At 38.7% G+C, this 72089-nt stretch overlaps 1 protein-coding gene across 1 annotated transcript; it reads right to left on the bottom strand.

The window, feature by feature from the left end:
* Nucleotides 1–30589: 30589 nt before the first annotated feature.
* LPAR4 (lysophosphatidic acid receptor 4) lies at nt 30590–44605 on the bottom strand. The gene is made up of 4 exons (XM_004022215.6): nt 44318–44605; nt 42006–42055; nt 40569–40670; nt 30590–34756 (listed from the first exon to the last, which is right to left on the bottom strand). The coding sequence occupies exon 4, from the start codon at nt 34677–34679 to the stop codon at nt 33567–33569; it is 1113 nt and encodes a 370-aa protein (XP_004022264.1). The 5' UTR covers nt 34680–34756; nt 40569–40670; nt 42006–42055; nt 44318–44605; the 3' UTR covers nt 30590–33566.
* Between the last annotated feature and the right edge of the window lie 27484 nt (nt 44606–72089).

The following is a 72089-nucleotide window of genomic DNA, read 5'->3' as shown; positions in this document are numbered from 1 at the left end:
TTACTTCAGCAATCATCTTCTTTGGGGAGGAACATGTAATCAAGGGCAATGGAACATATGCAAACCTGACCCTCAGAGCTTCTACTCCAACAACTGGGGAGCAGACCTCTCTCCTGACAAGGCAAGGACAGCCATGGAGCAGAGAGGAAGCTTTGCCTCATGTCCAGCACAGGTTCCAGATACTATAACACAAACTACAATCATTATCAAGGGAATAATGGACAGCACACTTTAAGGAAAGATGCAGCTGCTGTCTGTAATGAAACCAACCCTTCAACCAAAAATATTGGAAAGGCACAGTCTACACAGAAACGCTAACACATAAACATTCCTTCATAATCACAGTATATGACTATTTCTCCTAAATTCACAGAGACAGAGAAAGTTCAGTTCACTTCAGTTCAATCACTCAGTTGTGTCCGACTCTTTGCGATCCCATGAACTGCAGTATGCCAGGCCTCCCTGTCCATCACCAACTCCCGGAGTTCACTCAAACTCACGTCCATCGAGATACCATCAAGAAATCTCATCCTCCGTTGTCCCCTTTTCCTCCTGACCCCAATCCTTCCCACCATCAGGGTCTTTTCCAATGAGTCAACTCTTTGCATCAGGTGGCCAAAGTATTAGAGTTTCAGCTTTAGCCTCAGTCCTTCCAATGAACACCCAGGACTGATCTCCTTTAGAATGGACTGGTTGGATCCACTTGCAGTCCAAGGGACTCTCCAGAGTCTTCTCCAGCACCACAGTTCAAAAGCATCAATTCTTTGGTGCTCAGCTTTCTTCACAGTCCAACTCTCACATCCATACATGACTACTGGAAAAACCATAGCCTTGACTAGACAGACCTTTGTTGGCAAAGTAATGTCTCTACTTTTTAATATGCTGTCAAGGTTGGTCATAACTTTCCTTCCAAGGAGTAAGCATCTTTTAATTTCATGGCTGCAATCACCATCTGCAGTGATTTTGGAGCCCAAAAAATAAAGTAAGCCACTGTTTCCACTGTTTCCCCATCTATTTGCCATGATGTGATGGGACGAGATGCCATGATCTTCATTTTCTGAATGTTGAGCTTTAAGCCAGTTTTTTCACTCTCCTCTTTCACTTTCAAGAGGCTTTTTAGTTCCTCTTCACTTTCTGCCATAAGGGTGGTGTCATCTGCATATCTGAGGTTATTGATAGTTCTCCCGGCAATCTTGATTCCAGATTGTGTTTCTTCCAGTCCAGTGTTTCTCATGATGTACTCTGCATATAAGTTAAATAAGGAGGGTGACAATTTACAGGCTTGACGTACTCTTTTTCCTGTTTGGAACCAGTCTGTTGTTCCGTGTCCAGTTCTAACTGTCGCTTCCTGACCTGCATATATGTTTCTCAAGAGGCAGGTCAGGTGGTCTGTATTTCCATCTCTTTCAGAATTTTCCACAGTTTACTGTGATCCACACAGTCAAAGGCTTTGGCATAGTCAATAAAGCAGAAATAAATGTTTTTTCTGGAATTCTCCTGCTTTTTCCATGATCCAGTGGATGTTGGCAATTTGACCTCTGGCTCCTCTGCCTTTTCTAAAACCAGCTTGAACATCTGGAAGTTCTCAGTTTGAGCTCAATGTGTCTATTGAGATCTGGAAGCATCTCAATAGACACAGAAAAAGCAAATTTTCACCAAAGTGAAAAATAAACACAATTAGACTTTAAAGTTGTTCCTCTTACAGTCCCACTTTGTCTCACTGAGTATATATCTCAGATTTTAATATGATTCTGACAAAATCTGGAAGATTCCACACACTCAGTTGGGTGGCAGAAATTCTTTTTCACATAGGAAGGTGACTTATCTTACTCTCTGAAATCTTTCAGTTCAGTTCATTCTCTCAATCATGTTTTTGTGACCTCATGAAACACAGCATGCCAGGCTTCCCTGTCCATCACCAACTCCTGGAGCCTACCCAAACCCATCTCCATCGAGTCGGTGATGCCATCCAACCATCTTATCCTTTGTCATCCCCTTCTCCTCCTGCCCTCAATATTTCCCAGAATCAGGGTCTTTTTATGTGAGTCAGCTCTTTTCATCAAGTGGCCAAAGTATTGGAGTTTCAGCTTCAACATCAGTCCTTCCAGTGAACACCCAGGACTGATCTCCTTTAGGATGGACTGGTTGGATCTCCTTGCAGTCCAAGGGACTCTCAAGCGTATTCTCCAACACCACAATTCAAAAGGAGCAAGTCTTCAGCACTCAGCTTTCTTTATAGTCCAACTCTCACATCCATATACGACCACTGGAAAAACCATAGCCTTGACTAGACCGACCTTTGTTGGCAAAGTAATGTCTCTGCTTTTTAATATGCTGCTGGAAAACACTTGAAAAGACCCTGATGCTGGGAAAGATTGAGGGCAAGAGGAGAAGGGGACAACAGAGGATAATGTGGTTGGATGGCATCACCGACTCGATGGAGATGGGTTTGGGTGGACTCCAGGTGTTGGTGATAGACAGGGAGGCCTGAAGTGCTGCGGTTCATGGGGTCGCAAAGATTCGGACATGACTAAATGACTGAACTGAACTGAACTGTTTCTTGAAAGAAAAGCTGTGACAAACCTAGGCAGTATATTGAAAAGCAGATACATCACTTTGCAGACAACGGTCCATCAAGTCAAAGATATGGTAGTAGGACCATAAAAAAGGCTGAACACCAAAGAATTGATGTCTTCAAGCTATGGTGCTGGAGAAGACTCTTGAGAGTCCCTTGGACAGCAAAAAGATCAAAACAATCAATCCTAAAGCAAATCAACCCTGAGTATTCATTGAAAAGACTGATGTTAAAACTGAAGTTCTAATACTTTGGCCACCTGGTGCTAAGAGGTGACTCATTGGAAACTCTTTCTCTGTTGCTGGGAAAGATTGGGCATAGGAGGAGAATGTGGTAACAGAGAATGAAAGAGTTGGATGGCATCATCAGCTCAATGGATATGAGTTTGGGCAAACTCCAGGAAATAGTGAAGGACAGGGAAGCCTGGAGTATTACAGTCCATGGGGTTGACTGAGAGATTGAACAACTAAGTAAATAAATATATATTCTCCAAAGAGGACATACAGATTATCAAGACACCTATGAAAAGATGTTAAACACCCCTATTAGAAAAATGCAAATCAAAACTATGAGATGTCACCTCATACCAGCCAGAGTGGCTCTCATCAAAAAATCCACAAACAATAAATACTGGAGAGAGTGTGGAGAGAAGGGAACCCTTCTACACTGTTAGTGGGAATGTAAATTGGTACAGTCACTGCAAAAAACAATATGGAGGTTCCTTAAAAAAACTAAGCATAAAGCCACTGTAATACCCTGCAATCCCATCCTGTTCATATATCCAGATGAAAACATGACCCAAAAGGAAACATGCACCCCAGTTTTCATCACAGCATTGTTTACAGTAGACAAAACATGGAAGCAACCTCAATGTCCATCAACAAAAGAATGGATAAAGATGTGGTACATATATAAATGGAATATTACTCAGCCATTAAACATAATGAACATAGCTGAGTAGTGCTCAGCACCATGGCCAAGGAACTACGAGGGACTGAGAGCCTAGTGCAGATGATCAGGGGAGTCAACCCAAAACGGAGAGAACCTTGGGAGGGGCCCACATTTATTCCTGGCCAGTTCCCCTGGTGACTTGACTGAAAGGCCAGGGCTGGGAACACAGCAGCCCCATTCATCTGTGTGTGCAGCCTGGGGGCCTGGGCCTGCCTGCTCCCGCCCTGGCCCCCGGCCAGCAGCCGGAATGCTCACTGAACTCGATCAGCAGCTTGCTGTAGTCCCGGCGCTGGTAGGGGGCCAGAGTCAGGATGCAGGCCACGTTGTAGTCTTCCATGGACTCCTTTTCCTGGAAAAGCTGGGCTGGAGTGAGTGTGAGGGGAGGGACCCAGCTCAGGGCAGGACTGAAGGATTGCCTGCAGGAGTGATCACCTTGGAGAAGTAGCCCACAATATGGAAGCCCTTGCAGTCGTACTCTGTCATGATGTAGAAGAGGAAAGGGTCTGTGTCATAGTACGTCTTGTGGTCGAGGAAACACCTAGCCAGAAGACACAGGTTTGGGGAGTAACTCTGCAAAAGACAAGGTCTGTCACCACCCTTGGTGGCTCTCTTGGAGTGTGGCCATCAGGCTGGGGTCAGCTTGGAGCTTCTTTGTCCCCCAAGCTGAAAGGGGTTAAGCCTTCCTCCCTGGGGCCTGAACCCATCCATGGGCCAGGCTGTCCCTAAGCACAGGCCATTCTTAGTGTCCAGGAGTCCCTGTTCCAGCTGTGATGGTATTCAAGCACCAACCTCTGGGTGAGCTGGGCAGGTTTGTTCCTACTCCCCGCACCGCCACCTAACTGGCCTGGAAGGCTTCCACTGCCCTCTGCCACAGTTACCAGTCAACAAATTGATGTGTACCCCGCCCCCAGGAAGACTGACCAAGGCTTATGAGAAAAGCTCTGCCTGTGTGACAGTCTCAGGAATCCAGCTGTCAAAAAGCCACAGTACTCTTTTGCCCAGGCACACGTCCTGAAAACACATCTGCTTGTCTACAACATGGGTGAAGAAGTCTGGGGTCTCTCAAGGGCTGCCCCAGTAAAATTCATCTTGCTACTACACTCCATGCTCACAACTCTCCTGCATATCACTGGAGGCTTTTTAAGCACCTGCTAGACTCAGAGAAGGCAATGGCACCCCACTCTAGTACTCTTGCCTGGAAAATCCCATGGACAGAGGAGCCTGGTGGGCTGCAGTTCATGGGGTCGCTGAGAGTCCGGCACAACTGAATGACTTCACTTTCATTTTTATGCATTGGAGAAGGAAATGGCAACCCGCTGCAGTGTTTTTGCCTGGAGAATCCCAGGGATGGCAGAGCCTGGTGGGCTGCCGTCTATGGGGTCGCACAGAGTCGGACACGACTGAAGTGACTTAGCAGCAAACATAATGAAATTATCCCATTTACAGCAACATGGATGGGCCTAGAGATTGTCATACTGAGTGAAGTAACTCAGAAAAAGAAGGAGAAATACCGTATGCTATTCTTTATCTGTGGAATCGAGAAAGATATGATACTTACAAAACAGAAAGAGACTCACAGACTTAGAGAACGAATTTACGGTTGCCAGAGGGATGGGATAGTTAGGGTGTTTGGGATGGACATGAACACACTGAAATATTTAAAATGGCTAACAAACAAGGACCTATTTGTACAGCACATGGAACTCTGACCAATGTTATATGGCAGCCTGGAGGGAAGTGGGGTTTGATGGAGAAGGCAGGCTGTATATGCATGGCTGAGTCCCTTTGCTGTTCACCTGAAACTACCACAACATTGTTAACTGGCTATGCCCCAATGCAAGATAAAAAGTTTAAAAGAAAAAAAAATTAAAACAACAACAAAAAATAAGTGGTAGACCAGGAATGTCAGGCTGTACACTTAATTCTTATTTTATCATGATTCACATTATAATATTCCTTCTTCTTTAGTTTAATCAGACTTCTAATGCAAAGTTGTAATTTAGAATTATTATGAAGATGGGCTTTGGATTTAGACCTGGATTGGAATCTCAGCTCTACTATTTATTAGCTGCCTGACCTTAAGCATTTTACTTAACTTTTCTGATCTTTCATTTCTTGCCTTCCATAAAATAAGCTTAAAAACAACAACTAGGGGTTTATGTGAAAAATGAATTTGTATGCTGAATATCACAGGCTTTGTACACAGTAGATATTCAGTTCATTATCCCCTTTTCTCAAAGGAATATACATATTGGCCATGACAATTAACCTCTAGATATTTAGCCTGTGTGTTTCACCACTCTTACTTTCACTCTTACTACTGAAACTACTCAGCTAGACCCATCCTTTGTTACCCAGCCTAATAACACCTCAAATTCATGTTTATACTTGTGTTAAAACTGAAGAAGTTTTCTTGCCTCCTCCCAAACTTCACTTACATGTCTCTGTGTTCTGTGAATGATAATGGCTATTAATATGCTACTCTTCCAAAGTTCAACATGTATTTGTGTTTTACTAAGATCACCTGAGACTGCAAGGAGATCCAACCAGTCCATTCTAAAGGAGATCAGCCCTGTGTGTCCTTTGGAAGGAATGATGCTAAAGATGAAACTCCAGTACTTTGGCCACCTCATGTGAAGAGTTGACTCATTGGAAAAGACTCTGATGCTGGGAGTGATTGGGGGCAGGAGGAAAAGGGGACGACAGAGGATGAGTTGGCTGGATGGCATCCCTGACTCAATGGATGTGAGTCTGAGTGAACTCTGGGGGTTGGTGATGGACAGGGACGCCTGGCGTGCTCCGATTCATAGGGTCGCAAAGAGTCAGACAATTAAAATAAATAAATTTATATTAAAAAAAGAAAAGAATATAAAAGGAGAAGAGAGAGAGAGAGAGAGAAAAGAGTCAGACACGACTGAGCAACTGAACTGAGGATCACCTTGGAGAAGGAAATGGCAACCCACTCCAGTGTTCTTGCCTGGAGAATCCCAGGGATAGGGGAGCCTGGTGGGCTGCCGTCTATGGGGTCGCACAGAGTCAGACACGACTGAAATGACGCAGCAGCAGCAGCAGCAGCAGCAGCAGGACCACCTAAATACTTATTATCTAATCCCAAGGATAGCATCTATTTTGTCTGCCCAGGACCATGAAGCCACAGAACAAAACAATTATAAGTTAAATGAAAAAAAAAAAAAATATATATATATATATATATAAATTAGAACGTTGAATTCTAGTAAAATTAGCTTTCAAAAATTTCACACTGCCTCAAAGTGTTTGGGTTTGTTTCTTTTTGAGAACAAATAAAACACTTATTTTACCCAAGTATAAAGAAATAGAGAAAAATAAATTCTAATCAACAAATAAAATAATCAAGTGGTCAGTCTCAAATCTCTTTGAGACAACTAGCAAACCCTGCATTAAGTGGTCCTCTGCAGCTTCATCAAATAGTGACTTTGATTCTCTTATGATTTCCACATCTCCAGGGGTGACATTAGTAGCCTCCTTGCTCTCATTGTCATTGCCAGACCAAAAATCTTTCTTTATTTTGTACTGCAATTGTTGTTCTTTGAGATAAATGACACATGGCTCTACCATCCTCTCCTTCCATTTTGATGCTATCTGTTGATCACAGCTCTTTTCCTTTCATGAAGGCCCTATATCTAAGCTACTTTTCCACTTTAAATCTACATGTCATCTAGAGATATTTTCATGTCCATGTAAATAAACCAACTACTACCTTAGCCCTCTTTCATGGATCACAGCCTTGTTGCAGTGAAGGGGCTTGCATAACTCAATGAAGCTATGAGCCATGCCAGGCAGGGATACCAAGATGGACAGGTCATAGTGAAGAGTTCTGACAAAACTTGGTCCACTGGAGGGGGTAATGGAAAAACACTCCAGTATTCTTGTCTGAAGAAACTTATAAACAGTATGAAAAGGCAAAATGGTATGACATCACACAATGAGCACCCCAGGTCGAAAGGTATCAAATATGCTACTGGAGAAGGAGCAGAAGGCAATTATTAATAACTCCAGAGAGAATGAAGTGTCTGGGCCAAAGCAGAAATGATGCTCAGTTGTGGATGTGTTGGGTGGTGAAATTAGAGTTTGATACTGTAAAGAACAATATTGCATAGGAACCTAGAATGTTAGGCCCATGAATCAAGATAAATTGGATGTGGCCAAGCAGGAGATGGCAAGAGTGAACACTGACATTTTAGGAATCAGTGAACTAAAATGGAAGAGCATGGTTGAATTTAATTCAGATGACCATTATATCTACTACTGTGGGCAAGAATCCCTCAGAAGAAATGCAGTAACCCTCATAGTCAACAAAAAAAGTTTGTAATGCAGTACTTGGTTGCAGTCTCAAAAACAACAGAATGATCTGGGTATGTTTCCAAGGCAAACCATTCAACATCACAGTTATCCAAGTCTATGCCCCAACTACTAATGCCGAAGAAGCTGAAGTTGACCAGATCTATGAAGACCTACAATACCTTCTGGACTTAACACCACAAACAGATGTCCCTTTTTATCATAAAGGATTGAAATGCAAGAGTAGGAAGTCAAGTGATACCTGGAATAACAGGCAAGTTTGGCCTAGGAGTACAAAATGAAACAGGGAAAAGGCTAACAGAGTTTTGTCAAGAGAGCACATTAGTCATAGGAAACATCCTCTTCAAACAACACAAGAGACAACTCTACACGTGGACATCACCAGATGGTCAACACCAAAATCAGATTGAGTCTGTTCTTTGCAGCTGAAGATGAAGAAGCTGTATACAGTCAGCAAAAACAAGACCTGGAGCTGACTGTGGCTTAGATCATGAGCCCTTTATTACAAAATTCAGCCTTAAATGGAATAAAATAGGGAAAACCACTAGGCTCTTCAGGTATGACATTGATCAAATCTCATATGATTGTGGAGGTGAGGAATAGATTCAAGGGATTAGATCTGGTAGACCAAGTGCCTGAAGAACTATGGATGGAGGTTTGTAAAACTGTACAGGAAGCAGTGACCAAAACCATGCCAAAGAAAAAGAAATGCAAGAAGGCAAAGTGATTGTCTGAGGAGGCCTTACAAATAGCTCTGAGAAGAAAATAAGCAAACAGCAAGAGATAAAGGGAAAGATATACTCAACTGAATGCATAGTTCTAGAGAAAAGCAAGGAGAGATAAGAAGGTCTTCTTAAATGAACAATACAAAGAAAGAGGGATATAAAGTAGAATGGAAAAGACTAAGGATCTCTTCTAGAAGTTCTACCAACCTTGAGGATGACAAAAGGTAATACCAGGGCTGCTTGCTAGCAGGGGGCCATTTTATTAGAAACTGTCTTTGGATTGTTTTTCTACAGTTTACCTTTAAAATTCAGGTGCACTGATGAGTCAAGATGGTGGAGGAATAGGACAGGGAGACCACTTTCTCCACCACAAATTCATCGAAAGAACATTTAAATGCTGAGTAACTTCCACAAAACAACTTCTGAATGCCAGCAGAGGACATCAGGCACCCAGAAAAGCAGCCCAGGGTCTTTGAAAGGAGGTAGGAAAAAATATAAAAGACAAAAAAGCGACAAAAGAGGTAGGGAGGGAGCTCTGTCCCGGGAAGGGAGTCTTAAAAGAGAGAAGTTTCCAAACACCAGGAAACACTCTCACTGCTGAGTCTGTGGTGAGCCTTGGAAACACAAAGGGCCACATAACAGGGAGGGAAAATAAATAAATAATTAAAACCCACAGATTACGAGCCCAACGGTAACTCCCCCAGCGGAGAAGCAGCACAGACGTCTGCACCCACCACTAGCAAGTGGGGGCTGGGCAGGGAAGCCCAGGCTGCATTGCTTAGAGTAAGAATCTGGCCTGTATGCCCCGAGGGCAATCTGAGCAAATTAACTTGGGCTAGCAAACCAGACTGTGGGATAGCTACAACACGAAAAGACCTAAGACACCTCCAGGCCTGCGCCCAGAACAAAGGACTGAAGAAAACTAGCTGGCTGTAGACCATCCCGCTCTGGTTACAGGCAGCCAGAGCCAGAAGGGGGCAATCACAGCCCCAGAGAGACATTATCTACCAAACTGCAAGCAGGCTTCTTTGCTAACTAAGACTTCTTGGGGTTCTGGACAGTCAACATCCACCTGAGGAGGTGCTCCGGTTGTACACCCAGAAAACCGAGTGGCAGGGACATGGGAGGCAATAAGTTGCAGCAACCGTGCTAGCCAAAGACCTCATCACCTGAGCTGCTCAGACCTGGGAAGGGCAAAAAACACAGGCCCAACCAAATCTGCCCCTCTGAGGACTACCCAAGTGCCTGAACCCAAGTGGCTTAGACCTGGGAGTTGCATGCAGCCCAGGGCCGGCTTCAGATGGTTCCTGGCAGAGCAACCTAGAGCCTGAGCAGTGTGAGCAAGGAGGGCACACGCGCTGTGAGCGGGGGGACAGACCCAAGGTGCCTGAGGCACTGTGAGCACACGCCACTGCTATTTGTTTGCAGCGTCCCTCCCTCCCCACAGGACAACTGAACAAGTGAGCCTAAAAAAAAGTGTCCACCACTGCCCCCTTTGTGTCAGGGTGGAAATCAGACACTGAAGAGACCAGCAAACAGAAAAAGATAAAGCAGAGGAACCATCTTGGATGTGACAGATGCAATAGATTAAAACCCTGTTGTTAGTACCGACTACATAGGAAGGGGCCTATAGATCTTGAGAAATGTAACCTGGAACAAGGAACTATCCCAAAATGAACTGACCACACAATACCCACAACACTAGAGAAAGTCCTAGATATATTTTTACTATTTTTTAATTTTTTTAATTTAAAGTCCTCTATTACTCCTTTAATTTTCACTTTTATAACCTACTATTACTTTGCAAAAAAAATAAGACCCTTTTTTATAAAGCAAACTTCATATATATATATATGTATTTTTTATAATTGTTATGATTTTGGTTTTTTCTCTATCTCTTTTTTCTCCTTTTCTTTAATATTGTATTTTTGAAATTCCAAACTCTACTCTAGATTTTTAATCTTTGCTTTTTCATATTTGTTATCAATTTCTCTTCTCCATGTAACTCTGGGAACCTTTCTGGGTGTCCCTCACAGTGGAGAAACTTTTCATCTTTAACCTAGATGCTTTATCAATGGTGTTGTACAGAAGAAGTCTTGAGACTACCATAAAAATAAGACTGAAAACCAGAAGCAGGAGGCTTAAGTCCAAACCCTGAGAACACCAGAGAACTCCTGACACCAGGGAACATTAATTGACAGGAGCTCATCAAATGCCTCCATACCTACACTGAAACCAAGCACCACCCAAGGGCCAACAAGTTCCAGAGCAAGACATACCACGCAAATTCTCCAGCAACACAGGAACACAGCCCTGAGCTCCAATATACAGGCTGCCCAAAGTTACTCCTAAACGACTGACATCTCATAACTCATTACTAGACACTTCATTGCACTCCAGAGAGAAGAAATCTAGCTCTATCCACCAGAACACCGACACAAGCTTCCCTACCAAGAAACCTTGACAAGCCACCTGTACAAGCCCATCCACAGTGAGGAAACTCCACAATAAAGAGAACTCCACAAACTACCAGAATACAGAAAGGACACCCCAAACACAGCAATATAAACAAGATGAAAAGACAGAGGAATGCCTAGCAGGGAAAGGAACAGGATGAATTCCTACCAAACCAAACGAAAGAGGAACTGAAAGGGAATCTACCTGATAAAGAATTCCGAATAATGATAGTGAAAATTATCCAAAATCTTGAAATCAAAATGGAATCACAGATAAATAGCCTAGAGACAAAGATTGAGAAGATGCAAGAAAGGTTTAACAAGGACCTAGAAGAAATTTTAAAAAGTCAATATATAGTGAATAATGCAATAAATGAGATCAAAAACACTCTGGAGGAAACAAATAGTAGAATAACAGAGGCAGAAGACAGGATTAGTGAATTAGAAGATAGAATGGTAGAAATAAATGAATCAGAGAGGAAAAAAGAAAAACGAATTAAAAGAAATGAGGACAATCTCAGAGACCTCCAGGAAAGTGTTAAACACCCCAACATTTGAATCATAGGAGTCCCAGAAAAAGATGACAAAAAGAAAGACCATGATAACATACTTGAGGAGATAATAGTGGAAAACTTCCCTAAAATGGGGAAGGAAATAATCACCAGAGTCCAAGAAACCCAGAAAGTCCTAAACAGGATAAACCCAAGGTGAAACACCCCAAGACACATATTAATCACATTAACAAAGATCAAACACAAAGAGCAAATATTAAAAGCAGCAAGGGGAAAACAACAAATAACACACAAGGGGATTCCCATAAGGATAACAGCTGAGCTTTCAATAGAAACTCTTCAGGCCATAAGGGAATGGGTAGACTTACTTAAAGTGATGAAAAAAAATAACCTACAGCCCAGATTACTGTACCCAGCAAGGATCTAATTCAAATATTAAGGAGAAATCAAAAGCTTTACAGACAAGCAAAAGCTGAGAGAATTCAGCATCACCAAAACAGCTCTCCAACAAATGCTAAAGGATATTCTCTAAACAGGAAACACAGAAAGGGTGTATAAACTCAAACCCAAAACAATAAAGTAAATGGCAACGGGATCATACTTATCAATAATTACCTTAAACATAAATAGGTTGAATGCCCCAACCAAAAGACGAAGACTGGCTGAACGGATACAAAAACAAAACCCCTATATATATTGTCTACAAGAGACCCACCTCAAAAGAGGGGACACATACAGACTGAAAGTGAAGGGCCAGAAAAAGATATTCCATGCAAATAAAGACCAAAAGAAAGCAGGAGTAGCAATACTCATATCAGATAAAACAGAGTTTAAAACAAAGGCTGTGAAAAGAGACAAAGAAGGACACTACATAATGATCAAAGGATCAGACCAAGAAGAAGATATAACAATTATAAATACATATGTACTCAACATAGGAGCACTGCAATATGTAAGACAAATGCTAACAAGTATGAAAGGGGAAATTAACAATAACACAATAATATTGGGAGACTTGAATACCCCACTCACACCTATGGATATATCAACTAAACAGAAAATTAACAAGGAAACACAAACCTTAAATGATACAATAGACCAGTGAGATATCTACAGGACATTTCACCTCAAACAATCAATTTCACCTTTTTCTCACGTGCACACAGAACCTTCTCCAGGAGAGAGCACATCCTGGGCCATAAATCTAATCTTGATAAATTTTTTTAAAAAAATCGATATCGTTCCAAGCATCTTTTCTGACCACAATGCAGTAAGATTAGATCTCAATTACAGGAGAAAAACTATTAAAAATTCCAACATATGGAGGCTGAACACTGCTGAATAACCAACAAATCACAGAAGAAATCAAAAAAGAAATCAAAACATGCATAGAAACGAATGAAAATGAAAACAAAACAACAACCTGACACCTGTGGAACACTGTAAAAGCAGTACTAAGGGGAAAGTTCATAGCAATACAGGCACACCTCAAGAAACAAGAGAAAAGTCAAATAAATAACATAACTCTATACCTAAAGCAACTAGAAAACGAAGAAATGAAGAAGACAAGAGTTAGTAGAAGTAAAGAAATCTTAAAAATTAGGGCAGAAATAAATGCAAAAGAAACAAAAGAGACCATAGCAAAAATCAACAAAGCCAAAAACTGGTTCTTTGAAAGGATAAATAAAATTGAGAAACCATTAGCCAGACTCATTAAGAAACAAAGGGAGAAAAATCAAATCAATAAAATTAGCAATGAAAATGGAGAGATCACAACAGACAACAGATCACAACAGACAACACAGAAATACAAAGGATCATAAGAGACTACCATCAGCAATTATATGCCAATAAAATGGACAACATGGAAGAAATGGACAAATTCTTAGAAAAGTACAACTTTTCCAAAACTGAACCAGGAAGAAATAGAAAATCTTAACAGATCCATCACAAGCATGGAAATTGAAACTGTAATCAGAAATCTTCCAGCAAACAAAAACACAGGTCCAGACGGCTTCACAGCTGAATTCTACCAAATATTTAGAGAAGAGCTAACAACTATTCTACTCAAACTCTTCCAGAAAATTTCAGAGAAAGTAAACTTCTAAACTCATTCTATGAGACCACCATCACCCTAATACCAAAACCTGACAAACATGCCACAAGAAAAGAAAACTACAGGCAAATATCACTGATGAACATAGATGCAAATATCCTTAACAAAATTCTAGCAATCAGAATCCAACAACACATTAAAAAGACCGTACACCAAGTGGGCTTTATCCCAGTGATGCAAGGATTCTTCAATATCCGCAAATCAAACAATGTAATCCACCACATTAACAAATTGCAAAATAAAAGCCATATGATTATCTCAATAGATGCAGAGAAAGCCTTTGACAAAATTCAACATCCATTCATGATTAAAGAAAAAAAAACACTACAGAAAGCAGGAATAGAAGGAACATACGTCAACATAATAAAAGCTATATATGACAAATCCACAGCAAACATTATCCTCAATGGTGAAACATTGAAAGCATTTCCCCTAAAGTCAGAAACAAGACAAGGGTGCCCACTTTCACCGCTACTACTCAACATAGTTCTGGAATTTTGGCCACAGCAATCAGAGCAGTAAAAGAAATAAAAGGAATTCAAATTGAAAAAGAAGTAAAACTCTCACTGTTTGCAGATGACATGATCCTCTACATAGAAAACCCTAAAGACTCCACCAGAAAATTACCAGAGCTAAACAATGAATACAGTAAAGTTGCAGGATATAAAATCAACACACACACACACACACACACACACACAAAATCAAAGCCCACTTGGTGTACGGTCTTTTTAATGTGTTGTTGGATTCTGATTGCTAGAATTTTGTTAGAAAAAGAAATTAAGGAAACAATTCCATTCACCATTGCAATGAAAAGAGAAAAATACTTAGGAATATATCTACTTAAAGAAACTAAAGACCTATATATAGAAAACTATTCAACACTTGTGAAAGAAATCAATGAGGACACAAATAGATGGAGAAATACACCATGTTCATGGATTGGAAGAATCAATACAGTGAAAATGAGTATACTACGCAAAGCAATCTATAGATTCAATGCAATCCCTATCAAGCTACCAATGGCATTTTTCAGAGAGCTAGAACAAATAATTTCACAATTTGTATGGAAATACAAAAAAAAAAAAAAAAAAAAAAACTCGAATAGCCAAAGCAATCTTGAGAAAGAAGAATGGAACTGGAGGAATCAACCTGCCTGACTTCAGGCCCTACTAGACAAGGCAGTATGGTACGAGCACAAAGACAGAAATATACATCAATGGAATAAAATAGAAAGTTCAGAGATAAATCCACGCACCTATGGACACCTTATCTTTGACAAAGGAGGCAAGAATATATGATGGGTTAAAGACAATCTCTTTAACAAGTGGTGCTGGGAAAACTGGTCAACCACTTGTAAAAGAATGAAACTAGAACACTTTCTAACACCATACACACACACAAAAAAACTCAAAATGGATTAAAGATATAAACATAAGACCAGCAACTGTAAAACGCCTAGAGGAGAACATAGGCAAAACACTCTCCGACATAAATCACCATAGGATCCTCTATGACCCACCTCCCAGAATATTGGAAATAAAAGCAAAAATAAACAAATGGGACCTAATTAAACTTAAAAGCTTCTGCAGAACAAAGGAAACTATAAGCCAGGTGATAAGACAGCATTCAGAATGGGAGAAAATAATAGCAAATGAAGCAACTGATAAACAACTAATCTCAGAAATATACAAGCAACTCCTGCAGCTCAAGTCCAGAAAAATAAATGACCCAATCAAAAATGAGCCAAAGAACTAAACAGACATTTCTCCAAAGGAGACATAAATTTGGCTAACAAACACATGAAAAGATGCTCAATATCACTCTTTATCAGAGAAATGCAAATCAAAACCACAATGAGGTACCATTCTATGCCAGTCAGAATGTCTGCTATCCAAAAGTCTACAAGCAATAAATGCTGGAAAGGGTGTGGAGAAAAGGGAACCCTCTTACACTGTTGGTGGGAATGCAAACTAGTACAGCCACTATGGAGAACAGGGTGGAGATTCCTTAAAAAACTGGAAATAGAACTGCCTTAAGACCCAGCAATCCCACTGCTGGTCATACACACCGAGGAAACCAGAATTGAAAGAGACACATGTACCCCAATGTTCATTGCAGCACTGTTTATGATAGCCAGGACATGGAAGCAACCTAGATGTTCATCAGCAGATGAATGGATAAGAAAGCTGTGGTACATATACACAATGGAGTATTACTCAGCTGTTAAAAAGAATTCATTTGAGTCAGTTCTAATGAGGTGAATGAAACTAGAGCCTATTATACAAAGTGAAGTAAGCCAGAAAGAAAAACACCAATACAGCTTACTAACACATATATATGGAATTTAGAAAGATGGTAATGATAACCCTGTATGCGAGACAGCAAAAGAGAAACAGATGTATAGAACAGTCTTTTGGAGTGTGTGGAAGAGGAAAAGGGTGGGATGATTTGGGAGAATGGCATTGAAACCTGTATAATATATATATGAAATGAATCGCCACCCCAGTTTCGATGCATGATACTGGATGCTTGGGGCTGGTGCACTGAGACAACCCAGAGGGATGGTACAGGAAGGGAGGAAGGGGGGTTCATGATGGGCAACACGTGTATACCTGTTGTGGATTCATGTTGATATATGGCAAAACCAATGCAATATTGTAAAGTAATTAACCTCCAATTAAATTAATTTATATTAAAAATAAAAACTCAGGTGCTACTTAGCAGCTTCCCTAGGAGTTTCTCTGAGGAGCAGATAAAAGAAGAAAAAAAGAAAAGGGTTAAAGGGACCTTCTCAAAGTCCAAAATCATAGTGTTGGCTTAGTTTCTTCACCATCACTTCAGCTGCACCTTTGGAAATGGTTACAGGTGTTAAGTTACCAAAAGTTTAAGCACTATGCTTCAAGAAGACTGAAGCACACCCAGCTTACCTAGTATCTCCAGGGAAACAGCTTGTAAGTTAGTCATGATCGCTGATCATTAAAACAACACTATGAGGGAGATGTTATTATATATTTTCATTTTAAAAATAAAGAATGAGTTTGGAAGTTTACCTTCCTCTGCAATTTTCTGGAAGATTTTGAGTAGGATAGGTATTAGCTCTTCTCGAAATTTTTGGTAGAATTCAGCTGTGAAGCCGTCTGGACCTGGGCTTTTGTTTGCTGGAAGATTTCTGATTACAGTTTCAATTTCCGTGCTTGTGATGGGTCTGTTAAGATTTTCTATTTCTTCCTGGCTCAGTTTTGGAAAATTGTACTTTTCTAAGAATTTGTCCGTTTCTTCCACGTTGTCCATTTTATTGGCATATAATTGCTGATAGTAGTCTCTTATGATCCTTTGTATTTCTGTGTTGTCTGTTGTGATCTCTCCATTTTCATTTCTAATTTGTACACCCGTGGTGGATTCATGTCAATGTATGGCAAAACCAATACAGTATTGTAAAGTAAAATAAAGTAAAAATAATTTTTTTAAATAAATAAATAAAAAGAAAAAAATAAAATAAAAATAAAGAAGCTATAATCCAATTTGCAAAAACCCATGTAAGTGCTAAGTGAAAAAGTTGAGGTTTAAACTCTGGTCTATTTCTAAGGTGAATGTTCTTCCAACTGTGCTTTGTTGCCTCTCACTTAGTGGTTAATTAGCCAATGCAACTGCTCAGCAAATAGCATTTTTTCAAGCTAAGTCATCTGCTCTGGCTGGTTATTCCTCTCAGAAGAAAAGTAATTGTTCCTTTCTGCAATACAGCAGAAATACCCTTTGTGCTAAATACTTCCTTCATCAGGTCAATAAAACCCCCTTTCCATAAGCTATTGCCTAAGCCTTGGGAATGCTTCTGCTGCAGTGAATTTCTCACCGCAGAGGCATTCCTAGCAAAGGGACTTGATGTATAGACAAATAGTGCCTATAACTCATTTTGCAAGAAAATGCATATAATATTAACATTTTATGGCATAAATTCCACAGAATAAAACAACATTTTAAATTTCTTGGAAACACTTAGTAGTTCCATTATTTGTGGAGACCTGAACAGTGAATGAGAGTGGAATTGAGGGAATATTTATGCTTTTTTACTTTCACATTTCTCTGCTCTGTTGCTGTGCTTGTGTGTCACTATGCCTTCTCTTTTGACCACCAAATAGAGGAAGGAGCATGTTTCCATAATCAGAAATATTCAGACACTTTTTTCTTGAAGCACAAACTTGCAGCTATTTTTGGTTTCTCTTTGAGGCAAGTAGAGGACAAACATGAACTATTTACTCAGGGGGAGGGATTCCAGGAACAAACTTTGGAGAGAGTGAAAACAAGTATACGGGCATTACACATTTATAAAGGCCTTCTATCATGTCTCATAAAGTTGCCTCCTGGGAAAAGTATAACTAGCTGGTTTCTAGAAACCTAGCCTTCAGTATCTTCCTATCTTTCTTTCCCTACAGCCCCAGCTGCTCAGTGACATTTAGAAGCAACCTCCAACTCACTACTCACTTCAGAAGACACATATTCAATGATACTTTGGATTACTTGCTGAGATAGCAGCCAGTCTTTAGCTTCAAATATCCAGGAGTGCTCTGAGAGATATTCCTTCTGAGAGATGCTTTTCTATCAGCTCCAGGGCCAGAGGAGAGGAAAGTTTAGACTTTATTAGTCTTACAACCTGAATGACAGTGAAAGTATGTTATTCACAGTCTCAAAGGTGGGCTTGCTCTTGGGCACTGTTGAGAAATGGCTGACTCCTGGAATAAAAGGGAGGGAGACTGTCACAGAAGAGGAAATCACAGTCCCCTCCAGAATGAGAGCAAGGCAATCAACAGGTGTACGTTCAAAATATACCTCAAAGGTCTGGGATTTGGAAGTATTCACAGTGAGTGTCTAAGTGTTAAAGCTATCATACACTATGTGACTTAGGCAGGATATTTAACTTTTCTGAACCTCAGTTTTTCTATCTGGAAAATAATATCTACATTGCAGGGTTGTTTTAAGGAGTGTTTTAAGTATCTACAGTGCACTACCCTTCTTTCAGGGATCAAGACCATCAACCATCTGACTACTACAGTAGATTGCTAACATTTATCAGTTAAAATTCACACTCCTTAATCAACCATTCTTGAGATCCTATAGCTATGGTTATTACACATAGTTTTTGTGTTGTTTTTTTTTTTTTCTAAAACAGGCTCCATTTCATGTATTGCACCCTATGTCCTATGTTCTCATAAATCACTGCAAATGCCTGGCAATTATAATATTTTGCTTTTCAAAATATCTTACCTCTGCCACTCATACCCAAAAGCAGCACAGAAGTTATTTATTAAGCCATGTGACAAAAATGTGAAGTCGCTCAGCCGTGTCTGACTCTTTGTCGATCCCATGGACTGTAGTCTACCAGGTTTCTCTGTCCATGGAATTTTCCAGGCAAGAGTCCTGGAGTGGGTTGCCATTTCCTTCTCCAGTTATTAAGCCATAGGCCTGATACTTGATTCATAAATTGTGGTCACTGTACCTAGAATTCTTTGCAATATGTACAAATGTGGCACTTCCTTCTTCATTCTTTCACACAGCAAGAATTTATTGAGCACTCATTGTTTGCCGGGTAAATGATGCCAGAAGGGTAAATATGTTATATAGAAGAGCAGACATAGAAGTAGACATAATATGACAGAAAAATAGAATTATATAAAACTATGCTATGGCAGCCAGAGATAGAAAACAACCAGCCAATTCTACCTGAGGGTAATAAGGAAGTCTTAACTAGAGAAAGTGATGGTTGTACTGGGACTTAAATGATCCTTAAATACATAAGTGATAAATAGCTACTGTTTTTCTGAGTAGATATTGTTGAGGTGTTAGATTGGGAGGTATTCTCTTCTATTACTGATTTCCGTTTTGTGAGTTCATATACTATATTTGAGTTTTTCTAGAAAGCAACATAAAAAAATTTCCCCATGATAACAAGCATACCCTCAAATATTTTTTCTCGAAGTGGAACTTAAAATATCTATTTTTTTGTCATCAGGTAGTTAAAATTTTACTGTTATTAGCGACCATTGTTTTCAGATATCATTACTGGCTCACGAAACATGGCTTTAAAAAGAAACATAACATACCTACCCACATATAGTCACACACACATGATGTGTATGTCTATGACCAAGTGTACATATCACACACACACAACACACACATACACATACCACTTAGAAAAAGCTCTGCATTCAGAAGTGAAATTGATAGCCAGCATTTCATGAGTATAATATTCGATTTAAAGCCTAAAAAAGAATGTAATTATCATTAAATGCTGGTTTGAGTTTCTAAAAATCAGCTAAAAATTATGTTTACAAAAGCAGTATTGATGCTTTTCAACTCTGACTTTATTAAAAATATTAATTTTGTTTCATTTTAACTCATCTTCTGTTAATTCAATAATGTGAAGCTTGTTCTCATTTACTCCTTTATTTCCCACTATAGTCTCTGTCCCAGTTCACTGCCTAACAAAGACATATCATTCGACACAGGGACAGGCAAGAGAGAGTGAATAGCTCATTGAAAATCTATCTCAGCTTGCAGGAACAGCTAATCCTCAGTCATGCCCTGCTTTAGGGGGAGGTGTGTCAAGCACTCCACATATTAAGACTTAAACATAGAGCCAAAAATGACCCAGAAAAAAAAAAAAAAGCAGTGAACCAAAACATAACTGCAAGTGTTTTTGCAAGGAACAAGCAGGTGAATTAGGAGTGGAAGAAAAAGTCTTCATGACCAACCAGACACCACCATTGGTTTTGCAGCTCTCATCTCTCTTGTTGAGATAAGCTTAGGAGTAAATTTGAAGACATTGATCAGAAACTAGATAACATCTTGTCAATATTCAAGAGGAAAGCACCTTCTCCAATAGGCAGAGAGAGCCAATAGGAAAGGTGAGAAAGGCTCTGAAAGCACATTCAGCTCTGGCTTAACCAAGATGGGATTTTTCATTATCTTCAAGACCTGGCCAGTTTACAGTTCACATCTGTTAGGAAACAGGCAGCTATACATTTTCCATATAAATTCCAACTGACCACTGCTCATTTGCATCCCCTCCTTCAAATCCAGCCATACCAGTTCCTCTGAGGCTAGCTGACCAGTAGCTGAGAATAAACTTTTTCTCTATCAATGCATAATTGGTCATTGATGAACAAACAAGCAGTCACTCAGACTACTTGAGTCTACCTAGGAAAAAATTTCCTGACCATCTTTCCAGATGTTCATGTCAGTCACCACAATCTCCATATAATTTACAAGGTATTAAATGTCAAATAATGAATCTTTTCAGTTAGCATCTTGGCAGATGATAATAGCAGCACAGTTTATGTGAGAAGCCAGCACAGACTTCTCCCACTAAAAGTGCAAACAGAAATCTGTGAGCACTGGCCCCAGATCCTCCTAGAAAAAGGCTGCCATTATACTCCATTACAGTTAAAGCTATGTATGCACTTCCTGGATGGCATCCAATCACATAGCACTTTTCCCTCTGTTACTTTTTTTTACTCTTTTTTAATGAAAACATGCCCTCTTAATGGCTAGGCAGTGGTTTCCAGTAAAGAAATAAACTGAAAATCAACTAGGGGAATGTGTGCTGAAAGTAATTAGAGAGTTTTCTAAATGACCATTAACAAGATAATTATTTGTAGTCAACTTTATGTGCTATGTGGTATGCCATATGGATCAAAGACTCCAGTCTAATATGTAATTCAGAAGTGCCAGAAAGTACAAACTAAATGAGGGAAAACTGCAAAGGAAAGGCGGAGTCATTTATTTAAGAACTTGAATATAGCTTACAAATTTTAAATATGTTCAAGATTTGTCTCCTTTCTTTGAGTTCTTCCTTGAATACTTGGGAAAATATTTGGGAACACCTAGATTCTGCACAAACTCAAAAGAAGCAAAAGATAGAGTAATTACAGTAGTCTCTTTACGAAATTATGTACTTTTCCAATTATATTTTAAAATAAAGATGATTTGCCCTTCAATGTTCAAATTCTGATGAAAGTCAACATAAAGCAATTGGAAAAGATGTTGAGCTTTAGGGAAAAGAGAAGTTTCAAGAAATAAATGAAGAGACAGTATAAGAGCAAGAGCCTTGAATTCAAGCAGACCTGGTTTCCTATCCCAGATCTACCATATTGATTCATTCAATAATTATTACTTGAATGTCCACTATGTGCTAGATATTGTACTGATAAAAGCAACATGATTGCTGCCCTCATGGAACTTACATTATATGAAGAGTAATGTAGACAGGCACTGAACAAATTAATTAAAAAAGAACATCAGTGAATTCTATGAAGAAAATTATAATAGGGTAAACTGACAGGAGTATCTGCAAATCTACTATAGATTGGATGATCAGGGAAGGCCTCTCTGAAAAGGTGGCATTCGAACCTGAATGATGAGAAGGAGCCAGCATGTGAAGACCTAGTGAAAAAGTATTTTAAGCAGAGGGAAAAGCAAAGACAAAGGCTCTAAGACAAAAATGAGTTTCACTTATTAAATAATGGACAAAGCAATCTTGAGAAAGAAGAATGGAACTGGAGGAATCAACTTGCCTGACTTCAGGCCCTACTACAAAGCCACAGTCATCAGGGCAGTATGGTACTGGCACAAAGACAGAAATGTAGATCAATGGAACAAAACAGAAAGCCCAGAGATCAATCCAAACACGTATGGACACCTTATCTTTGACAAAGGAGGCAAGAATATACAATGGAGTAAAGACAATCTCTTTAACAAGTGGTGCTGGGCAAACTGGTCAACCACTTGTAAAAGAACGAAACTAGATCACTTTCTAACACCACACACAAAAATAAATTCAAAATGGATTAAAGATATAAATGTAAGACCAGAAACTATAAAACTCCTAGAGGAGAACATAGGCAAAACACTCTCAGACATAAATCACAGCAGGATCCTCTATGATCCACCTCCCAGAATTCTGGAAATAAAAGCAAAAATAAACAAATGGGACCTAATTAAACTTAAAAGCTTCTGCACAACAAAGGAAAATATAAGCAAGGTGAAAAGACAGCCTTCTGAATGGGAGAAAATAATAGCAAATGAAGCAACTGACAAAGAACTAATCTCAAAAATAAACAAGCAACTCATGCAGCTCAATTCCAGAAAAATAAACAACCCAATCAAAAAATGGGCCAAAGAACTAAACAGACATTTCTCCAAAGAGGACATACAGATGGCTAACAAACACATGAAAAGATGCTCAATATCACTCATTATTAGAGAAATGTAAATCAAAACCACAATGAGGTACCACTTCACACCAGTCAGAATGGCTGCGATCCAAAAGTCTACAAGCAATAAATGCTGGAGAGGGTGTGGAGGAAAGGGAACCCTCCTACACTGTTGGTGGGAATGCAAACTAGTACAACCACTGTGGAGAACAGTGTGGAGATTCCTTAAAAATTTGCAAATAGAACTACCTTATGACCCAGCAATCCCACTGCTGGGCATACACACTGAGGAAACCAGAATTGAAAGAGACACATGTACCCCAATGTTCATCGCAGCACTGTTTATGATAGCCAGGACATGGAAGCAACCTAGATGTCCATCAGCAGATGAATGGATAAGAAAGCCGTGGTACATATACACAATGGAGTATTACTCAGCCATTAAAAGGAATACATTTGAATCAGTTCTAATGAGATGGATGAAAGTGGAGCCTATTATACAGAGTGAAGCAAGCCAGAAAGAAAAACACCAGTACAGCTTACTAACACATATATATGGAATTTAGAAAGATGGCAATGATGACCCTGTATGCAAGACAGCAAAAGAGACACAGATGTGTAGAGAGGACTTTTGGACTCAGAGGGAGAGGGAGAGGGTGGGATGATTTGGGAGAATGGCATTGAAACATGTATACTATCATGTAAGAAACGAATCGCCAGTCTATGTCCGATGCAGGATACAGCATGCCTGGGGCTGGTGCACGGGGATGACCCAGAGAGATGTTATGGGGAGGGAAGTGGGAGGGGGGGGGTTCATGTTTGAGAATGCATGTACACCCGTGGTGGATTCATGTCAATGTATGGCAAAACCAATACAGCATTGTAAAGTAAAATAAAGTAAAAATAAAAAAATTAAAAAATAATAAATAAATAATGGAAAGAAGACCAATGTATTTGGAGTTCAAGTATGGAGGAGAGAGTAGAAATATTAGGGTGGGCAATAGGTATGAGCTTCATCTGGAGAGGGGCTACCACGTTAAGTGCTGTATTTCATAAAGACTCATTTGTTATCTATGAGATTTTGGGGAAGTTCCTTAACTCTGTCTCAGCTCCCTCACTTGTAAAAGAGAGGGATGATAAGAGCATTTACCTCAGAAGATTATTATGAAGATAAAAAGAGATATCTGTAAAGCATCCTAAGGGATTTGATTTAAGTCATACCAGAATAGTCCAGTGGTTTCCCCCACTTTCTTCAATTTAAGTCTGAATATGGCAATTAGGAGTTCATTATCTGAGCCACAGTCAGCTTCTGGTCTTATTTTTGTTGACTGTATAGAGCTTCCTCATCTTTGGCTGAAAAGAATATAATCAATCTGATTTCAGTATTGACTATCTGGTGATGTCCATGTGTAGAGTCATCCTTTGTGTTGTTGGAAGAGGGTGTTTGCCATGGCTGCTGTGTTTTCAGGGCAAAACTCTGTCAACCTTGGCCCTGGTTCATTATGTACTCCAAGGCCAAACTTGCCTGTTACTCCAAGTATCTCTTAACTTCCATTTTTGCATTCCAGACCTCTATGATGAAAACAACATCTTTTTTAGGTGTTAGTTCTAGAAGGTCTTGTAGGCTTTCAGACGGATTCAGGGGATTATATCTGATAAACAGAGTGCCTGAAGAACTATGGGAAAATTTTCGTAGCATTGTACAGGAGGTGGTGAAAAAAAAAAATCCCCAAGAAAAAGAAATGCAAAAAGGCAAAATGGCTGTCTGAGGAGATTTTACAAATAGCTGAGAAAAGAAGAGAAGCAAAAGGTAAAGGAGAAAAGGAAAGATATAGCCATCTGAATGCAGAATTCTGAAGAATAGCAAGAAGAGAGAAGAAAGTCTTCCTCAGCGATCAATGCAAAGAAATAGAGGAAAACAATAGAATGGGAAATACTAGAGATCTCTTTAAGAAAATTAGACATACCAAAGGAACACTTCTTACAAGATGTGCACAATAAAGGACAAAAATGGTATGGACCTAAAAAGAAGTTGAAGATATTAAGAGGTGGCAAGCATACACAGAAGAACTATGCAAAATAGATCTTCATGACCCAGATAACCATGATGGTGTCATCACTCACCTAGAGCCAGACATCCTGAATGCAAAGTCAAGTGGGCCTTTAGAAACATCACTACAAACAAAGCTAGGTGGTGATGGAATTCCAATTGAACTATTTCAAATCCTAAAAGATGATGCTGTGAAAGTGCTGCACTCAATATGAAAGCAAATTTGGAAAACTCAGCAGTGGTCATAGGACTGGAAAAAGTCAGTTTTCATTCCAGTCACAAAGAAAGACAATGCCAATGCTCAAATTACTGCACAATTGGACCCATCTCACACACTGGCAAAGTAATGCTCAAAATTCTAAGCTAGGTTTCAACGATACTTGAACTGAGAAATTCCATATGTTCAAGTTGGATTTAGAAAAGGCAGAGAAACCAGAGATAAAATTGCCATCATCTATTGGATCATAGAAAAAGCACAAGATTCCAGAAAAGCATCTACTTCTGCTTCATGACTATGCCAAAGCCTTTGACTGTGTTCAGTTCAGTTCAGCTGCTCAATCGTGTCCAACTCTTTGTGACCCCATGGACTGCAGCATGTTAGGCTTCCTTGTCCATCACCAGCTCCGGGAGCTTACTCAAACTCATGTCCATCAAGTTGGAGGTGCCATCCGAACATCTCGTCCTCTGTTGTCCCTTTCTCCTCCTGCCGTCAACCTTTCCCAGCATCAGGGTCTTTTCCAATGAGTCAATTCTTCGCATCAGGTGGCCAAAGTATTGGAGTTTCAGCTTCAGCACCAGTCCTTCCAATCAATATTCAAGACTTTTGACTTTGTGGATCACAGCAAACTAGGAAAAATTCTTAAAGTGATGGGAATACCAGACCACCTTACCTCCCTCCTGAGAAATCTGTATGCAGGTCAAGAAGCAACAGTTAGAACCGGACATAGACTAGTTCAAAATTGGGAAAGGAGTATGTCAATGCTGTACCTTATCACCCTGATTATTTAACATATGCAGAATACATCATGCAAAATGCTGGGCTGAATGAAGCATAAGCTGGAATTAAGATTGCTGGGAGAAATAACCTCAGATATACAGATGATACCATCTTTATGGAAGAAAGCAAAGAACTAAAGAGCCTCTTGATTAAAGTGAAAGAGAAGAGTGAAAAAGTTGGCTTAAAATTCAACATTTGAAAAAAGAAGATCATGGCATCTGGTCCCATCACTTAATGACAAATAGACGGAGAAACAATAGAAATAGTGACAGACTTTATTTTCTTGGGCTCCAAAATCACTGCGGACTGTGACATGAAATTAAAAGATGCTTGCTCCAGAGATGTTATGGGGAGGGAGGTGGGAGGGGGGTTCATGTTTGGGAACGCATGTAAGAATTAAAGATATTAAAATTTAAAAAATAAAAAAGTAAAAAGTAAAAAAAAAAAAAAGAAAAGAAAAGAAAACCAATGACCCACCTAGACAGCATACTAAAAAGCAAAGACATTTACTTTTCCGAGAGAGGTCCACATAGTCAAAGCTATGGTTTTTCCAGTAGTCATGTATGGATGTGAGTTGGACCATTAAGAAAGCTGAGCACTGAAGAATTGATGCTTTTGGACTATGGTGTTGGAGAAGACTCTTGAAAGTCCCTTGGACTGCAAGGAGATCCAATCAGTCAATCCTAAATGAAATAAATCCTGAATATTCATTGGAAGGACTGAAGCTGAAGCTGAAGCTTCAATACTTTGGCCACCTGATGCAAAGAGCTGACTCATTAGAAAAGACCCTGAGGCTGGAAAAGATTAAAGGCAGGAGGAGAAGGGGACGAGAGGACAAGATGGTTGTATGGCATCATCAACTAGATGGGCATGAGTTTGAGCAAGCTCTGGGATTTGGTGATGGACAGGGAAGCCTGGTGTGCTGCAGTCCATGTGGTCACAAAGAGTCGGACACAACTGAGAGACTGAACTTACAAAGCATAGTGTCTGGCACATAGTAAACATTTGATACTTAGTTATTATATATTAAAACAAGTTTCTCGGCTGCTGATTTTAACTAGCCTGTATAAATATGTAAGTCTTGGTTCTGCCTTTTATTGGCTGTATGACTTTGGGCATGTTACTTAAGCTCCCAATTCCTCAGTTTTGTCACCTTTTTTTTTGTTGTTGTTGTTGGCAAAGTAATGTCTCTGCTTTTTTTTTATTTTATTTTTTTATTATTATTTTTTTTAATTTTTATTTTTACTTTATCTTACTTTACAATACTGTATTGGTTTTGCCATACATTGACATGAATCCACCACAGGTGTGCATGAGTTCTCAAACATGAACCCCCTCCCACCTCCCACCCGATATCATCTCTCTGGATCATCCCAGTGCCCCAGCCCCAAGCATCCTGTATCCTGCATCAAACATAGTTTGGAAATTCATTTCTGACATGATAGTATACATGTTTCAATACCATTAATGAAATCATAAGACTATGTGTACTACTTCCTGACACTTATTGAGCATTTGAAATAGCTCCATTAATATTGCTATTGTTATTATTTAAACTCGTTCTGGCCTCACAGGGGAGTGGTGGTGGTTTACTCACTAAGTCGTGTCTGACTCATGGGACCCCATGGACTGTAGCCTGCCAGGCTCCTCTGTCCATGTGTTTCTCCAGGTAAAAATACTGTAATGGGTTGTCATTTCCTTCTCCAGGGGATCTTTCCCATCCAGGAATTGAACCCAAGTTTCCTGTATTGCAGACAGAGTCTTTGCTGACTTGCTATGAGGGAAACCCTAAAGTGAAAGTGAAAGTCGCTCAGTCGTGTCTGACTCTTTGCCACTCCATATAGTCCATGGAATTCTCCAGGCCAGAATATTGGAGTGGGTAGCCTTTCCCTTCTCCAGGGGATCTTCCCAACCCAGGGATCGAACCCAGGTCTCCCGCATTGCAGGTGGACTCTTTACCAGTTTTCCTGAAAAGAATGGTGGAGAGAGAGGGAGTCAGAGGAAGTGACAGAAACAGAGAGAAAACAAGTGAACCTCTTGCTCTAGGATGAAGCCTAAGGGAGAGGAGGCTGAGGCCATGACATTATCAGCTTTGATGACTGAAAGTTGCCTATGCCTGGGTTTTCAGTAGCCTTTTGAGGTCTTTGGCTTGGGCAAGAGCATAAACAGCTAAAGGTAGACAGACTAACCACAGAATTTGGACAATTCAGGTCTGCATAACCCCTTTAAAAACAAACATTAGTGATGTGATGTTTTAAAGTCAGAACTTTTTTGCACTTCTTTACATGCATTGTTATGTATTGCATAAACTTAATTAAAATAATTTATTTAGAGAGAGGCATCCTTTTCTTTGTAATGTTTATGATCTTTAACATTTTAATCTAGTACTGCTGTGGAGCTCAAAATTTGGTTTCAGGCATGTGTTCTCCTTTACTTCACTTTATTTTCTCCATAAAACTTATTATAGTCTGTCATATTACTTTTTAGCTTATTTTGTTGTTGTTGTTTTTAGTTCTCCATGCTCTGAGTCTAGAACATAAGATTTGAAACAACTTTTTGTCTGTTATTTTCACCACTGCATTCTTAATGTCTAGAAAAATGTTTGACACATGGTTGGTGTTCAAGGAATTTGTTGAAAAAGTAAATGAATGAATTATGAGTCGCTCCCCCAGACAAACTTTCCCAAGAACCTCAAACTGCCTTGAATCAAGACTAGTCCAGAAGTCCCATAATCTCAACTGAGGAAGATGGTGACCTTGAGTGAGGAAGGTAAAAAGCTGAGCAGACAGTTTATACTAGACTAGCAGTGGGAGCAATGAAGGCTCTTTGTAACAAGCTTTTCATCTTTTAGGGCAGAGCTCCACCATGATATGGAAAACAAGGGATGTACAAGTCATCCCAATCTTAGGGCTTGCCTAGTTTCTCTCACTGACATATTTTAGGCTTCACACTGGCTCTACTCCTCCACCTTCCTGGATTCAGTACCTCTCTGGGTGTTTGGGACAGAAGAGCTTCATTCCCGGACACTCAGACAGAGAAAGAAGTAAAGCAGTAGGAAGTATATAGCTATTCAAAACTCTGAATACAGGCAAATTTTTACTCAGTCATCTGTACTTTGGCTTCTCCACTGAAACCAACTGCTTCATATTTTAAGAACCACTTCACCAATTCCACCAGGATCAGGAGACATTTGAGGGAAATAATCCAAGTATATATGAAATGAGAGCATGTGTTCCCAGTCATCAGGGGGCAATTTTGGAAGAAAAGACTGTGTGGAGGAAGGTGCTGTATATTTTAGACTCAGTAATATACAGGGTAGTGTCAAGAGAGTGAGAAAAAAGAGTGGCAGTACAGAGGCCTTACCATGAGATGAAGGAGGCTGAAGTTCATGAGATGATTTACCATTTACAAGGACAGTTATCTCTTCCCATCTCAACCCTGCTTCAGTCATTTGAATTACCCAGACTCCTTTTGTAAGATACAAACACCAAAGTGAGAATTAAAAGCAGTGGGTAGAGGTGTCTTAATGTAAATCTGTTCAATATGTCACTGTCTTGGCAGACATTTATGTCATTTATGTATTGGTTTTGGTCCACAAAGAAGTACTATTTCTGTAAGAGATGGGGAAAGATGTTAAAGTGCCACAAGAAACATAGATAAAGATTTTGGTAAACAATAGCAAACATAAACTGCTGGGCTTTGGGGGTACAGACAGAGATGGAAGATGGTTAATAAGGATGTAAAACCAATGGTATATCCCCATTTCTTCTGAGGATCTTTCTTAGGTCACCAATGACAAAGTTCTTATAATTTAAAACATAGCCTAGGGTTGACCATGCTGGTCATGATGTTAGAAAAGGCAGTGTTTGCTGTCATCACATGGGGAACCGATATACAATGTACTTTATGAAATGTTGACACTGCTTTCCCTGAGAGTTAGAAGGCATAAGGATGACTAGGAATTTCCTGTGCTGCTATCCTGGGACCACCACTTGTTTTAGTTATTGATCAGTCAGTCACCTCTTTCCAAAATCATCTCACTGTTGTTAGATGATTTTTCCCCCTGACTTTCCGCAGGCCTCCCAGTCATCCTAGGGTATTTCAGCAAGCCTGAAAAGTCCGATTCAAGCATCAACTTGGCAATAAACTGCAAATAAATCAAAGCCAAGTTGAACAAATCAGCTTAACCTTTCAGTTTGATCCCTGAACAGTCACCTGGGGATTTTCCTTTTGCAACTGTACATTAGTCTTCAGACAATTTCAAAAACAAAGTATTGGAATTGATTTGAGATCAAATATCCTTTAATAAGTTCTTTGCTGAAGGATGGAGGGAAGATAAAAGAAAATTGTCTCTGGATTCCCACAGATAAAGGCAAAGTTCAGGGGTCCCTTTTCTCCATATTCTTGCCAACATTTGTTGTTTCTTGTCTTTTTAATAATAGCCATTCTGACAGATGTGAGGTGGTATCTCATTTTACTTGCATATCCCTGATGATTAGTGATGCTGAGCATCTTTTCATGTGATATGCCTGTTGACCATCTTCCTTGGAAAAATGTCTATTCAGGTCTTCTGCATACCTGAAACTAATATAACATTGTATATCAATTATAATTCACTAAAAAGTGCAAGTTGAATAAATATTTGACCGAAGTATGACTGCTAGATAATTCAAGTGTATTTTATTACATTTAATAAGCACTTAAAATCCAAGTCGTAACTACAGTTGAATGATTGCTTTTGCTTTTAAATGTAAAATAAAAGGTAATTTTATATTTAGCTTACATTACATTTTGTTGGTTACATTGTTAATATGACAAAAAATGTATCATTAGCAAGCTATATTAACTATAAAATTTAAAATTAAAATAAATTGAAATATGGAAAAGTAAACAAAACTAAATATGGAAATTATACAGTAGGAAATTGGTTTATTGATATATGTCAACTTGGTTAATATATTCTATTAAATGGTTTGGTGTAATAATCCTAAAATTTCATAATTTTGAGAGTCAAGGGCACAAACAAAAGTTCACATATAGTTTATATTTATAAGAAACAGAAGAGAAAGAATACTAAAATAAACAAAAAGATTATTCATACTTTGATAACTAATTTGATCTTACAATATAACCTAACAACCAAAATTTACCTAACTTAACCTAATTTCATCTAACTCAATCTAATGCCTTACATATTCTATCTATAACCTGTTTTCAGAAGACAATATAATGCCTGATTATTTTTAGGAATTTAGATCGTGAGGAAAAAGTAATGCCATTTTTAAGAACTCTGTTTTATTATTTTTCTATTGTTTTAGCCTTTTTTTCAATCAGTTCCTAGTCCAGGCACAGATTTAGCGGTTTTTAAGAGTTACATTATGCTCATGAATTTTCATCTTAAAATTTTAGTATTTTTAATCTACATATATGTGGGATTCCCTGGTGGCTCAGATGGTAAAGCATCTGCCCGCAATGCAGGAGACCCGGGTTCGATCCCTGGTTCGGGAAGATCCCCTGGAGAAGGAAATGGCAACCCACTCCAATATTCTTGCCTAGAAAATTCCATGGATGGAGGAGCCTGGTGGGCTACAGTCCATCGGATCACAAAGAGTCCTACATGACTGAGTAACTTCACATATCTGAAAGACAAAGGTTAATAAGAGTTTTAACAATTAGCTTACCACTTTAGAAGTTTTAATTTTTTGTCATTATTTTATGGTTTTTAATCTTTTTTAAATCACTCCCTGGTGCAAGTTCAGCAACTTACAAAATGTGTTTCTGAAATTTTTACTTAAGAAGTCTTAGCATTTTAAAATTATCACATTTCTAAATAATTTTAAAAATGATTAAAACATATTTTAAGAATATTTTGGTTTTGTTTTGCAGTGCTTCAATTATGTGTGTATTTGTGTGTAGTATGTATGCAGGATATTTATTTTCACTACTTCTTAACTGAGCACAAATCTTTCAAGCTACACCATGCTCAGAAGTTTTGTTTAAGGTTTTAATATTCTTAAATCTATACTTCATTCAATAAATGGTAAGAGATTCTAAAGATGTTTTTGCTGCTTTTGTTGTTTAAGTTGGTCACAAAAAGTTTCTTTGTATATACTTTGAAATATTGATTTTAATTGCTCCTGAAGCAGATGCCAGTTTAGTAACTTCCTAGTTCCATTTTAATTCAAAGCATCATAAGAAAGTTATAGTATCTTTTAAGTTTTAAAAATGCTCAGAAAAGAAAAGTTGTAAGTTTTGTGTGTGTGTGTGTGTTGTTGTTCTTGTCTTCAAAGGAGTTATTTTGCTTTTATTTTTTGCCAATTAGGTCCTGACTTGGGCACAAATGTAGTGGATTTCTACCTGTACTCTAAAATTTTATACAAATAATACAGTAATTTAAAATTTACATATACTCAAATAATAAATAAAATATTAATGCAAGTGTTAGGAATATTTTTGTGGTTTTTATTATTTTACAGTTTTTCTTTTTGTGTGTGTTTGTTTGCATTGGTTTAGTTTGGTTTATGTATTTTTTTTTCAATATATTCCCAACCTGGGCACAAATTCAGCAGCTCTCTGGCTACATTGTGCTCCAAAATTAATATGAAAGCACAAGTAATTTACAGATCTCTGCTCTCTCACTCAAAAAATGATTGATGCAAGTTTTAAGAAAGTTTTTTGTTTTATTCTTATATTTTTGTTATACTTTTGTCTCTTTTGTTTTTTCAATTTGCTTCTGACCTGGGCACAAATACAGCAGCTTTATGGTTGCACTGTGCTTCAAAATTTCACATATGGAATATTTGTAAAAATTAGTCTCCCAAAAGAAAAATAATTGAAAATTCTTAGAGAAAATGTTAATTTCTCTTAGTTTTTTATGAACATTTGTTGTTTTATGTGATTTTCCATTTTGCCCTGTTTCAGGCACATACTTAGCAGCTTTCTGGATTTGACATTTCATATAAAAAATTTAATATAGTATAAAAAAGGAAAAGTTTTTCAAAGCTGACACTGCTGGTAACTGCAAATATGTAAATCCAGTTAATTTTCCATTTCTTCCCAGCAATATTCATACAAACACAACTTATGTTTCTGCTTTTAAAATATATACAATACATTATACTAACTTTTTAAAATTTGATATTTTATTAATAATATTAAACTAAAGTATATTCTTGTACTAAAAAAACTCAATGACAATTCAAAAAGCAAAAAATGACTAGTATATATCAGTAGTAACACAAAAGATTGTTTAAGAAAAAAACCTGAATTTGTTCTATATTTATAGGCCCAAACTAATTACCAAATATTGGAATGGAAATATATTTTTTCAAAGTTTTTAAGTAACCTCTATATCACTGAAGTCAAGGCTACTATTGGCTTATATAATGTGGTACAATGAATTTCCAACCCAGAAGAAGAGTTTGGCAATTCCTTTTGGCTGTTGTAATTAGATGTGACCTATAATTATTGAACAAAACAATATATGTATTACAATAAACATTCAAATATATGTATCTGACTATATTCAGTACATTAATCTATTCTCAATATCATTAGCTTCAAATTTTTTATTCAAAGCATAGGAAAATCATAGAAGAAACTATATCTGGACCTAAAGAGACTTCTTGTACCTAGAAGGTGGATTCTAGCATTAATTCACCACCATTATGTGTTGTTTGATCACTAACTTCCTCTTGAATAGCTGGAAGGGAAGGCTTTGTGGTCAGAGGTGTTTCAGTCTTAAACAGAGACTCCATCTTGATATGGGTATTGATATAGAAGGACTTCTGAAAGGACTCAAGGGTGAAGTAATAGATGAAAGGGTCAAAGCAACAGTTTAGAGTTGCAAGGCACAAGGTGATTGGATACATAATCTTTGCAAATCTTTCCAACAAGCAATTGGTAATGGCTTGGGAGCGCACCAGGGCATACAGGAAGAGAACAGAGTTATAGGGTACAAAGCATACCACAAAGACTGCCATATGCACTGTGATCATCTTCAGCACTTTTTTCTTATTAGTCCCAATTTGAGACAATGTAGCAGGCTTACGGAGGGTTTTTAGCACCACAGAAGAGCAAGAGACATTCAGTATCAAAGGAATGATAAAACCAACAACTTCAATAAATATGGTTATCTTGGACAGATACGTCTTCCATACACGTTTGGAGAAGCCCTCAAAGCAGGTGGTGGTTGCATTGTTGACATTAGTGGTGGAGAATAAAGAGGCTGAAATACCACCACTGAGGACTAGGATCCAGACTCCAGCACACACAATGGCAGAATTCCTCCTGGTCCTAATGGTACGGGATCGGAAGGGATAGACAATGGCCAGGAAACGATCCACACTAATACAGGTAAGGAAGAGCATGCTCCCATAGATGTTGGTTAGGAATGCAGTCCCAGAGATCTTGCAGAGGGTATCACCAAAAGGCCAGTGGCGGTTGAAATTGTAAAATATTTTGAAAGGTAGAGTGCAGACAAAGAGCAAATCAGAGAGGGCCAAATTGGTGATGAAAATAGCCGTCTCACTTCTCATTTTCATGCGGAAGCAGAAGACAAACAGAGAGGCACTGTTGGTTATCAAACCCAGGATGAATACAACACTGTAGACAGCACCATTCAGATTATACTTGAAAGAATCATCAACAATGCAAGTATTATTGGCAGTAGAATTGCCCAACCTGGGTCTGAGGTTTGAATTTAAATCTTGGAACTGGAAGTCAATGAATCTTCTGTCACCCATGGACTTTTATTCAGGAGGCCTGCAGGCTGCAGGGTTCAGCACTCTGAGACTAAAGACTGGTAGGAAATGTTTTCCTCCTATGGGAAATAAGATTAAATGAGTCATCAAATCTACCTTCAATCCATTTTTGCGGAGTAAAAGATATTCTGTTCACACAGACTGGAAATAACATGCACATTCAGTTTGGTTTAACAAGTACCTTTTGAATACCTACCATATATTAAAAGGTACTACAAGAGTATCTTGCAGGAACAGGAGGGACCACACTCAAGACAGTAAGCACAATACTGTAGCATTGCAATTCACAAGAATAAGGTATTTGTTCCTTCGGAGCCCTAGGCTAGCAAGGGTAGGAATACGGAGACTCTGATAGTTAAAACAATGCTAATACTTGGAAATTGGTATAATTTTTTTAACTTCTAAAACATGTTTTATTTGATTCCCATAAGAACACCATAAGATAGGCAAGGCAGGAATTTATCACCATGTTGCAGAAGCAAAAGCTGAGGCTTACATAATTTAGAAATACAATGTCAGAATTGGAAGAACATGTAAATGGTATAGTCAGAACCAGAATTCAGGTGTTCTTTTTAAATTCCTAACCAGAGGATTATTAAGCTTCTCTAAATTATATTGTCTACTCTCTGGTATTACTAAACTTCATTGTTGAGTGTTAGTTCTACTGCACAAGACTAAAGGTGGATATGGGACCTCCAGGAAAACCTCTTTTAAAAGTTATAACTAAACTCCTGAATTAAAATGTTGATTCACCTTTTCTTCTAAAATACAGGTTCAGAGAGCAGGAATTCCTCAGTACATTAAAGCTTCTGGCTGAAACTTTTTACACTCCATTACAATGCCTTTATAGAGAGAGAATTCAAATGACAATCACAGTGTTTCTCTCCTTTAGATTGTGGTCCCTTATCAGATTGTGGTCCCTTATCAAGGTTCTTTCATGCCATACCTTGAGCCTTGGATATTGTCCTACTCCCTCTCCCACTGCCCATTCCATGAGTTACATTCATGCTTTTAGCTTTTAAAATGGGCCAGGTCAATAAAGCCTTTTCTGGCTAAATACAAGTGAAATATGAAAGGTAGATTTGAGTTGAACAGCCATTCTTGTACGCGTGGAGGTCACTGACTAATTATCTTTGTTGAATATCTGAACCAATGTCGTTCAAAGGTGCATATAGAAATCTTACTAACATGCTCCTAGGTCAACAGCTGCCATTGGAGGACTGTCTTCTGAATGCTCTATAATGCACTGTGAATAAGCTGCAGCTGAATGAATTCTTTTCAATGAAGAGGATATGGAGTGAAAGTAGTCTTTGTTCCTGACATACCCAGTAATGAGTTTGCACATGATTATATTTTAAAATGTGAAAGCCATTTCTCTGAATTGATTCCTCCTTATGTCACTCTTTCTTTCCAGCTCCTGGAACAGAACACAGGGCCTCATATATAACAGAAAAGGGAGTGGCAGGAGGAACCTGCCAGAGATATAGAGGTCTGAAGTCACTTCGACCAGTGTTTGGCCTGAGGGAAGAAAACATGATTTGAGAGAAGAAAAAAAAAAAAAATTCACTCACTGTAGTGCCTAGAATGAGAGTTGACTTTGGAGAAAACAGAGTGCAAAAAATTACTGGCATTTTTAATAGCTAAAGTTTAAAGTTAAAATTGGAAGTGGGCTGTTTCTGAATTCTCATTTCACAAGCTTTATGGAGTGCCTCCCCTGAGTCTAACACTTCTGTAAGGTCATATTCCTTCTTGGCCATTTCATCTCATATGAAATGGCTCAACTCAAAAGCCAGCTCAACTTTTGCCAGAAGTGACCTTGATATATGAAAGCAGAGTATAGTAAGAATCTTGACAAAGTAAGGTCCAAGAGGAAAAAGAAAGCCAGACACGGAAGAAATAAAAATAGATGGGGAGAGCAGAAGAGGAGATAGGAAAGAAAGTAGCAGAGAAAGAAACATAGAACTGAGAGAAAAGGAAGAATAGAACACACAAAAAAGAAGACCTTGCTGGAGAGAGATCACTATTTCCATCTAATTTGTATTAAGGGCTCAGAAGATAATTACTGTAATTCCATCCTCTCTACCTTGCTTCATCTGACTTCTTCCATTTTTCTCAGAAAAAAAAGTACACAATGACTGCTTAAGGTCAATGAATCTAATCTGAAAAATAAAAACAAAAAGCCAGGAAAAGTTCAGTCAATGGAGTTCAAACCTCACCTTGAGAGCTATAAATCTAAGTTTCTACAGATTGCTTCACCAAGGGGTTGGCAGAAATGAAAACAATGGTAGCTTTCAACTGTTTAAACCACATTACATACTAGTTTACACCCGACATGCATTAGCCTGAAAGTCATTTTTTTTATTGCTGAAAGAAATCAAAATAGTCAAAAATATCCCTCTGACATAATGATAACCCTGTATGCGAGACAGCAAAAGAGACACAGATGTACAGAACAGTCTTTTGGACTCTGTGAGAGAGGGAGAGGGTGGGATGATTTGGGAGAATGGCACTGAAACATGTAGACTATCATACATGAAATGAATCGTCAGTCCAGGTTCGATGCATGATACTGGATGCTTGGGGCTGGTGCACTGAGATGACCCAGAGGGATGGTACGGGGAGGAAGGAGGGAGGGGGGTTCAGGATGGGGAACATATGTATTCCTGTGGCAGATTCATGTTGATGTATGGCAAACCAATACAATATTGTAAAGTAATTAACCTCCAATTAAAATAAATAAATTTATGTTTAAAAAATCACATAATCTAAAGAAATTATGAGACTGAAAAACCCCTAACATTAAAATCAACCCTAATTCACTATGATCTGCTTGTATTTGCCTTCTACAATAAGTACTGTCAATAAATTTTATTTGGAAAATGCTTTCATAATAGAAGACTTTCTATATTTGCTCAGAGTCCCTCCAGTCTGCCCACTGGTGATCCCCTTACAGAGCATACTTCTAGCTCACTGGCTCTGTATTATTTTGTACTTCCCAGGATGGCATGTTTCAAATAGCTGAGCTTTGCTCCCCAGTTTTCTATTCAGTTTTATATCTCTCAGAACATATACACTATATCCACAGCAGACAGTCTGCAAATGCCTAGCATTTCTGTTCTTCTGCTTTGCATAACCAAATTCTGTGGGAGAGAAAGGACCAAAGACAATAAGACATTACAGTCCCAATCCTGAAGAGAGAGCATGGGAAAACTGTCACTAAGGCCCTATTCACAGCTTTCCCTTACTCAAACACACAGCACCTTTTGCTGTCTGGCAGAGAGGGTGTGGTGCTAGGATTTAACACAGCACTGGAAGCAAGGAGTTCTATTTCTGATTCAGACATTGGTTCTCTCTGTAACTTGGCTATACAGTTTCTCTTCCTTGTATAAACATTACCTCTGAGCCTCACAGCTGAGGCTAGGAAGATTCAACAGGGTTTTTGAGTAGCTTTATGAGCTTGCCCAGCATTCAGTCCTACCTAACCACAAAGAAATATTACAGGAGTTTTTTCATTCTCCTTCATCTAGCACAGCTGGACACCTATGTCTCTGTCTTTCTTGGTATGCTGAACTTCATATTAGTAACACATCTTCCTCCTAACACCTCCTAACACTCTACTTCAGAAATCTTCCCTTGAATTTTGACCTTAACTACACAATTTTATCATAACAGGACAATCCAGGAATGTGTACCAAAAGGAATATCTTCCCACTGAGCTATGGTTAAAAAAAAAATCAGAGAGGCATTTGACTCAAAACTAATTCTGAAGAAAAAATCAATGAAAAAGAGAAACAAGATCTGTTTTCTGACTGGCTTTCCTTTCTTTCCACTGAAATAACCAGTGTTTTTTTAACCACTAGATTTTCCTAAATGGCTAACATATTGTGTACTGAATGGAAGCAAAGGGCCAACACTTGAGCTTCAGATGAGATGAAGAAGAAAAAGAAAAATTAGACTGATACAGTTAATTACATCTTTGACTGTAAGTAGCATTAGACTATTATCTTGTGAGGACCTTTACAGCCAATTATTCTAAACTAATCACCTAGGGGTTCAGAGTGCTGAGTGGATGTATTTTCAGTGACAACAAGCAGGAAACAAGTCACCTGGAGGTTGGCCAAAAAGAAATCTGACCTTCATGAATTTTTAACTTTGACCTACACATATGGAGCCAGTTCAGACAGTTCACAGTAGTGTTCACAATGTTTTTCCTTTATAAAAAATTTCTAATGATAACGAACTATAACATGCTTGGGGTCTTTGGGGCTACTGGAGGAAGTAGAGTTAACCCTTTTTTTCCTGTAAAGATGAATATCTAAATCACTTTACTAAGTGCTAAATTTTCAGATGATATATTGAAAACAAAGGTCTAATTTCTGGCATATTCCCAGTAGCCCAGAAAGGCTGACTTGCTTTTGTTCCTTACAGAAGACAATCTGAAATTCAGGGAGACAAGACCTTAAAGGAAGAGAATACTCAATTTTCCTTGCTTGGCTCCCTTTTTAATGAGCTTGGGTCAGATCAGAATGCCTCTGATCCCGAGTCATTTCCTCTTTCTACTCTGGTCGAAGCTTCGGAACACTGCCACAATAGTTTTCAGAGGAAGCTGAAACTTATTGGGTCTTTGTCTATAAATATTTAGCAGTGACGCAAACTAAAAAATACAAAAATGTTGCAAAAATATAGATTAAAACTATCCCACTGGAGTAATAGGGAATACGTCCAGATTGCCGTTCCTCAGACGAGTGGCTGCTAACAGAAAAGACTCCTTAAGGAAATCTTCTAGGCCAAGTCACAAGCACAGGTCACAATCAAACACATGGTTTCAATTGATGTTTCTGTGCACTGGTTACTGTTTCATAATAGTTTTCAAAACACAACCTAGCCATATAAAATTACATATGGAGGAAACCATTGGTAAATGTTTCACTCCATAACTGAGCTGGGAAATTCATCTCTACCAGGTTTCATCTCAAACAAGCCTGTGTCAAATGTTTAGATTAATAAGCCTTATTTATTTTATTTTTATCCTCATTTATTGTTTATACAAGAAATATCCTTTTGAAGAAATCTCTTTATGTTAAATTTGGTTCACACTAAGATTGTTATGACTGTTTTGTCCTCCTGCTTTATTTGAAATGAGCAGGAAATTGACATATATCCTAATCTGAGCAGTTCTATCCTTGGTGATTAACTTAATTTTTTTTTCACCAAAAAATTATTCTAGTCTCTCACTAACCTTTCATCTGATAACACAGTCTAATATTTGAAAAATAATGTGGTTTAGTGCTCAATATGATGGTGTCAAAGAGCTCATCATTCCTACTAAAGCAGAATTTTCCTTAGCAGTAAGTTATAGAGTAAGACAACTGTAGATAAATTGTTCAACCTAATATTATGAAATTGTCTAGAGTCTTGAAACTTAATATCTGATCTTAGCAGAAGCCCCAGACATTTTGAGGAAATTTTTAGGTGTTCCTAAAAGAACCTATTTCCAAATCCTGTGAGGTTCATACATGCCAGCTAGGAATCTGACTTTATTTCACATATTTGAACAAGTAAATTAGCTACCAATTTGCATATCAATTCATCTGAAATACTTGAATACTGATCCTGATAATATGAACAAAAGTCACATCTCTCATTACTAAAGGTATATACCAGTGGCAGAGAAGGTTTAAACCAAAGAATCAATATTTTTCCACCCCAAATCTGCCTGGATTACAATAAACAAATACAATTCTTCCATACATTCTGGATTTTTTAAATCATATAATCTGTAATAAACTGGAAACACTGGTTAGAAAAAAAAAGTTGGAGAATAAAATTAAGAATTTTAGACAGAGTTATTACCAGGACAGTGGTACTCACCACATTAGTTCAAACCAAATTCTGGCACCAATTTTATCCAAGACTTGGTTGATCAATGAACTTTCTGGAGGTACTGTGGTTAGAGATTTCCTCCAGTGGATGCTGTGAAATAGAAATGATCACAATAGCATATCATGGAAAGAACTTTTCAATAAAGCGTATACCAAAATCATAAGGTAAAAAAAATTGATTATATGATATGCTGCTGCTGCTAAGTCGCTTCAGTTGTGTCTGACTCTGTGCAACCCCATAGATGGCAGCCCACCAAGCTCCGCTGTCCCCGGGATTCTCCAGGTAAGAACACTGGAGTGGGTTGCCATTTCCTTCTTCAATGCATGAAAATGAAAACTGAAAGTGAAGTCTCTCAGTCGTTCCGACTCTTTGCGACCCCATGGACTATAGCCTACTGGGCTCCTCTGTCCTTGGGATTTTCCAGGCAAGAGTAGTGGAGTGGGTTGCCACTATCTTCTCCAATTATATAATATAAATCAGAGTAAATGAGAGCCAACACATTTAAAAATGGTATATAAATGCTTTCAATTTCATTATTACAGAGTTGCTGATAACATTTTATTTTTGAAACTTGTTACTGCTATGTCATATTTTATTAGTTATATTAACACACATGAAGTCCATGAGTTTATGTAACTTATAATCATTTAAGGATAACTAGTGACAAAAGGCATAAAATACTTCTTCCACTTTGTAAGGTAATTGTTTTTGTTGTTGTTATTCAGTCACTAAGATGTGTCTGACTCTTTGTGACCCCATGACTACAGCACGCCAGGCTCCCCTGTCCTTCACTATTTTCTGGAGTTTACTCAGATTACTTTATATTAAAAATAATTGAACAAAGGAGATTTCTTTATTTTGATTGAAGTTGTATTGGTTCTTTGGGTTTTGTTGTTGTTGTTGTTTTTCTGCTTTCTTTTTCCCTGGCAATGACTATTACTATTGAGCAGGAGCCTTGATAGGCGAAGAAAAAAGAAGACTGGAACAACTTGTGGAGACCTTACTGCCTTGTCTCTAACCTGCATCCCTAGTCCAGCTGGATTTCTTCCTTCTCTGAACTGTAGTCATATGAGCAAGTCTTCAATTACTGGATATTAGCACACTGACAGTCACCACTGCCTCTACTAGGATGTCCTAGGGCAACCTAATATAGCATATCTGTAACATCTTCAAATCACAATTCTACCTAAAATAACTGTATAGAACCAGAAATATTCTGCAATGGTATTCTTACAAGTAGCACTTACTGCCTGTAAAGTGGCAAACTTATACTATCATCACATCTCACTCCTTTCTGAAGGTGGCCTAAACAAAACAAAGTAGACTGCTATGCTTGAACTCTCCTGAAATAATTTTTCTCTAATCTAAAGAAATCAAAACTTAAAAATAAAATCATGAGACAATTTTAAATATATTTGAGATCACCTTAACATTAAGGAGAATCGATTTTCACACTCCTCCAGAGACCAGTGTTCCTAGAAAGAAATTAATATTATTTTATTGGTTTATCTTAAAGAAATAACCATTAACATTTCTTTTATGGCTTTCACAATTGACACAGATTATAAAGAAAAAACTTCTTTGGTTTAGAATCAAAGAAAACTAAGAAGTTCAAATACCTAGAAGTTTTCATACTTGGTATTAATTCAATGTAGCCACATCCAGCCCCATCACTAGCTAACTGTGTGAGACCAAGTCACAGGCCCCTTCTGGTCCTCAGTTTCTCATTTTCCTCCATCTTTGCCTTGATTATTAGCAGCCTTCAACTGGCGTCATGGCAGTGTGACTTTACTGGCTGTTCCCTCCTATCGGTTGTTTTCACCAGCTCCCATTTGTCACTGCAAATAAAAATTTTAATCCCTCAAAGTCTGAGATAAGGGGAATTAATTTTTATTAGACTCAGTAAAACTACTGCTAATTTATTTTATTTTTAATTGAGGTATAATTGACATATTATTAGTTTAAAGTGTATATCATAATGATGATTTGATTTATATTTGTATGCATTGTGAAATGATTATCATGGTAAGTCTAGTCAATATCCATTACCATACATAGTTTAGATTTAACATCAGAAGTAAATATTATTAATTTTTATCAGAACCTGAGAATCACAGATCAAGCTGGCATTTACATGGTAAAGTCTCCCTGATACCCTCATTTTCCTCCTCTTCTTTCCTCATGCTCATATCAGCCCTAATCGTCTAGGTCTTAATCCTTGACCTATTCTACCTGTTCCCCAGTCACCTCTCTTCAAAATATAAGATTATTGAAATACTTCAGAACATAACTCTAAGGAATCAGTAGATTATTTATCTTATGCTTTGCTCTAATAACCAATCATTTATCTACCAAAAATGGGACTGGATAACCCATGGTAGGTGAATTCCTATTAAGCTCCCAATTTTTAGTACTAATATTCACAAGTACATTATTATGCTTCCTCCTCTCCATTAAAAAGGCCAAGTGTAGACTATACCCAATGACCACATAGACAGAAAAAAGGCAACTACACAATTAATCTTTGACCACACCACAGTAAGGGCAACAATTTTCATTACAGTTTCTGTCAGATGGAACTGAATAAATTAAGCTTTAGCTAAACTTAGCCTATCTCTGTAAGTCATATTCCTAGCCCTCTTTTTAACTTTTGTGAGTATACATCCAGAAAGGCTGGTCTGCTTGTTCCAATAGGGCTTTCATTTGCAACTCCGATTAGCAGGAGATGCTTTAGAGTATAGCCGCCATCAAGTGTATTAGCTGAACTCATCTTTTTCAGCAAAAGCACATTTCATCTGTGACAAGGCAAAATAATTTACAGTCTATGTTGATGGGATATGTTATTTGAAATTCTGTTCTGAAAAATAAACTTTTCAAAGCCACTGAATAATTTGGAGCTTAGGTTGTTATTGCTGTCTTCTTCATATTAGCTAAGGAAAAAGAAAGTTGGTATAATTTGATAAGGTAGCAAAATGAACAACCCAACTAAGCTCTGAAATATTTTAATCTTAGAATTTGTCTGGTCCTTTCCATAGTGGAATAATAAATTACAGTGCTCAATTTCCTAAAACAAAGTAACTAAAATATAATATTTATCAATTCAACAAAATCTTGTAAGTAAAAAAAAAAAATCTTAAAAATATTCAGGATATACAAGAAGAGAATTTTAAATGTTACATTATTGAATTTGTTTGGAAAACAGTAATTAATTTCACATATAAGAGCAAATTCCATTTATGCCAGAATTAATTTTCAATTAAACTGTGTTTCTTCCTTTATGGATTATTCATGAATTATTCAATAAAGCAAATGTCACATTCTCCACCAATCAATTAGGCATCAAAGACATGCTGCTGTATAGTTTTACTAGAAGAAACCTCATCATAATAGAAGCCACATTAGCTCACAATCAATTGTAAACCAAAGAAATATAAAGCTAGCCAAAGAAATTTATAAATTCCTTTACTCTGTGATTTTAAATCAGCTTTTTAGGACAACTGCGTTAACATGAAACAGCCTGAAAATATTGTATCTCTTCCACTAGAACAGTATTACTGCCAAAACAATAGAAAATCCTCTTTTGTAACCATTCAACATGAAGATCCCTGTTCAGCACTTCAGCGTTGTAATCTAATTTCTTTCCCCAAACCCTCAAAGCCTCAGTGCTTCCACTGAAGTTTGTTATGCCATCCCCCACCCCCAAACGCCCGAATCAAATCTTTCTCAAAGAGACTTACCCCAAGAAAGAGTGTGCTAGATGAGAGAGTGTGCTCATGCCTGTAGACAATTAGCTAATAAACATGTAAACGGGAAACTCGCACTTTAGAAGTGCATATTTTGATCTATTATTATTTTTTACAGGGAAAGTTTATCCCAGCCCAAAGTAACAGACTCTGGCTGCTGCAGCTTCTTACAGCAAACTGCTCCTTCTGAAAATGTGAGCTTATTTACATTTATCTCTTTCCCTTTGTTAAGGAACGGCCCTCTTGAATGCTGTAGCTGGCATGCCTTTAAAACCGAGACACAAGAAAAGGCCCAAAGTCCGGGCCTGAGCGGAGGGCCTGGGGAACTCTTGGGGGTCTCAATAGGAAATGCTTTTCATTGGATAAGAAGGCATTATTAGGAGCCAAGATCCCGCCCAATCCTCTGTGCTCCACGGTTCCCTCAGTCACCAATCACTGGACTGAAGAAGTTTTTCCTTAAAGAGCATTGCCCAGGAAAAGCAGTTTTCACAGTCAAGAACTGGCGGCTTAAGTGCCACTTCACAATATTAAAAAAATGTCTTCCCTGGGCAATAAATCCTCTGAGAAATCCTGTGTGCCTGTCTTTGCTGCAGGACTGCTATCTTCTCCCATCCCCTTACAATTCTAATGAGGAGGATGAGATGAAACTCCAAACTGGGAGGAGTGTTTCACTTTTGAGCAGCCCATATTTGTTCCAACTTGTTTAAAATAATTGCAATAACAATATTAATAATAATAGGGGCAGGGAAAGGCAAAGTGATTGGTACCATAAATACACTCCTATGCAAAATACACTCCTACCTATGCAAAATTAAATCTCCCACCACCACAATAAAATGAAATTTAATACTATACTCACTTACTTAAGCCAGTGAAGTGCCCTCAGATGGAGATATGCTCAGGTCCCAGAGCTTTAGTACCCACCTTCCATGTACTAGGGAGTGTTCTGTGGCAAAAAGAGGGTCTACACTTTGCTTAAATATCTTCCTGGAAGGACATCTAATTACTACGAGATTTTTCAGAGTTTTGCTAAAAACCAAAATAAATAATACAGATGCGATTTGTTTATAATGAGAACTTATCTTCAACTGTATACCTACTTCCCCCGGGCAAGTTCTTTTCCTATAGGTTTACCACCTTGGTTGCTCACACTGTTTTTTGTGTTTTTTATTTTTTTCCCCTCCTTCTCTCCCTCTCTTTGATTTGAATTTGTTACAGAAATTCATTCACTCATCTGTAACTTCTCACTAATTCTTCCCTTCTGTCAGCTCCCTTCATCCTTTCCTCTATCTCCACTCACTGCCAATGCTACCACCAGCAGCCACCCCTCCCCCTTCTCTGAAATGAAACTCCTGGGCCAGGGACAAGATGCTTTCTTACTCTGGGCAAAGTGGTGTTCCTGGAGAACTGAGGGACTCTCTGACTGCTTTAAAACTTTGGTCTATATAATTAAGTTGCTTCCCAAATAAAGCATGCTTCGTCTTTATTAATTCTGCCTCTTTCTATAGCTCAGTTGTGACTTTTCACTGAGTCAAGCTAGCAAGCAAGTGTGAAGCTGATACTAGCCTTATTATTTGTGACTGATTCTAAAAAACACTTTCTCTGTTGTTTTCCTTCTCCCCCACTCCCAGTCTCTGCTCGTTCTGTTCCCCTCTCCACTTATCTCAGGTATGTCTATTTCTGTCAGTTGCAGAATTGGCTATGTCTCCACAAATGATCATTCACCCACTCTGAGCCTGTATCAGTCCTTGGCATATTTATCAATCTACAAGAGAAAGACATAGTCACTGTACTACAATGCCTCACAGCCTAGCTAGGGACACAAGACACATGAAAGGGTGAGATACCAAAGGAAATTTCAAAAAATATTAAACTCATTATATGGAAAGTAAGTTCTGTAATGGATCAGAGGATGGAGATGAAGTCCCATGGATAAGGCCAGAAGGGCTTCCCAGAAGAAGTGGAATTCAAACTGGACTTTGATAGATAATTGGTGTTTAAATAATACAAGAAAACAAGGAGAAATCTTTTCAGGGGGCCAGATAATAAGTGATCAGATGCAGTGGTGTAGAATAAGATGAGGGGAAAATGAAACTGGTTTGTGAAGAGGAAAAAAAAAAAAGTATGATAAGAGCTTTTTTGCCAGATGGCTTAATTGTAGCAACCCGGTGCACCACAATGATTAAAATCAAATTTTAGTCATAGAAAGTGAAAGTGAAAGTCACTTAGTCTTATCCGACTCTTTGCAACCCCATGGACTAATCCATGGAATTCCCCAGGCCAGAATACTGGAGTGGGTGGCCTTTCCCTTCTCTAGGGGATCTTCCTAACCCAGGGATTGAACCCAGGTCTCCTGCATTGCAGGCGGATTTTTTACCAACTGAGCCACAAGGAAATTTTAGTCATGGTCACTGTCTATTTGTCTGTATGATCAGCTCATTATCTTTCTCCCTTTTGGATTAATATTCCTCAGTCTTTCAACTCATCTGCCTTCATTTCTCCTTAAGGTACCCAAGTACCTTTCTGATTAATCTCTCAAATGACTTCTAGATTATTTACCATTTCACTGGGTCACATGGCCTTCTTGCATCACTCCTTCTCTGAACTCTAGCCTAACTGACCCACTTCAGCTTCCTAGAACGATATATGATCCTTCACACCATAGCCCTTTCCATACATTAGTCCCCTTGCCTGTAACACTCTCCCTCTCTCTAGATTCCCCTTCACCAAGGTAATTCCTACTCCTCCTTCAGAATTTATCAAAGTAATCATTGTCTTCAGGGAACCTTTCCATATCCGTAGTTCAGGTTACATATAATTATTACATGTTCTTATAACATTATGGACCTTTGGTTCAGTGTATTCATCACAGGTATAAGTTTATAAGATGTGACAATGTTTTTTTCTTACTTGTATGATTATTTGATTATCAGTCTCTCCCAACTGCAAACTCCAAGAAGATAGGGTAAATATCTGCTTAATTCAAAATTAATATTAGTAGTGTTCTCAAAAACTCTTAGGTAGAGCAGCAACATTTCTTGTTTTATTTTCTTATTTTACTCATTAGCGGAAAACCTGTGTCATTTCATCTTTTACAAACAAGTCCATATCAAGGTGTTATTTTACAACAAAGGGTACAAACATATAAATAAAAAGTCCTATTAACAAGAAAGTACTAAAGCTTATCCACTACCATCTCCTTTGGCTTGCATCTCAAAATCCTCACTGTGAACATTCTGGTTCTGCTTGCTCTAATATTTGTAAGGTGGAAGGGAGGAAATTAAAGCTTTCCAAGGTGTTTTCCAAACAACCAGTTTATAGCCCACACAACTTAACCCAAAAAGTCCTTTTAAAAATGCCTTCATTGAGTTGCTGATGTCTTTGCTACTGGGAGGTAAGGGATGAATATGCAGCTGAAAAAAGTGCTTTCAGAACTACCTGGGAGGGTGTAAATTTCATTTTATCTGAATACAGAATAACAAAATATGACAAACTTCCAACTGGGAATTTACACACTAGGGAAAGGACAGTCAGATGCTTAAGATCTAAACATCGCAAACCCAAATCACTTTTTTTCTGCCAAGAATATCAAACAACTAGGTGAATTCACCCCAAATTCTAAGACTCAAAACTATGCTAGTTTCCTTAGAAACAGTACAGATGTAACCAAAGGATTTTTACTATGCCTATGGCTTAGGGTCCCACTACAATTTTGATGACTCTTATTTTCTCTAAATGAACACAGTGCCTTTATAAACCTGGGCAGTGTTCCAGGAAGAGAGCTCATTTAATTACTTATTTTGCATTAATTAGCAGATGTCTTGAAACCTTTAATAAAACAAAGGCAAGATCCTGAACCTTACAGACTTTCTTCTTAATACAGTCTTTTTTGTTTCAATGGGAGGAAAGAACCACTGGTTAAGTTCCAAACCAGTTCATAACACTGGACACTACATCACTGAAAGGGCAGAAAATATTTTTTTCACTCATAGTCCCTGGAAGATTTTTTAGCTCATCCTTCACACTGGAGCACCATGACCTCTTAGCACTTGCTCTGGCAACTGGGATTTCCTTCTCATTTAACTGAAGAGGCTTAGATAATAGCAAGGTTCCATTGCTATAGGCAGGGTTGATGGTTGAAGAAAATGAACGTTTTAACCAGTGAGCTTTGTAAAGCACCCAGAAGCCTTGAATACTTAGTTAGAAAAACGTCAGGGTAATAATAATAATAATAGCAATAGAGAACTATTCTTGAACATTACTATACCCCTGGTAATATTCTAAGTGCTTCTCCCGTATTCATTTACCTAATCTGCACAACAATGCCATGTTGCAGTTACAGTTATTATTCTTCTTTTATACTTAAAAATCAAGTGCAGAAAGGTTAAGAGACTTATCCAAAGCCATACATCTAGTAATTCCTCCAGTAATTTTGCCAATTTTCAGGCTAATAATCATAATCACATATTCTTTTGATAGAACACTTACAACTCTGCCCCAAATATATTGTTCATGAGCAAGCACAAGGATGTATGTTTTGTAATGAAAATTGATCACCAAAAGCTGACAAATTCCACTAATAGAATGTATGGTTTTTTAATCTTTCTAATGTTTAAAAATTTCTTTTTAAAATTCGTTTATTTTTAATAGGAGGATAATTGTTTTACAATATTATGTTGGTTTCTGTCATACATCAACATGCATCCGCCATAGTCCCCTCTCTCTTGAACCTCCTTCCCACCTCTTAAATAAAAATTTTCTCACTAAGGTTAGAAACAAATCAAAAATGCTAGATTTTTACAACTTTTATTAAACATAATACTGGAAATTCTAACCAGAGCACTTAGACAAGAAAAACAAACCAAAGGCATTCAAACTGGAAAGGAAGAAGTAAAACTGTCTCTGTTCACAGATAATGTGATGTTATATATAAAAAAAAATCCCAAGGAGTCCAAAAAAATAGCTATTAGATATAGTGAATAAGGTCAGCAAGGTTGCAGAATATACGATCAACATACAGAATCAGTTGAGTTGTTATACATCAGTAATGAACTATATGAAAAGGAAATAAAGAAAATAATGCCATTTATAATACCAACAAAATCAATAAAACACTTGAGAATAAATATAACAGAAATGCAAGACTTACATACTGATAATTATACATAAATATATTTGTATATTATTATAAATATATATGATAGTATGTAAATAATGGAAAGAGAGCTATGTTTATGGTTTGGATGACAATATTTTTAAGATAGTAATATTCCTCAAATTGAGCTATAGATTCAAAGCATTTTCTATCAAAATTCCAGTTGGCCTCTTTGCAGAAAATGATAAATTAAAAATCATATGAAAATGCAAGGTACTCAACATAGCCAAAATAATGTTTTAAAAAATAACAAAATTTGTAGACTCATACTTAACCAATTTTAAAGCTTAATACAAAGCTAGATTAAATCAAGATTGTGTGGTACTGGAATAAGAATAGACTGACACATAGATCAATAAAATAGAAGAGAGAATCCAGAAATAAACTCACGTCATTATGTCGATTGATATTTGACAAGGGCACTAAAGACAATTAAATGGAGAAAGAATATGTTTTCACATTTGGTAATAGGCGAACTGGATATAAGGATGGCTCTCGAAAGAATGGCTTTGGACTTCTAACTCACACCAAACACAGTGCAAAAATTAACCTAAAGTGAGCCACCTTCCTAAAATTAAGAGTAAAATTAAAAAACTCTTAGAAAAATAAGCGTAAATCTTCAAGATGAGGGGTTAGACAATGATATCTTAGCTAAAATATAAAACTCAAGACCTATAACAGATTGAGAATTTCAGTCCAGTTCAGTCGTCCAGTCATACCCGACTCTTGTGATGCCGTGGACTGCAGCATGTTAGGCTTCCCTGTCAGTCACCAACTCCCAGAGCTTGCTCAAACTCATGTTCATTGAGTCGGTGATGCCATCCAACTATCTCACCTCTGCCGTCCCCTTGTCCTCCTGCCTTCAGTCTTTCCCAGCATCACGGTCTTTTCCAGTGAGTCAGTTCTTTGCATCAGATGGCCAAAGTATTGAAGCTTCAGCATTTCTTCTGCCAATGAATATTCTGATTTCCTAAAGGATTGATTTCCTTTAGGATTGACTGGCTTGATCTTCTTGCAGACCAAGGGACTCTCAAGAGTCTTCTCCAACATCACAGTTCTAAAGCATCAATTATTCAGTGCTCAGTCTTCTTTATAGTCAAACTCTCACATCCATACATGACTACTGGAAAAACCATAGATAGCTTTGACTAGATGGACATTTGTTGGCAAAGTAATATCTCTGCTTTTTATTATGCTGTCTAGGTTGGTCATAAGTTTTGTTCCAAGGAGCAAGCATCTTTTAATTTCATGGCTGCAGTCACCATCTGCACAGATTTTGGAGCCCCTCAAAATAAAGTCTGTCACTGTTTCCATTGTTTCCCATCTATTTGCCATGAAGTGATGAGACCAGATGCCATGATCTTAGTTTTATGAATGTTGAGTTTTAAGCCAACGTATTAATGCTCCTCTTTCACTTATATCAAGAGGCTTTTTTAGTTCTTCTTCACTTGCTGCTATAAGGATGGTATCATCTGCATATCTGACGTTATTGATATTTCTCCCAGTAATCTTGATTCCAGCTTATGCTTCATCCAGCCTGGCATTTTGCATAATGTATTCTGCACATAAATTAAATAAGCAGGGTGACAATATACAGCCTTGACATACTCCTTTCCCAGTTTGGAACCAGTCTGTTGTTTCATGTCCAGTTCTAACTGTTGCTCTTGACCTGTACACAAATTTCTCAGGAGGCAGATCAGGTGGTCTGGTATTCCCATCTCTTTAAGAATTTTCCAGTTTGTTGTGATCTATACAGTCAAAGGCTTTGGTGTAGTCAATAAAGCAGATGTAGATGTTTTTCTGGAACTCTCTTGCTTTTTTGATGATCCAACGGATTTTGGCAATTGACAATTTGATTGAGAATTTGCACTTACTCAAAATCAAAACTTTTGATAAAAAAAAACAATCTACAGAATAAGAGAAAGTATTTCCTGATTATATATCTCATGTGAGGTTAGTATGCAGAGAACAGAATGAACTCTTAAAATTCAATAGGAAACAAGACAAACAGTTCAATTTAAAAACTGGGCAAATTACAGGAATAGATGTTCATCCAAATAAGATAACTAAATGGCCAATAAGGACATGAAAATGTGCTCACATCACTATTTATGCAAGTCAAACCCATAATGAGATATCACCTTACAACTGTTAGGATGGCTATTATGAGAAGAAGAAAAAAAGTATTGGACAGGATGTAGAGAAATTGCAACACTTGCACAAAATTCGTAGGAATGTAAAATGATGCAGCCAGTATGGAATACAGTATGGAAGTTCTTTAAAATGCTTAAAAAGGAACTATCATTGTTGTCAGGGATCCCCTGGTGGCTCAGACAGTAAAGAATCCACCTGCAATGTGGGAGAACTGGGTTTGATCCCAGGTTTTGGAAGATCCCCTGGAGAAGAGCATGACAACCCACTCCAGTATTCTTGTCTGGAGAATCCCCATGGACAGAGGAGCCTGTCGGGCTACAATCCATGGGGTCTCAAAGAGTTGGACACTACTGAGCGACTAAGCACATCATCGTTGTTTTTCAGTCCCTCAGTTGTATCCAAATCTTTGAAACCCCATGGAAGCCAGGCTTCCTTGCCCTTCAACATTTACTGGATTTGGCTCAACTCATGTCCATTGAGTCAGCAATGCCATCCAACCATCTCATCCTCTGTCGTTCCCTTCTCCTCCTGCCTTCAATCTTTCCTGGCATCAGGGTCTTTTTCAATGAGTCAGCTCTTCCCATTAGGTGGTCAAAGTATCGGAGCTTCTGCATCAGTCCTTCCAATGAATATTCAGGATTTATTTCATTTAGGATTGATTGGTTTTATCTCCTTGCAGTCCAAGGGACTCTCAAGAGTCTTCTCCAGCACCCCAGTTCAAAGGCATCAATGCCTTGGTGCTTAGCCTTTTTTATTGTCCATCTCTCAAATCCATACATTACTACTGTAAAAACCAAAGGTTTGACTATACGGACCTTTGTTGGTAAAGTAATGACTCTTCCTTTTAATATGCTGTCTAGGTTTGTCATTGCCTTTCTTCCAAGGAGTGTCTTTTAATTTAATAGCTGCAGTCACCATTCACAGTAATTTTGGAGCCCAAGAAAATAAACTCTGTCACTGTTTCCATTGTTTCTCATCTATTTGACATAAAGTGATGGGACCAGCTGCCATGATCTTTATTTTTTGAATGTTAAGGGTTTTTTTTTTAATTTATCTATTTTAATTGGAGGCTGATTACTTTATAATATTGTATTGATTTTGCCACACATTAACATGAATCAGCCACAAGTGTACATGTGTTCACCAACCTGAAACCCCCTCCAACATCCCTCCCTATCCCATCCCTCTGGGTCATCCCAGTGCACCAGCCCTGAGCATCCTGTATCATGCTTCAAACCTGGACTGGTGATTTGTTTCACATATAATATACACGTTTCAAAGCCATTCTCCCAAATGATCCCACCCTCGCCCTCTCCCACAGAGTCCGTAAGACTATTCTATACATCTGTGTCTCTTTTGCTGTCTCACATACAGGGTTATCGTTACCATCTTTCTAAATTCCATATGTATGGGTTAGTATACTGTATTGGTGTTTTTCTTTGTGGCATTCTTCACTCTGTATAATAGGCTCCACTTTCATCCATCTCATTAGAACTGATTTAAATGCATTCCTTTTACATTTACGTATATTTTTACATTTACATATATTTTTACATATATGTGGTACATATACCACAGCTTTCTTATCCATTCGTTTGCTAATGGGCATCTAAGTTGCTTCCATGTCCTGGCTATTATAAACAGTGCTGCAATGAACATTGGGGTACACGTGTCTCTTTCAATTCTGGTTTCCTCAGTGTGTATGCCCATCAGTGGGATTACTGGTTCATAAGGCAGTTCTATTTTCCAGTTTTTTAAGGACTCTCCACACTGTTCTCCATAATGGATGTACTAGTTTGCATTCCCACCAAGAGTACAAGAGGGTTCCCTTTTCTCCACACCCTCTCCAGCATTTATTGCTTGTAAACTTTTGGATAGCAGCCATTCTGACTGGCGTGAAATGGTACCTCATTGTGGTTTTGATTTGCATTTCTTTAATAATGAGTGATGTTGAGCATCTTTACATGTGTTTGTTAGCCTTCTGTATGTCTTCTTTGGAGAAATGTCTGTTTAGTTCTTTGGCCCATTTTCAGATTTGGTTGTTTATTTTTCTGGAATTGAGCTGCAGGTGTTGCTTGTATATTTTTGAGATTAATTCTTTGTCAGTTGCTTCCTTTGCTGTTATTTTCTCCCATACTGAAGGCTGTCTTTTCACCTTGCTTATAGTTTCCTTTGTTCTGCAGAAGCTTTTCATTTTAATTAGGTCCTGTTTATTTATTTTAGCTTTTATTGCCAATACTCTGGGAATTGAGTCATAGAGGATCCTGCTTTGATATATGTCAGGGAGTGTTTTGCCTATGTTCTCCTCTAGGAGTTTTATAGTTTCAGGTCTTTTTTTTTTTTTTTTTTGTATCTTTAATCCATTTTGAGTTTATTTTTGTGTATGGTGTTAGAAAGTGTTCTAATTTCATTCTTTTATAAGTGGTTGACCAGTTTTCCCAGCACCACTTGTTAAAGAGATTGTCTTTTCTCCATTGTATATTCTTGCCTCCTTTGTCAAAGATAAGGTGTCCATAGGTGCGTGGGTTTATCTCTGGGTATTCTATTTTGTTCCATTGATCTATATTTCTGTCTTTGTGCCAGTACCATACTGTCTTGATGAGTGTGGCTGTGTAGTAGGGCCTGAAGTTAGGCAGGTTGATTCTTCCAGTTCCATTCTTCTTTCTCAAGATTGCTTTGGCTATTCGAGGTTTTTTGTATTTCCATACAAATTGTGAAATTATTTATTCTAGCTCTGTGAGAAATACCATTGGTAGCTAGATAGGGTTTGCATTGAATCCATAGATTGCTTTGGGTAGTATACTCATTTTCACTATAATGATTCCTCCAATCCATGAACATGGTATATTTATCTATCTGTTAATGTCCTCTTTGATTTCTTTCAGCAGTGTTTTATAATTTTCTATATATAGGTCTTTTGTTTCTTTAGGTGGATATATTCCTAAGTATTTTATTCTTTTTGTTGCAGTGGAGAATGGAATTATTTCCTTAATTTCTCTTTCTGTTTTCTCATTGTTAGTGTTTAGGAATGCAAGAGATTTCTCTATTCATTGAGTGCTAGTAATTTTCTAGTGGAGCCTTTAGGGTTTTCTGTGTAGAGGATCATGTCATCTGCAAACAGTGAGAGTTTTACATCTTCTTTTCCAATTTGGATTCCTTTTATTTCTTTTTCTGCTCTGATTGCTGTGGCCAAATTTATGTTGAATAGTAGTGGTGAAAGTTGGCACTCTTGTCTTGTTCCTGACTTTAGGGGAAATGCTTTCAATTTTTCACCATTGAGGATAATGTTTGCTATGGGTTTGTCCTGCTGTTTTTGCTGCTACTGCTGCTGCTGAGTTGCTTCTGTTGTGCCCGACTCTGTGAGACCCCATAGACTGCAGCCCAACAGGCTCGCCAGTCCCTGGGACTCTCCAAGTAAGAACAGTGGAGTAGGTTGCCATTTCCTTTTCCAATACATGAAGGTGAAAAGTGAAAGTGAAGTCACTCAGTCGTGTCCAACTCTTAGTGACCCCATGGACTGTAGCCTTCCAGGCTCCTCCGTCTATGGGATTTTCCAGGCAAGAGTACTGGAGTTGGTTACCATTTCCTTCTCCAGTGGGTTTGTCATATATAGCTTTTATTATGTTGAGGTATGTTCCTTCTATTCCTGCTTTATGGAGGTTGTTTTTTTTTAATCATAAATGGATGTTGAATTTTGTCAAAGGCTTTCTCTGCATCTATTGAGATAATCATATGGTTTTATTTTTCAACTTGTTAATGTGGTGCATTGCATTGATTGATTTGCAGATATTGAAGAATCCTTGCATCGCTGTGATAAAGCCCACTTGGTTATGATGTATGACCTTTTTACTATATCGTTGGATTCTGTTTGCTAGAATTTTGTTAAGGATTTTTGCATCTATGTTCATCTATGTTCATATTGACCTGTAGTTTTCTTTTTTGTGTGTCTTCTTTGTCAGGTTTTGGTGCTAGGGTCATGGTGGCTTCATAGAATGAGGTTGGAAGTTTAACTTCCTCTGCAATTTTCTGGAAGAGTTTGAATAGGATAGGTGTTAGCTCTTCTCGAAATTTTTGGTAGAATTCAGCTGCAAAGCTGTCTCGTCCTGGGCTTTTTTTGCTGGAAGATTTCTGATTACAGTTTCAATTTCCGTGCTTGTGATGGGTCCCTTAAGATTTCCTATTTCTTCCTGGCTCAGTTTTGGAAAGTTGTACTTTTCTAAGAATTTGTCCATTTCTTCCACGTTGTCCATTTTATTGGCATATAATTGCTGATAGTAGTCTCTTATGATCCTTTGTATTTCTGTGTTGTCTGTTGTGATCTCTCCATTTTCATTTGTAATTTTATTGATTTGATTTTTCTCACTTTGTTTCTTGATGAGTCTAGCTAATGGTTTGTCAATTTTATTTATCCTCTCAAAGAACCAGCTTTTGGCTTTGTTGATTTTTGCTATGGTCCCTATTGTTTCTTTTCCATTTATTTCTGCCTTAATTTTTAAGATATCTTTCCTCCTACTAACCCTGGGGTTCTTCATTTCTTCCTTTTTTAGTTGTTTTAGGTGTAGAGTTAGGTTATTTATTTGACTTTTTTCTTGTTCTTTGAGGTATGCCCCTACTGCTATGAACCTTCCCCTTAGCACTGCTTTTACAGTGTCCCATAGGATTTGGGTTGTTGTGTTTTCATTTTCATTCGTTTCTATGCATATTTTGATTTTTTTATTTCTTCTGTGATTTGTTGGTTATCCAGCAGCGTGTTGTTCAGCCTCCATATGTTGGAATTTTTAATAGTTTTTCTCCTATAATTGAGATCGCATTGTGGTCAGAAAAGATGCTTGTAATGATTTCAATTTTTTTGAATTTACCAAGGCTAGATTTACGGCCCAGGATGTGATCTATCTTGGAGACAGTTCTGCGTGCACTTGAGAAAAAGGTAAAATTCATTGTTTTGGGGTGAAATGTTCTATAGATATCAATTAGATCTAGCTGGTCTATTGTATCATTTAAAGTTTGTGTTTCCTTCTTGATTTCCTGTTTAGTTGATCTATCCATAGGTGTGAGTGGGGTATTAAAGTCTCCCAGTATTATTGTGTTGTTAATTTCCCCTTTCATACTTGTTAGCATTTGTCTTACATATGTGGTGCTCCTATGTTGGGTGCATATATATTTATAATTGTTATATCTTCTTCTTGAATTTCTTTGTCTATTTTCACAGCCTTTGTTTTAAAGTTTATTTTATCTGATATGAGTATTGCTACTCCTGCTTTCTTTTGGTCTCTATCTGTGTGGAATATCTTTTTACATCCCTTCACTTTCAGTCTGTATGTGTCCCTTGTTTTGAGGTGGGTCTCTTGTAGACCACATATATAGGGGTCTTGTTTTTGTATCCATTCAGCCAGTCTTTGTCTTTTGTTTGGGCCAATCAACCCATTTATACTTAAGGTAACTATTGATAAGTATGATCTCGTTGCCATTTACTTTATAGTTTTGGGCTCGAGTTTATACACCCTTTCTGTGTTTCCTTTCTTGAAAAGATCATTGGAATTTATTTGAGAGGTGGTTTAGTGGTGCTGAACTAAAGCTTGTCTGTAAAGCTTTTCACATTTGAATGAGATCCTTGCTGGGTACAGTAATCTGGGCTGTAACATCCTTTCATCATTTTAAGTATGTCCTGCCATTTCCTCTTGGTGTGAAGAGTTTCTATAGAAAGATCAGCTGTTATCGTTATGAGAATCCCCTCATGTGTTATTTGTTGTTTTTCCATTCCTGCTTTTAATATTTGTTCTTTGTGTTTTATCTTTGTTAATTTGGTTAATATCTGTCTTGGGGTGTTTGGCCTTGGGCTTATCCTATTTGGGACTCTCTGGGTTTCTTGGACTTGGGTGATTATTTCCTTACCCAACTATTTTCAACTATTATCTCCTCAAATATTTCTTCATGGTCTTTCTTTGTGTCTCCTTCTTCTGGGACTCCTATGATTCGAATGTTGGTGCATTTAACATTGTCCCAGAGATCTCTGACGTTGTCCTCATTTCTCTTTATTTTTTCTTTTTTCCCTCTCTGATTCATTTATTTCTACCATTCTATCTTCTACCTCACTTATCCTATCTTCTGCCTCCCTTAGTCTACTCTTGGTTCCCTCTAGAGTGTTTTTGATCTCTTTTATTGTATTATGCATTACATATTGACTCTTTTTTATTTCTTGTAGGTCCTTGTTAAACCTTTCTTGCATCTTCTCGATCCTTGTCTCCAGGCTATTTATCTGTAACCCCATTTTGTTTTCAAGATTTTGGATCATTTTCACTATCATTATTTGTAATTCTTTATCAGGTAGATTCCCTATCTCTTCCTCTTTTGTTTGGTTTGGTAGGCATTTATCCTGTTCCTTTCCCAGCTGGATATTTCTCTGCCTCTTCATCTTGTTTATATTGGTGTCTTTGGGGTAGCCTTTCTGTATTCTGGTAGTTTGTGAAGTTCTCTTTATTGTGGAGTTTCCTCACTGTGGGTGGGATTGAACTAGTGGCTTGTCAAGGTTTCCTGGTTAGGGAATCTTGTGTCGGTGTTCTGGTTTGTGGAGCTGGATTTCTTTTCTCTGGAGTGCAACGAAGTGTCCATTAATGAGTTATGAGATGTCAGTGGGTTTGGAGTGACTTTGGGCAGCCTGTATATTGAAGCTCAGGGCTATGTTCCTGTATTGCTGGAGAATTTGCATGGTATGTCTTGCTGTGGAACTTGTTGGCCCTTGGGTGGTGCTTGGTTTCAGTGTAGGTATGGAGGCATTTGATGAGCTGCTATTGATTAATGTTCCCTGAAATCGAGAGTTTTCTGGTGTTCTCAGGTTTTGGGCTTAAGCCTCCTGCCTCTAGTTTTCAGTCTTATTCTTACAGTAGTCTCAAGACTTCTCCATCTATACAGCACTGATGATAAAACATTACGCTAATGATGAAAAGTTTCCCCCCAGTGAGGGACACCCAGAGATGTTCACAGAGTTACATGGAGAAAAGAAGAGGGAGTAGGGGGATAGAAGTAATCAGGAGAAGAAGAGGGGGAATAAGAGAAGAGAGCAAGCTCGCCAGTAATCACTTCCTTATGTGTTCTCCACAGTTTGGACCGCTCAGAGATGTTCATGGAGTTATACAGAGAAGAGAAGCGGGAAGAAGGAGACAGAAGTAACCAGGAGGTTAAAGGGGGGAATCAAAAGGAGAGACATGGATCCAGCCAGTAATCAGTTCTCTAAGTGTTCTCCACAGTTCAGAACACACAAATAGATTCACCGAGTTGCATAGAGAAGAGAAGGGGGAGGGAGGAGATAGAGGCAACCTGGTGGAGAAAAATAGTCTACTCCCAAGTAAATATGAGTACTGAAGATTGAGTTCTTAAAGTACAAATTTGATACAAATACCAAGCAAAGATTAAAACTCTAGTGTAGAAGTTGGATTCCCAAAAATACAATATTAAAGAAAAAAAGTCACAAAAATTATAAAATATATAGATATGAAGTTTGATTTTAAAAATAGGGTCTTTTTTGCAAATTAATAGTATGTTATAAAAATGAAAATTAAAGTAGTAATAGAGGACTTAAAATATATATTTCTTTAATTTTAAAAATGATAATTACAAAAATATATCTAGGACTTTCTCTGGTGTTGTTGTGGACAGTGTGGGGTCAGTTCATTTTCAGATAGTTCCTTGATTTGGCTTATATTTCTCAAGATCTATACGCCTTTCCTATGTAGTTGGTGCTAACTGCAGGGTATTAATCTGTTGCACCTGTCATTTCCAAGGCGGTTCCCTCTGTTTTAGCTTCTTCTGTTGCTGGTCTATTCAGTGTCTCATTTCTGCCTATTCACTAGTTGATGGTGGTGGTCACTTTTTTAGGCTCCCTTGTCCAGTCATGCTTTGAGGAGGGAGGAAAACTGCAGACAAATAACACTGGCATATGCTTGCAGTGTCTCAGGCACACTGGATTTGCCCCCACTCACGGTGTGTGTGCTTTCCCTGTCTACACTGCTTAGGCTCTAGTCTGCTCTGCCAGGATCTGTCTGAGGCCAGCCCTGGGTTGTATGCACTTCCCAGGTCTAAGCCACTAAGGCTCAAGTACGTGGGTACTCCACAAAGGTGCAGACTTGGTTGGGCCTGCATTATGTGCTCTTTCCAGGTCCGACCAGCTCAGGGGACCAGGTGCTTGGTGAGTGCGGTCATCCACAATTGAAGGCTTCATCATATCACCTCTCCTGTCCCTGCTGCTCAGTTTTCTGGGTGTACCAAGAAGGTGTACAAGAAGGTGTACACAGCACAGGTGTGCCGTGTGTCTCTTCTGGAGAGCTGATCTCTGGCTGCAACCCTCCCAGTGGATGTCAACCATCTAGAATCCCAAGAAGTCTTAGTGAGCAACGAAGCCTGCTTGCTGTTTGGTAGATGATGCCTCTCTGCGGCCACAATTGCCCCCTTCTGACTCTGGCTGCTCTCACCTGCCTGTCTCCAGTGGGGGATGGGCTGGTGCCCAGCTGGCTAGCTCTGCTCAGTCCTTTGTTCTGTGAGCAGGGCTGGTGATGTCTTAAGTTAAGGCTTTTCATGGGATAGCTATCCCACAGTCTGGTTTGCTATCTCAAGTTAGTTCCCTCAGATTGTCCTTGGGGCATTCAGGCCCAGTCCTTACGCTAAGCAATGCAGCCCGTGCCTCCCTGCCCAGCCCCCGCTTGCTAGTGGCAGATACAGGTGTTGTGCTGCTTCTCCACTAGGATTTAACTTTGGGCATGTAATCTGTGGGTTTTAAATATTTATTTGTTTTTCCTCCCTGTTATGTTGCCCTCTGATTTTCCAAGGCTCTCCACAGACTTGCCAGTGAGAGTGTTGCCTGGTGTTTGGAAACTTCTATCTTTTTTAAGACTCCCTTCCCAGGACAGATCTCCATCCCTACCTCTGTTGTCTCTCTTTTTATCTTTTATATTTTTTCCTACCTCCTTTCGAAGACAGTGGGCTGCTTTTCTTGGTGCCTTATATCCTCTGCCAGAATTCAGAAGTTGTTTTGTGGAATTTACTCAGCATTCAAATGTTCTTTTGATCAATCTGTGGGGGAAAAAGTGGTCTCCCCATCCTATTCCTCTGCCATGTTAGGACCGTCCCCCTTTCCTAATTTTGAACCAGGCTGTTGTTCCGTGTCCAGTTCTAACTGTTGCTTCTTGACCAGCATACACTTTTCTCAGGAGGCAGTTAAAGTGGTCTGGTTTTCCCATCAGTTTAAGAGTTTTCCACAGTTGGCTGTGATCCACACATTCAAGTGTTTCACTGCAGTCAGTGAAGCATAAGTACATGTTTTTCTGGAACTCTCTTGCTTTTTCTATGATCCAACAGATGTTGGCAATTTGATCTCTGGTTCCTCTACCTTTTCTAAATGCAGCTTGAACATCTGAAAGTTCATGGTTCATATACTGTTGAAGCCTCCATTGAGGAATTTTGAGCATTTTTGTGCTAGCATGTGAGATGATTGTAATTATGTGGTAGTTTGAGCATTCTTTGGCATTGCCTTTCTTTGGAATTAGAATGAAAACTGACTTTTTCCAGTCCTGTGGCCACTGCTAAGTTTTCCAAATTTGCTGTCATAGTGAGTACAGCACTCTCACAGCAACATCTTTTAGGATTTGAAATAGCTCAGCTGGAATTCCATCATCTCCACTAGCTTTGTTCATAGTGATGCTTCCTAAAGCACACTTGACTTCACACTCTGGGATTTCTGACTCTAGGTGAGTGATGACACCATCATGGTTATCTGGGTCATGAAGATCTTTTTGTATAGTTCTTCCATGTATTCTTGTCATCTTTTCTTAATGTCTTCCGCTTCTGTTAGGTCCATACCATTTCTGTCCTTTAATGTGCCCATCTTTGCATGAAATGTTCCCTTCAGTTCAGTTCAGTCGCTCAGTCGTGTCTAACTCTTTGTGACCCCATGAATCGCAGCACTCCAGGCCTCCCTGTCCATCACCACTCCCGGAGTTCACTCAGATTCACGTCCATTGAGTCAGTGATGCCATACAGCCATCTCATCCTCTGTCGTCCCCTTCTCCTCCCGACCCCAATCCCTCCCACCATCAGAGTCTTTTCCAATGAGTCAACTCTTTGCATGAGGTGGCAAAAGTACTGGAGTTTCAGCTTTAGCATCATTCCTTCCAAAGAAATCCCAGGGTTGATCTCCTTCAGAATGGACAGGTTGGATCTCCTTGCAGTCCAAGGGACTCTCAAGAGTCTTCTCCAACACCACAGTTCAATAGTATCAATTCTTCAGTGCTCAGCTTTCTTTACAGTCCGACTCTCACATCCATACATGACCACAGGAAAGACCATAACCTTGACTAGATGGAACTTAGTCAGCAAAGTAATGTCTCTGCTTTTGAATATACTATCTAGGTTGGTCATAACTTTTCTTCCAAGGAGTAAGCGTCTTTTAATTTCATGGCTGCAGTCACCATCTGCAGTGATTTTAGAGCCCAGAAAAATAAAGTCTGACACTGTTTCCCCATCTATTTCCCATGAAGTGATGGGACTGGATGCCATGATCTCAGTTTTCTGAATGTTGAGCTTTAAGCCAACATTTTCACTCTCCTCTTTCACTTTCAAGTGGCTTTTTAATTCCACTTCACTTTCTGCCATAAGGGTGGTGTCATCTGCATATCTGAGGTTATTGATATTTCTCCTGGCAATCTTGATTCCAGCTTGTGTTTCTTCCAGTCCAGCGTTTCTCATGATGTACTCTGCATAGAAGTTAAATAAGCAGGGTGACAATATACAGCCTTGACGTACTCCTTTTCCTATTTGGAACCAGTCTGTTGTTCCATGTCCAGTTCTAACTGTTGCTTCCTGACCTGCATGCAGCTTTCTTAAGAGGCAGGTGAGGTGGTCTGGTATTTCCATCTCTCTCAGAATCTTCCACGGTTTATTGTGATCCACACAGTCAAAGACTTTGGCATAGTCAATAAAGCAGAAACAGATGTTTTTCTGGAACTCTCTTGTTTTTTCGAGGATCAAGCGGATGTTGGCAATTTGATCTCTGGTTCCTCTGCCTTTTCTAAAACCAGCTTGAACATCTTAGTATCTCTAATTTTCTTTACTAGATCTCTAGTCTTGCCCATTCTTTGATCATGGTGAAAGGTTTTCTTAACTATCTTCCTGTTCTTTGCAACTCTGCATTCAGATGAATATAGATTTCCATTTCTCCTTTGTGTTTAGCTTTTCTTTCCTCAGCTATTTGTAAGGCTTCCCCAGACAACCAATTTGTCTTTTTGCATTTCTTTTTCTTGGAAATGGTCTTGATTACTGCTTCCTGTACAATGTCATGACACTCGTCCGTAGTTCTTCTTGCACTCTGTCTATCAGATCTAATCCCATGAATCTATTTATCATTTCCATTGCATAATCGTAAGGGACTTGATTTAGGTCATATGTGAAGTGGTTCTAGTGATTTACCCTACTTTCTTCAACATAAGTCCGAATTTTGCAATAAGGAGTTCATGATTTGAGCCACAGTCAGCTAACTGTCTTGTTTTTGCTGACTGTATAGAGCTTCTCCATCTTTGGCTGCAAAGAATATAATCAATCTGTTTTCGGTATTGACCATCAAGTTGTCCTATGTGTTTTTGGAAGAGGGTGTTTGCTATGACCAGTGTGTTCTCTTGGTAAAACTATGTTAGCCTTTGTCCTGCTTCATTTTGTACTCCAAGGCCTAATTTGTCTGTTACTCCAGGTATCCCCTGACTTCCTACTTTTGTGTTCCAGTCCCCAATGTTAAAAAGGACATCTCTTTGGGGAATTCGTTTTAGAAGGTCTTGTAGGTCTTCATAGAACCATTCAACTTCAGCTTCTTTGGCATTAGTAGTTGGGGCATAGACTTGGATTACTGTGATACTGAACAGCTTGCCTTGGAAACAGAGATTATTCTGTTGTTTTTGAGATTATACACAAGTACTGCATTTCAGACTCTTTTATTGACTATGAGGGCACTCCATTTCTTCTAAGGGATTCATGCCCACAGTAGTGAATATAATGGTCATCTGAATTAAATTATCCCATTCCAGTCCATTTTAGTTCACTGATTCCTAAAATGTCGATGTTCACTCTTGCCATCTGTTTGACCACTTCCAATTTGCCTTGATTCATGGACCTAACATTCCAGGTACCTATACAATATTTTTCTTTACAGCATCGAACTTTACTTCCATCACCAGTCACATATACATGTGGGCATTGTTTTGCTTTGACTCCATCACTTCATTTTTTCTAGAGTTATTTCTCCACTCTTCTCCAGTAGTATATTGGGCTACTCAGTGGCACTGCACTCCAGTACTCTTGCCTAGAAAATCCCGTGGATGTAGGATCCTGGTGGGCTGCAGTCCATGGGGTCGCTAAGAGTCGGAAATGACTGAGTGACTTCACTTTCACTTTTCACTTTCATGCATTGGAGAAGGAAATGGCAACCCACTCCAGTGTTCTTGCCTGGAGAATCCCAGGGATGGGGAGCCTGGTGGGCTGCCGTCTATGGGGTCGCACAGAGTCAGACACAACTGAAGCAAATTAGCAGCAGTAGCAGCAGCAACCGACCTGGGGAGTTCATCTTTCAATGTCATATATTTTTGCCTTTTTATACTGTTCATGGGCTCTGAAAGCAAGAATAATGAAGTGGTTTGCCATTCCTTTCTCTAGTGGACCACGTTTTGTCAGAACTCTCCACTATGACCCGTCCATCTTGGTTGACCCTACATACTATGGCTCATAGTTTCACTGAGTTAGACAAGGCTGTGCTTCATGTGATGAGTTTGGTTAGTTTTCTGTGTTTGTGGTTTTCATTCTCTCTGCTCTCTGATGAATAAGGATTAAAGGCTTATGGAACTTCCTGATGGGAGAGACTGACTGTGGGGAAAACTGGGTCTTGTCATGATGTTCTGCTGGATCATGAAAAAAGCAAGAGGGTTCCAGAAAAACATCTATTTCTGCTTTATTGACTATGCCAAAGTCTTTGACTGTGTGGATCACAATAAACTGTGGAAGATTCTGAGAGAGATGGGAATACCAGACCACCTCACCTGCCTCTTGAGAAATCTGTATGCAGGTCAGGAAGCAACAGTTAGAACTGGACATGGAACAACAGACTGGTTCCAAATAGGAAAAGGAGTACGTCAAGGCTGTATATTGTCACCCTGCTTATTTAACTTCTATGCAGAGTACATCATGAGAAACGCTGGACTGGAAGAAACACAAGCTGGAATCAAGATTGCCGGGAGAAATATCAATAACCTCAGATATGCAGATGACACCACCCTTATGGCAGAAAGTGAAGAGGAACTAAAAAGCCACTTGATGAAAGTGAAAGAGGAGAGTGAAAATGTTGGCTTAAAGTTCAACATTCAGAAAACTGAGATCATGGCATCCAGTCCCATCACTTCATGGGAAATAGATGGGGAAACAGTGGGAACAGTGTCAGACTTTATTTTTCTGGGCTCTAAAATCACTGCAGATGGTGACTGCAGCCATGAAACTAAAAGACGCTTACTACTTGGAAGAAAAGTTATGACCAACCTAGATAGCATATTCAAAAGCAGAGACATTACTTTGCCGACTAAGGTTCGTCTAGTCAAGGCTATGGTCTTTCCTGTGGTCATGTATGGATATGAGAGTTGGACTGTAAAGAAGGCTGAGTGCCGAAGAATTGATGCTTTTGAACTGTGGTGTTGGAGAAGACTCTTGAGAGTCCCTTGGACTGCAAGGAGATCCAACCTGTCCATTCTGAAGGAGATCAACCCTGGGATTTCTTTGGAAGGAATGATGCTAAAGCTGAAACTCCAGTACTTTTGCCACCTCATGCAAAGAGTTGACTCATTGGAAAAGACTCTGATGGTGGGAGGGATTGGGGTCGGGAGGAGAAGGGGACGACAGAGGATGAGATGGCTGTATGGCATCACTGACTCAATGGACGTGAATCTGAGTGAACTCCGGGAGTTGGTGATGGACAGGGAGGCCTGGAATGCTGCGATTCATGGGGTCACAAAGAGTTGGACACAACTGAGCGACTGAACTGAACTGTTGTGATGAGATGGGCCATGCTTAGTAAATCTTTAATCCAATTTTCTGTTGATGGGCAGGGCTGTGTTCCCTCCCTGTTGTTTGGCCTGAGGTCAAAGTGTTGGCACATGCCTCCACTGGAGACTTCTGGACACTCATATGCAAGTCTGACTCAGTCTTTTGTGGGGACACTGTTGTTTTCTCCTGGTTCCTGGTGTGCACAAGATTTTGTTTATGTCCTCCAAGAGTCTGTTTTCCCTAGTCCTGTGGAAGTTCTGTAATCAAGTCCCACTTGTCTGCAAAGTCACATTCCTTGGGGGTTCTTGTCTGCTTGGCGGCTATATGGTGGTGTTAATGGCAAACTCCTCCAAGAGGGCTTATGCTGCATGCTGTGTGACCCAGGTCTGCTGCGGTCAGAGCCTCTGTCCCCACTGCAGGCCACTGCTGGCATCTTCCTCCACGGGAGACACTCCAAGGCAGGCCTGGCTCAGTCTCTCTGGGGCTTTGGGTCGTGGTATACACAAGGTTTTGTTTGACCTCTCTGAGTGTCTCTGGTTGGTATGGGGTTTGATTCTAAATGTGATTTTGCCCCTCCTACCGTCTTGTTTGTGGCCCAACTGGTAAATAACCCACCTGCAATGTGGGAGACCTCGATTCAATCCCTGGGTTGGGGAGATCCCCTGGAGAAAGGAAAGGCTACCCACTCCAGTATTCTGGCCTAGAGAATTCCATGGACTGTATAGTCCATGGGGTTGCAAAGAGTTGGACACAACTGAGCATCTTTCAATTTCACCATCTTCTTGGGGCTTCTCCTTTGCTTTCGGGTGTGGGGTACCTTTTTTTGGTGGGATCCAACATTCTCTTATTGATGGTTGTGCAGCAGTAAGTTTCAATTTTGGAGTTCTTACTAGAGAAGATGACCACACGTCCTTCTACTCCACCATCTTGAATAATATGGAACCCACAAGGGATTTCTGAAGCAAGGTCCTGGAGCAGGTCATTACCATGTGCAGCAGTCACAGCTATACATGGCAGCAGGTTTCACCCTGGGGTGAAGAATATAATCAATCTGATTTCAATATTGACCATCTGGTGATGTCCATGTGTAGAGTCATCTCTTGCATTGCTGACAGAGGGTGTTTGCTCTGACCAATGTGTTCTCTTGGAAAAACTCTGTTACTTTCTTCCCTGTTTCGTTTTGTTCTCCAAGGCAAACTTGCCTGTTACTCCAGATATTTCTTGACTACCAGCTTTTGCACTCCAGTCCCCTATGATGAAAAGTACATCTTTTTTTGATATTAGTTCTAGAAGGTCTTCACTGAACTGTTCAGCTTCATCTTCTCTGGCATTAGTGGTTGGTGCACAGACTTGGATTACTGTGATAGTGTATGATTTCCTTGGAACTGAACAGAGATTATTCTGTCATTTTTGAGATTGTACCCAAGTACTTCATTTTGGACTCCTTTGTTGACTATGAAGGCTGCTTCATTTCTTCTAAGGGATTCTTGCCCACAGTAGTAGATATAATGGTCATCTGAATTAAATTCGCCCATGCCCATCCTTTTTAGTTCACTGATTCCTAAAATGTTGATGCTTATTCTTGCCATCTCCTGTTTGACCACTTCCAATTTACCTTGATTCATGGACCTGACATTCCAGGTTCCTATGCAATATTGTTCTTTACAGCTTCATACTTTACTTCCATGACCAGTCACATCCACAACTGGGTGTTGTTTTCACTTTGACTCAGCCTCTTCGTTCTTTCTGGAGTTCTTTCTCCCTTTCTACTTCAGTCTTTTCCTTTATATCTGTTTATGGGGTGGCTCAGATGGTAAAGCGTCTGCCTACAATGTTGGAGACCCGGGTTCAATTCCTGGGTTGGGAAGATCTCCTGGAGAAGGAAATGGCAACCCACTCCAGTAGTCTTGCCTGGAAAATCCCATGGATAGAGGAGCCTGGTAAGCTACAATCCATGGGGTCGCAAAGAGTCAGACATGACTGGGTGACTTCACTTTCACTTTCTGTTCTCCCTTTACTGAAAAATATTTTCCTTTTTCTCCACTACATATTATTTTTGCTCTCTCAAAATTTCAGTTTAAGGATCATCTTTTATATTTGATTCTTGGTTAATGTAGCTAAAGGTTTGTTTTTTGCCTTACTATGCTTCAGTCCCATGACTATTTAGTGTAGTAGTTAAGGCGTAGACTCTTAATACAGACTGCTTAAGTTTCAGTCTTAACTCTGCCACTTACTACTTATGTGTCCTTGAGCAGGTTACTTAGCCTCTCTGTGATTTCACTTTCTTATTTACTAAAATATATCAATAATAATTGAATTTATAGTTTGTTGGAGGTTGAATGAGTTAATATTTTTCCAGGTACATATAGTATGTGCTACATGAGCATTTGCTATCATTAATATGGCAGTTCTCAAAGCATACTTTGAGATTTTTCATGAGATGTTAAATTGTATAAATTCTAACTTCAAAAGAAACTGATGGAAGGGGGTTCAGGAAGAGTTCAAGAGGGAAGGGAAAAGTTAGGAGAGGCAGTATACCATGTATCAAGATACTAAAATAGTAGGGGTTTTTTTGTTATTGTTTCTGGCTTTTTTTTTTTTTTTTACCAATAGAAAGCACTTGCTTCAGATATATTTAGTTGGCAATAGAGCCTCCAAGTGGAAATTTCTGGAGACAGTTTGAGAAACTGACTTGGAGCTCAGATGCAATGTCGGGACTAGAGTACAGATTTGAGAATTATTCTACAGAGAAAATATCTGAAGAATTGAGATTTCACCAAGGGAAATCACAGGGTACTAAGACTGACTTCTGGGAATTGCCTGCATTTAAGAAATGGGAGAAAGAAAAGAGAAAGAAGGAGTCATTGAAAAGATCAAGGAACATGCTGTGACCTCAAATTCACCAAATAGTTCCAAGAAAGCAAGGACAATCAGCAGTTCTTGTTAAATGCTTAAGAACACTCTTGTTTTGCTTGAGTTTGGCAGTTAGGGCTAGTGAATAAGAGATCACTGATGATCTCCAGAGAACACATTAGGTAAAGCCACAGGATATAAAGAATGTAGGGGGTCATGAGGCAAGAAGTTTGGCAAATTAAATAACTAAGGAAGATAACGTTAGGAGAGTGACAGAGTCAAGTAAAAGATCTCCTGAATTGACACCCAAAATGGATAAGATCTATGAAGCTTTCATCAATTAGCATCCCATCCTGTTGCAAAAAATCTAATTATTTTCATTTACATTAGTTGTATTCTGCAAACATCTGAATTTATTGTAATATATTAGAAATATCTTGTAATCTAATGAAAAAAATAAATGCAATTTGCTATATTACAATAGGCTAAGTAAAAGTAACATTAGTTACACGTATTTCAAGAAACTGATTGGAAATTATATATGAATAGCCTATTCGATAGTTATTTAATATCATGAAACTTTGTGTTTATATGTGTGTCTCTGTGTGTGAGTGTGCATGTGCGCTCAAAATATAAAATTTTTTTTATTGAGGTATATTTTATATACATTATATAAATTGTAGGTATAAACAAAGTGATTCATATTTTTAAAGATTATATTCAATTTACAGTTACTATAAGATATTGGATATATTCCTTGTGTTGTACACTATATCCTTATAGCTTATTTATTTTACACATAGTAATTAATACCTCTTAATTCCTAGCCTTATATGGCCCCTCTCCCTTTCCCTCTCCCAATTGGTAACCACTGTTCATTCTCCATATCTGTGAACTTGCTTCTTTTTTGTTGTATTCATTAGTTTGTTTTTGTTTGTTTGTTTTTAGATTTCACATTTAAGTGTAACATAAAGCATTTGTTTTCATTTCTCTGATTTATTTCATTTAGCATAATACCATAAAGGTCATCATGTTACTGCAAATGGCAAAATTTATTCTGTTTTATGGATGAATAATATTCTAATATATATTTTTTAATATATCCACACCAAATCTTTATCCATTCATCTGTCTAAGGACATTTAGGCTGTTTCCATATCTTGGCAATTGTAAATAATGCTGCCATGAATATTGGGATGCACATATAGATTAGTGGTTTTTTTCAGTTATATACAAAAGAGTGAAATAGCTGGGACATATGATATTCTATTTTTAGCTTTTTGAGGAGCCTACATAATGTTTTAACAGTGGCTTCACCAATTTACATTCTCACCAACAGCATACAAGTGTTCCCTTTTCTCCACAACCTCACCAACATTTGTTATTTATGGGGTTTTTATATGAAAAATGTGAGGCGATAGCTCATTGATTCAATTAGCATTTCTCTAATTTTTAATAGTTTTAATCATCTTTTCTTGTGCCTGTTGGCCATCTGCATATCTTCTTTAGAAAAATATCTATTCAGAACTACCACCCACTTTTTTGCTGGGCTGTTTTTTATTTTAATTTTTTTTAATTGGAGGATAATTGCTTTACCGTGATATTGAATGGTTTGCCGTAGAAATGAATGGAGATCATTCTGTCGTTTTTGAGATTGCTTCCAAGTACTGCATTTCAGACTCTTTTGTTGACTATGATGGCTACTCCATTTCTTCTAAGGGATTCCTGCTCACAGTAGTAGATACAATGGTCATCTGAGTTAAATTCGCCTATGCTAGTCCATCTTAGTTTACTGATTCCTAGAATGTCAGTGTTCACTCTTGCCATCTCCTGTTTGACCACTTCCAATTTGCCTTGATTCATGGACTTAACATTCCAGGTTCCTATGCAATATTGCTCTTTACAGCATTGAATCCTGCTTCCATCACCAGTCCTATTCACAACTGGGTGTCGTTTTTGCTTTGGCACCATCCCTTCATTCTTTCTAGAGTTATTTCTCCACTGATCTCCAGTAGCATATTGGGCACCTACCGACCTGGGGAGTTCATCTTTCAGTGTCCTATCTTTTTGCCTCTTCGTACTGTTCATGGGGTTCTCAAGGCAAGAATACTGAACTGGTTTGCCATTCCCTTCTCCAGTGGACCACATTCTATCATACCTCTCCACCATGACCTGTCTATCTTGGGTGGCCCCACAAGGCATGGCTTAGTTTCAGTGAGTTAGAAAAGGCTGGGGTCCATGTGATCAGATTGGCTAGTTGTCTGTGATTGTAGTTTCAGCCTGTCTGCCCTCTGATTCCCTCTCTCAGTGCCTACCGTCTTACTTGGGTTTCTCTTACTTTGGACGTGGGGTCTCTCTTCATGGCTGCTCCAGCAAAGCACAGCCGCTACTCCTTAACTCTGATGTGGGGTAGCTACTCTTGGTCACTGTCCCTGCCCTCGGGCATGGGGTACCACCTCTCAGCCGTGCTCGTGTGCCATCACAGCCTCTGTACTCATGCACAACATCAACTGGATCATTGAAAAAGTAAGACAGTTCCAGAAAAACATCTATTTCTGCTTTATTAACTATGCCAAAGCCTTTGACTGTGTGGATCACAATAAACTGGAAAATTCTAAAAGAGATGGGAATACCAGACCACCTGATCTGTCTCTTGAGAAACCTGTATGCAGGTCACGAAGCAACAGTTAGAACTGGACATGGAACAACAGACTGGTTCAAAATAGGAAAAGGAGTACGTCAAGGCTGTATATTATCACCCTGCTTATTTAACTTATATGCAGAGTACATCATGAGAAACGCTGGGATGGAAGAAGCACAAGCTGGAATCAAGATTGCTGGGAGAAATATCAATAACCTCAGATATGCAGATGACACCACTCTTATGGCAGAAAGTGAAGAGGAACTAAAGAGCCTCTTGATGAAAGTGAAAGAGGAGAATGAAAATGTTGACTTAAAGCTCAACGTTCAGAAACCTAAGATCATGGCCTCTGGTCCCATCACTTCATGGGAAACAGATGGGGAAACAGTGGAAATAGTGGCTGACTATTTTTCTGAGCTCCAAAATCCCTGCAGATGGTGACATCAGCCATGAAATTAAAAGATGCTTACTCCTTGGAAGGAAAGTTATGACCAATCTAGACAGTATATTAGAAAGCAGAGACATTCCTTTATCAAAAAACATCCATATTGTCAAGGCTATGGTTTTTCCAGTAGTCATGTATGGATTTGAGAGTTGGACTATAAAGAAAGCTGAGTACAGAAGAATTGATGCTTTTGAACAGTGGTGTTGGAGAAAACTCTTGAGAGTCCCTTGGACTGCAAGGAGATCCAACCAGTCCATCCTAAAGAAGATCAGTCCTGGGTGTCCATTGGAAGGACTTATGTTGAAGCTGAAACTCCAATACTTTGGCGACCTGATGCAAAGAGCTGACTCATTTGAAAAGACCCTGATACTGGGGAAGATTGGGGGCAGCAGGAGAAGGGGTTGACAGAGGATGAGATGGTTGGATGGCATCACCAACTCAATGGACATGGGTTTGG

Source organism: Ovis aries, chromosome X (assembly GCF_016772045.2).
Source record: "Ovis aries strain OAR_USU_Benz2616 breed Rambouillet chromosome X, ARS-UI_Ramb_v3.0, whole genome shotgun sequence".
Taxonomy (NCBI): Eukaryota; Metazoa; Chordata; class Mammalia; order Artiodactyla; family Bovidae; genus Ovis; species Ovis aries.
Note: the sequence above shows the minus strand (reverse complement) of the source record. Positions and strands in the feature narration are given on the sequence as shown.

Bases quoted from the DNA above. Each gene is read 5' to 3' on its own strand.
- LPAR4 (XM_004022215.6), bottom strand. From the start codon at position 34,679: ATGGGTGACAGAAGATTCATTGACTTCCAGTTCCAAGATTTAAATTCA.